The sequence below is a fragment of the Microtus pennsylvanicus genome, chromosome 2 (genome assembly GCF_037038515.1).
Source record: "Microtus pennsylvanicus isolate mMicPen1 chromosome 2, mMicPen1.hap1, whole genome shotgun sequence".
NCBI classification, from domain to species: Eukaryota; Metazoa; Chordata; class Mammalia; order Rodentia; family Cricetidae; genus Microtus; species Microtus pennsylvanicus.
In genome coordinates this window covers 68,228,443-68,296,836 of record NC_134580.1, presented here as the reverse complement: position 1 = coordinate 68,296,836, position 68,394 = coordinate 68,228,443, and the positions used below count along the sequence as shown (strand labels likewise).

At 51.7% G+C, this 68,394-nt stretch overlaps 4 protein-coding genes across 9 annotated transcripts in view; 1 reads left to right on the top strand and 3 right to left on the bottom strand.

Moving 5' to 3' along the window:
- Positions 1-4,485, bottom strand: part of Mybpc3 (myosin binding protein C3) — a 17,313-nt gene extending 12,828 nt beyond the window's left edge. The window contains exons 1-10 of the mRNA XM_075961352.1: positions 4,407-4,485; positions 2,988-3,254; positions 2,369-2,491; positions 2,205-2,288; positions 1,970-2,118; positions 1,662-1,779; positions 1,041-1,089; positions 861-890; positions 651-704; positions 39-53 (exon numbers count right to left, since the gene is read on the bottom strand). Of these exons, the coding sequence (XP_075817467.1) occupies positions 39-53; positions 651-704; positions 861-890; positions 1,041-1,089; positions 1,662-1,779; positions 1,970-2,118; positions 2,205-2,288; positions 2,369-2,491; positions 2,988-3,254; positions 4,407-4,431 (914 nt within the window). The 5' untranslated portion in view covers positions 4,432-4,485. The remainder of the gene's footprint in view (positions 1-38; positions 54-650; positions 705-860; positions 891-1,040; positions 1,090-1,661; positions 1,780-1,969; positions 2,119-2,204; positions 2,289-2,368; positions 2,492-2,987; positions 3,255-4,406) is intronic.
- A 1,295-nt stretch (positions 4,486-5,780) lies between these two features.
- On the bottom strand, positions 5,781-23,746 carry Spi1 (Spi-1 proto-oncogene). The gene is made up of 5 exons (XM_075961293.1): positions 23,484-23,746; positions 20,804-20,900; positions 8,175-8,362; positions 7,089-7,254; positions 5,781-6,468 (listed from the first exon to the last, which is right to left on the bottom strand). Exons 1-5 carry the CDS (start codon positions 23,526-23,528, stop codon positions 6,149-6,151), a joined length of 816 nt encoding a protein of 271 aa, XP_075817408.1. The 5' UTR covers positions 23,529-23,746; the 3' UTR covers positions 5,781-6,148.
- Positions 23,747-52,256: 28,510 nt separating this feature from the next.
- On the top strand, positions 52,257-59,164 carry Slc39a13 (solute carrier family 39 member 13). 6 transcript variants are annotated; one of them, XM_075961292.1, is made up of 10 exons: positions 52,257-52,410; positions 53,684-53,992; positions 55,988-56,101; positions 56,378-56,502; positions 56,877-56,978; positions 57,080-57,169; positions 58,056-58,106; positions 58,327-58,459; positions 58,607-58,706; positions 58,782-59,164. In XM_075961292.1, exons 2-10 carry the CDS (start codon positions 53,692-53,694, stop codon positions 58,858-58,860), a joined length of 1,095 nt encoding a protein of 364 aa, XP_075817407.1. In that variant the 5' UTR covers positions 52,257-52,410; positions 53,684-53,691; the 3' UTR covers positions 58,861-59,164. The 6 variants fall into 6 exon arrangements, with proteins under 6 accessions (XP_075817407.1, XP_075817404.1, XP_075817403.1 ...); XM_075961289.1 differs by having other exon boundaries at positions 52,283-52,410; positions 58,327-58,455; positions 58,782-58,912; XM_075961287.1 differs by having other exon boundaries at positions 52,285-52,410; positions 53,687-53,992; positions 58,782-58,998.
- A 3,141-nt stretch (positions 59,165-62,305) lies between these two features.
- Positions 62,306-68,155, bottom strand: Psmc3 (proteasome 26S subunit, ATPase 3). The gene is made up of 12 exons (XM_075961286.1): positions 67,855-68,155; positions 67,567-67,650; positions 66,892-67,017; positions 66,261-66,365; positions 66,105-66,167; positions 65,772-65,909; positions 64,994-65,137; positions 64,732-64,880; positions 63,913-64,009; positions 63,612-63,757; positions 62,615-62,696; positions 62,306-62,484 (listed from the first exon to the last, which is right to left on the bottom strand). Exons 1-12 carry the CDS (start codon positions 67,936-67,938, stop codon positions 62,374-62,376), a joined length of 1,329 nt encoding a protein of 442 aa, XP_075817401.1. The 5' UTR covers positions 67,939-68,155; the 3' UTR covers positions 62,306-62,373.
- Positions 68,156-68,394: the final 239 nt, after the last annotated feature.

The window sequence follows — 68,394 nt, the reverse complement described above, 5'->3', positions numbered from 1 at the left end:
TGAACGAGGGTGGATTCTGAGGTTGCCCGGGCACTCACCTCCGGAAACTGCTGCTCCCAATGAGGAAGAAAGGACAGGGACACATTAGAAGTCTGGGCCCTTCCCTACCAAGACTGGGGTCCTTCCCAGGGCCTCCACTTCCTCCCTCTTCCAAATACTGTGCCCCTACTTTTCAGAGCAGACCTGCTCTTCTTAATATCCGATAGAGAATGGGAGCCACCCGAAGCCTCAGGAGTGTCACCCTGAGGTGTGTGTTTCACCAAACCCCGGAAGAAAGAGCGCACACCCCCAAAGCCAATGTTCTCTCGCCCCAGAGGCTCCCAAACCCATTGCTTACTCTCTGGGCAGGAAGGAACAGCAGCAGGAGCCATGCAGGGTGGATAGGGAGAGAGGGAAGGCAGGACAGAAAAAGAAATGAAGTCAAGGGCTTGGCTAGGTCCTCAGAGTCCTCAGGAATGACCTACTGGAGATGCTACGTGGGGCCTTAGGGGGGTACACCGAGGATGGGTGTCGGGACAAAAGTCCTTTCCACACTGGGATTCTCCCATTTAACAAGGAATTCAGCTCAGAGAGGTGGTGTGTGCAGAGCCACAGAGCTGGGAGACCTCAAGGTCACTCCCTGCCCTGGGAGCCGCTACCCAAGGACTTACCTCTTCTTCAGCAAGGAGCTGAAGTCCAGAGTTCCCACATCTTCATGGCTGTCACTGTGGAAAGGGGACCCCATGAGGCTTCTGGGGAACTCGAAGGGGCTTAGAGGGTGGGGTGGAGTAGGAGGAAGGGACACAGCCCAATGGGGCTCCCACCCATCTCAGATACACCTGGGGTCTGGGTATGGGACAGAGAAGGACAGGAAAGGGTACCTGGTTCGCCGTCCTGTCCCAGCCAGGCTCCTGTGGGTTAGACAGTGTCTTCAGTGACCCAGGACCCAGTTTCCCTGCCCTTCACAGCTCTGACCTCCCTATGTCCCTATCCAAAACTTCGAGTGGCCTCGGCCTCTCCCACTGGCCTCCCCCAAGTCCTGAGGAAAGAGAGGCACTCACGTGCGGCGGAAAGCTGATCTGAGGTCCAAGTCTCCAGAGCCCATGGCCTCTGTATAGAAAGAGAATGAAGTGATAGGGTTGCTCAGAGGGGACCACGGGACTCAACCACCTTCTCAACTTGTCCCAGGGTCTGTGTCCAGAGAGGTGAGACAGTTTGCCATCCCAACCCCTATGGTAGGCAGCTTTCCACGCACCTCCCAGTTCACACTCAACTGTGTCAGGGACACAAACAATTGAAGCAGAGCCCACCCTTTATTTTCGTCCAAGCCTCCCATGACCCTGAAAGACCCTGAAAGCATGGATTTTGTTTGGTTTTGTTTTTCGAGACAAGGTTTCTCTGTGGCTTTGGAGCCTGTCCTGGAACTAGCTCTTGTAGACCAGGCTGGCTCCAAACTCACAGAGATCCGCCTGCCTCTGCCTCCCGAGTGCTGGGATTAAATTCATGCGCTACCACTGCCAGCAACCATGGATTTCTTTTACACCCTTGGTGATCAGCGCTGGACATGTGGTCAGTCTGGCTATCTAGCCACAGAGTCGCCCTCTTTAATGTTGGGAGACAGAGCCCAAGGGACTAAGCACCCGCGAAGACCACAAGACCAGGTCAGACACCAGGTCTCTCACCATGGACAGTGAGGTTGAAGTTGCAGCTGTCAAACTTGTCCTTGGTGGACACCTCGCAGCGGTAGCCCCCCGCAGAAGTGGCTTGGGCGTCTGTAATGTGCAGCTCAAACAGGTAGACCTGTGGGCAGGAGACGAAGGAAGTCAGGGTTCACACATACAGAGCTTATACTGTGTGATTGACAGAGGATCTACCTCTCAAGACCCACGACTGATGCTTGCAGGCACATGAACATGAAATGCCAAGGAGACGGCTGACTCAGGAGCGGTTTTGTGCAGTGTGCAGCTGGTGCCCCCACCAGGTGCCCCACCTTGCTGGCTCGGTCGTAGCTGTCGTGAAGCTGTAGGTGCTGGCCCACCTTGCTGCTCAGGTCCACCCACTTGCCCTTGAACCACTTGACCACTGGTGGTTTCAGGAGGCTGGCCCCAGCCACGCGGGCCGAGAAGACAATGCTGCCCCCTGTAGGAGAGGGGCGACGGACTGAACTTGGGGTACTCTGGAGCTTACTTCCCATAACACCCCTGAGCACAGAAACCTCCACTCACCCACCGTCACCTCGCCATCCTGTGGCCGTGCCAGAAAAAGGCCGATAGGGTCATCGGGGGCTCCCTGACTCCCTGGGGCTGAGCCTGAGAAAAAAGGCTTTTGAGACCTGTCCTGGGACACTGTCCTCCCATTGGCCTGTCCCACATCGCCCAGCCCCCTTTACCTTCAGGACTTGGAACATTTCCTTCCCACTCAGTGACTGGTGCTGGGACTTCTCTGGGGGCTCCAGGGGCCTCCTCAGGGGTGGGAGCAACTGCAGGCTCTGTCTTCTCGTGTGACACAGTTTCTAACCAGAGACACCACATACACCCTCTCAGACTCCAGTCACCTCAGCCACCAGGCTCGCGCCAAGGGGAGGCGCTGGCCTGCATCTCCTGTTCTCGCCCTCACAGCCCACCTGCTCCACGTCCGCATTTCTGCTCTGAACACCCCTGAGTCCATCTGCTGTCCTCTTCCAGGCTCTGGTCTTGACGCCCCCCCCCCCCCCCAGGCTCTTAGGATTCCCTGCCAACACACACAGCTAGCCAAGTCCTTATCTAGGTGTGACGTCACTGTGGGCTGTGCAGGAGAGGGCTGCAGGTCAGCGTTGTGTTTCCCCATCTCCACAATTCAGAAAAGGCGGCAGCCACCTCTAATGTGGAGAGAGATCTTGGTGCGGAAGCGGGAATGGACATTTTTGACTTACAGCATTGCCAGGGCCAAGGCGAGAACCTAGCGTCCATTCCCTGCTCAGGGCTACAACTGAAACTCAAGCCTTGGGAAGAAGGTCGGCAAGCCCTTACCTGCCTCTGTGACCTTGAGGTCAAACTTGACCTTCGAGGAGCCCGCAATGACCGCGTAGGAACCCTGGTCTGCAGGGCACACATCTCGTACTGTCAGTGTGTGCCGCTTGCCCTCTGCTGCCAAACCGTACTTGTCACTGGCACCGATGTCACTGCCGTCCCGCTGCCACCGCACTTTCACGCCTGGGCGCTCTGTCTCAGCCTCAAACACGGCAGCGCTGCCTGTTGTCACCTCCACGGACCGTGGCTTCTTGTTGAAGGCTGACACTGAAGAGCCAGATGGAGACTGCGGGACTGGGCTCCCTGGTGCCCCATCCCTGCCCCCCTGCGGGTACCGGGCTCCCTGGTGCCCCATCCCTGCCCCCCTGCGGGTACCGGGCTCCCTGGTGCCCCATCCCTGTCGCCCTGCGGGTACCGGGCTCCCTGGTGCCCCATCCCTGTCGCCCTGCGGGTACCGGGCTCCCTGGTGCCCCATCCCTGCCGCCCTGCGGGGACCGGGCTCACTGGTACCCCATCCCTGCCGCCCTGCGGGGACCGGGCTCACTGGTACCCGTCCCTGCTACCCTTCTTTAAAGAGACTGGGGTAAGCACACTCCAAGTCTCTCATTAGTGCTCCAACAGTTCCACGGAGTAGGTGCAGCCATATTTATGTCTCAGGTTAAGTGATAGAAGATGACAGATGGAAGAGCAAGTCTGCTGTCCTGACCACCACACAGGACACTCCTACCTTGGATCCTCTCCCTCCTGTCTAGGAACACTCCCGTTAAGCCCAGCCCACCTCCCACCAGGAGGCCACCCCCACCCCTGCACTCTGCCTACTTGGAATATAGCTAAATTTGTCCTCTGAGGGCTTCAGACTAAGAATGAACAACTGAGATAACGCTAGCCTGGGAGCAGGGGTGGGGTGAGGGTGCGGGTGGGGGGCTGAAGTTGGATCCCTGCCCTGCCCTGCCCCAGTGACCTCTGCAAGGGCACAGGACTGGCCAGGCCCTGAATTATAGTTTCTCGGTTCTGTGTTCTTCTCCAGAGAAGAGGAAGTGTCCTCCACATCTAGTCAGGCATGATGGCGGACGTGGAGAGGTGAAAAGGGTCACTACCCCCACACTCACTGTGCGTGAGACCAGGAGGTACTCAGGGGCACAGCGAGCCTGAGCACCTGGAGCCTGAATTTGGGCTCCCTGAAGTGAGGACCCTGGCTGAAGAAGAAACAGGTCAAGATGGAATGGGTGTTGACCTAGGTCCTTCTTTCAGTGGCCCTGGCACAGGTGGGAAGGGGAAAGAAACTGAGAAATAGACAGTCCAAAGATTATTCTAGCCCCTCCTGGAACCTCGAGGCCTCATCCACATTATCCTAGCCCTGCCCCCAAGCTGTGCACACCCACCGCCCCAGATTCACACCCAACCCGTGCGTGCAGCTACCTGTTTTCTTCCCTGGCTCAGGCATCTTGAGAATGGTCACACCAGGCAGGTAAAGCCACCCAGGAGGAGCTGAGCAGGCCCTGTGGTCTCACTATTTATGAGAGCCATCCCCCTCCCCATCCCCGCTTATCTGACTCCTGCCAGTCACCCGCTAAATATAGACAAATTCCATCCAGCTGAAGTACCTCCATGGAGAAGATAGAGCCACTTGGTGGCTCCCCTCCCCCTCCCCAGCATGGTCGGATGGCTTCTGCCCCTCCAACCCTCTGTGGACCTCAGGAGGTCCTCGCCCTTGTCTGTGTATCCATCCAGCAGAAAACTACACTGTAGAGGTGCTCTTGCCTGTGACACCCGTGGCTAGAGCATCCAGGGCTTGGTGCTACTGTTCTTTTGATTAGCAGAGCCCTGATGGACATTGCTGCACCACAAGGGGCAGGGGCCTTGGACCTTGGAATGCTGGGTGGGCTTAGTCTAGGCTCAGGCAGGGAGGAGCCAATGCTGGGAGTTACTATCACCTTAAGGGAAGTGCTAGATGAACCTACAGGTGAGGGCAGGGAAGAGAATCTCTAAAAGTACTCCAAAGTAGGAGACAGAAGCAGAGCTAGCGCTTACTAAAGTCACAAGGACTAACTAAAGATTAATGCCAGAATATTCTGAATCCCATCCCCATTTTCCACCCATCCCCACTGTTCTTGTCCTGCAGCTGGACCCTCAATCACTTCAGGTTCATCGGGTGTTACAGAAAAGTAAGTCATGGGGACCCCCATCAAGGAACATTGGTAGAATAGATTGTTTACCATCGGAAGGGAGAGAGGCCATACAGAAGAGTTTTCCATATAACAGAAACTTCCCAGCCATGATTTTCACCCAATGTTAGTTACTTTAAAGTCACACCATCTACTCTTAAGTCGTGTGTGTGTGTGTGTGTGTGTGTGTGTGTGTGTGGAAGCTATTGCTAGTAATCTAGGTTGGTCTCATGACAATCCTCCTGCATCAACCTGCTAAGTGCTGCTATTCCAGGAATACACCGCTATGCCTATCTGAGATGTTAGTCTCCGGAGCCACCGCAGAGCTGACAGATGCTCATCGGCTGGAACAGCTGTGCTAGCGCCATAGTCACTAGCACGCACTGGCACTTTCAGATCACGTCTCACTCAGATCACTAAGACTTAAGCCTCCCTGGCGCAGGGGGTCTTTCAATATGATCCCTGCCCCCGATTAACAGCCCAGGACTTGTCCCTGTGTGCGTCCATGGTCACTACGTCTCCAGGGTCCAGCTTTGGACACAAGTCCTCTGGACAAACAAGAAGAAAGACATCTGTGCACGGGGAGCGCACCCTGCACCCGGCACACACAAACTCTTGAGACTCTGCGCTGGGAGAATAGCTGAGAATAATTTTACTTGTCTTTGGTAGGCTAATGGGTGGGGGAGGTGGGGAGAGGAAGAGCCTTAAAAAGAGCATTCAATATACAAAGAAGTACCGACGCCAGACTCCCAAGGAAGCACCGTGGCCATTAAGCTGACCCTCGGGTGGGGTCCGAGGCCCAGGCGGCCATTGGGCCGGGCTAGAGTCCGGGTGGGAGGCGAAGCGGGGCGGGACGGGCCAGGCCGGGCGTGGGAGGGCGAGGCCGGGCCCCTAGTCCTGCCTCGGCCCTGGGAATGTCCTCCCTGTGTCCGGGCCCGGCGAGGGGTTAATGCTGTGGCCGGCGGGGGCCGGGGGCCTGGCGGGCTCTGCGGGCGATCAGTGCGGCGGGAGGCGCCTCTCGGCCAGGCCTCCGCGGCCCAGCACCTCGCCGCTGAACTGGTAGGTGAGCTTCTTCTTGACTTTCTTCACTTCTCCGGTCTTGCCGTAGTTGCGCAGCGCGCGCGCCATCTTCTGGTAGGTCATCTTCTTGCGGTTGCCCTTCTGGATGCCCCAGCGGTGCGCCAGCGCCTCCTTGTGCTTGGATGAGAACTGGAAGGTGCCCTTGTCCTTGTCCACCCACCAGATGCTGTCCTTCATGTCGCCGCTGCGCAGCAGGTCGAGCAGGAACTGGTACAGGCGAATCTTCTTCTTGCTGCCTGTGGGAGAGGAGCACTCAGGCTGGGTGCGGACGGGACGCAAGGACTTTCCAGGAACCCTCCCAGCAGTTGCTCCTGACTGTGGTACATGCAAACACACGCGTACCCTACATGTCGTACCTACACGTCGCGTGCATCCTTCCATGTATCTATATCTACTCTCACACATCCACATGCCTATCCTCACACCCTCACATACAGGGACTCACACATTCACAAACACTCACACACAGTCCATCACACGCTCATAGCCCCCCCCCACACACAGGCCTTCACACAATCATAGGCCCTCACATATGCACAAGTAGTCACACACTCAGACCGTCACAATCACATGCTCACAAGCCCCACACTCACAGGCCTGGACACATCAGGCCTTCACACACATACAGTCAGTCTCCCATTCACACACACACACACACACACACACGGACCTTCACACACTTCAGGAGATGCCTGTTTACTCACAACACAGACTTAGAGCCTTACACAGTGGAGAATCTCACACACACACACACACACAGCTCTGAGACACGGCTACTAGGCCAGTTGGCCTTGGCTAGGATTTGTAAGGGCTGTAAATGCAGCTAGGATTGGCTGGATCAGGGGACAGATCCTACCTGTCTCCCCATGCAGAAGACCTGGCCCAGGTTCCAAGCCATCAGCCTCCCCATCGGACACCTCCAATGGGGGGCTCTGCCTCTCACCCTCCTCCTCATCTGAGCTCTGCTGGCGGGCTGGGGACAAGGACTGGTAAGGGAAGCACATCCGGGGTACGTAGGAAACCTGCAAAGGGAAGGGAGGGAAGGGAGAAAAAACGGAAGTCAGTAAGGGGTAGCCCAGGGCTGCAACCAACAGGGGTCGGCTGAGTGGGAGTGGGAATGCTGGGGAGTGGTCAGCAGGGCCAGGAAGACTGAGAAGGGAGCACTAGTCGTCAGGGATGTGGTCCTGGTGCAATGGTTTGCTAGTTACTGAGCCTACCACCCTTCCCATTGTGACCTCTGGTATGGCAAGGGGCCATCTGGCTTGGCAGTGGACTAGGAATGGAGGGGGTGCAGGGAGCAGTGGCTTGGTTATAAGGAAGCGAATGGGGCTGGGCAGTGGAGCGCCATGCCTTTAATCCAAGAACTCAGGAGGCAGAGGCAGGCGGATCTCTGTGAGTTCGAAGCCAGCCTGGTCTACAGAGTGAGTTCCAGGACAGCCAGGGCTGTTACACAGAGAAACCCTATCTCAACGAAGAAAAAAGTGAAGGGGACTTAATAAGGGGGTGATGAGCTAATGAGAGGACAGGGGAGGTCAGTGAGGGGTGGCAGAGGCCACTGGTTGGGGTTAGGGTCCCTGGAGCAGAGAAGGGTCAGTCACAGAGATCAGTGAGAAGCCATGGGATCAGCAGAGGCTGATCCAGTGGCTCAGTGACTCAGACACTGGCTACATGGACCCTAAGGGCCCACAAACAGGGATGGGTGGGAAAGGATGACTGAGGACTAGGGGGGTCAGATGAGGTCTGGCCATCCTCTGTGAGATAAAGGTGCAGGCTCATAAGGTCAATTAGGAGGTCAGCAGAGCCGTTGGGGTACCAGCTGCCGTTGGTTCTGGGGAGCAGGAAGCCGCGTTGAGTAAGAGCCTGTGTCCGCTTCCTGCTATGCTTCCATGCCTCACCACAGGCCTGGAGGTCCAGGGGACAGCGGACAGCCAGCAGCACGCACCTGGTGGCTGAGGCTGGCGTGGGGTGGTGCCATGGGGGTATCGAGGACGTGCATCTGCTCCAGCTCCATGTGACGGTAGAGCTGCTGCAGCTGCGGGGCCTGCACGCTCTGCAGCTCCGTGAAGTGATTCTCAGGGAAGCTCTCGAACTCGCTGTGTACGTGGTGTGTGGGGAAATCCCAGTAATGATCTGTGGGGACAGCCGGGGAGGAGGGGTGAGCCAGGGTGCCATGGCAGGACACGGTAACAAAAATCGTTTACATTAGTCAGCTCCTATGATTTCATGCGCTACACTGTACTTTATAGCAAGGACTCAGGCTTAGAGCGGTTTCCTAGAACATGCCAAGATTAAAGTCCTTAACAGTGGTGGAGCCTGGTCCTGGGTCCAGTTATGCCTGATGGTGTTCTCAGCAGCCATTTTGTCCTGGGACTGGACTCAGGGACGCACAGGCTTATTCTGAGCCTGAGTCTGAATCCTGGCTTTGCTGTGTATTGGTTGTGTGAGCCTCCTATAAAATAGATGGCATTGTTATTGGGAGAATACAAACGAGCTCACATTCACAAGGGCTTCTAGACCTTCCCTGCCTCTGTGACCTTCCAGACTCCTGACTACCTAAAGTCACAAGCATTGGTCCTTGTCACATGATCTGAGTATGACTGCAGAGTCACAGGGCTGACATTTCTCACAGCTAGAGTTTGCCCAAACCTATGGGCGCTGCTTCTGTAAAGTCACAGCCAGGTTCCTGGGAGACTGAAGGAACAGATTTTCCCAGACAGCCCCTGTGGGTGTCTGGTGCCTGTAGCAGCGTGGACTAGTCAGCTCCTGTAAGCTGTCCTCAGACTTCCACATACATGCTGGCACATGGACACATACATATGTAAAAATAAATTTAAGAAGAAGAAAGAAGAAAATGAGAATATGGTGTGAGGAGAGGGATTTCCTTCTGTGACCTAAAGAAGGAGGTGGAAGGTGCTGGGTCAGGGTGAGTCCACCAACACCAGTACATCCCTATTCACACAGTGACATGCTTTCCAGCTGTGTCCCAGGTATCACGGGACTCTTTTTGTAACTGCATCATTTATTTGGGGGGCAAATACGGTGCCTGTGTGGAGGTTAGAGGTCAGCTTTTAGGCGTTGGCTCCTCCTTCCACCACAGGGGTCCCAAGAATCAAACTCAAGTTGGGAGCAGTGATGCCTTTCCCTGCTGAGCCATTTCACCCGTCCTTCTTGGTTTTGTTTGTTTTTGTTTTGTTTTGTTTTTGAGACAGGGTGTCACCCAAGCTGAGTCTGAACTGTGACCATTCAGACTTACTCTTTGGGGTTCAGGATTACAAACCTGGCTTTTTCTCATCCAGGCCAGTAGTGACCCTAGATTTTTTTTTTCACTGAACCTCTTAAGAGGTCATTTCCCACTTAAGAGGTCATTACTAATACCTTGTTCCTGTGTGAATCTTTTGAGTTAGGCAGCAGGGAACCACCTCTAGGAGACAATGACACAGAGAAGGAAAAACACATGCCTCGGGACAGCATCCAAACCCTGCTGCATGGGTGGGCCTCGGTTTCCTCATCTGAATGGGGCTAATAATTTATAGCCATCTTATCCATATACTGTGAGTTATGACTAAATGAGTTATCTGATGCCCGTGCAGTGCTTAGAATAAAACCTGGCACAAAGGAGGAGCCTTCACTCTTGCCACGCTCTATTCTACAGAGCCCCTGTAAGCACATCCGTAACCTCAATTATCAGAAAGTAGAGGAAAGAAGACCAAAGGCAAGCTGGGCGGAGTACTCCCGAGGCAAAGGCAGACTGACCTCTGTGAGTTCAAGGCCACTTTCACCCGCACGCTGAGTTCCAGGTCCTACCTGAGGCCTGAGTTTGGAGAAATAGCTCCGTGGTTAAGAGCACTTGCTGCTACTCTTTCAGAGACTGGGGAGTCGAGCTCCCAGGGCCCACATGACAACTCACAAGCTCCTCAACACCCTCTTCTGGATTCCTAAAGCATGACTTCCTACACACACACACACACACACACACACACACACACACACACACACACCAGAGACAGAGCATAGAGACATAAATAAAAAAATGACAAAATATTTTTTAAAAGTTTGAGGCCGGGCTGGAGAGATGGCTCAGTGGTTAAGAGCATTGCCTGCTCTTCCAAAGGTTCTGAGTTCAATTCCCAGCAACCACATGGTGGCTCACAACCATCCGTAATGAGGTCTGGTGCCCTCTTCTGGCCTGCAGACATACACACAGACAGAATATTGTATACATAATAAATAAATAAATAAAATAAATGGTGTGACAAATGATTATAAACTATAAATAAATAAATAAATAAAAATAAAAGTTTGAGGCCATCTTGGACAAAAAGCAAGATCTTATCTCAAAACAAAAATGAAAGGGCTAGGGTTATAGCACATGGTGAGCACTGCCTGCCATGTGGACAGAAAACAAAGGTCACCAAACCCGAAAGGACAGAGTAGGGCTCTGGGACTTGGGTTGCAGACCTGACTTCCTCTGGGGTGGATCACCCTCAGCACCTTCCTGGCCATTGCCACCGACCTTTCCCTGCCTGGCTCCAGCCCATCCCGGCTCCAAGGATGGAGCCCTGAGTGTTTGCTCTAGGTGTGGCCTGGAAGGCTTCTGACCTCTCTTTGCAGCCACACCACACCCCTGCTAGCTCACTGTGCTCTTTGAAACTGAAGTTTCTGTGGATAACAGGAGTGTGAGGAACTGCAGGAAGAATGGGAGCCATTCCCTGTGCTCTCAAGGCGACCGCAGGGACTCCCTGAGCTACAGCGTTTCAAAACCTCACCTTTCCCCTTGATTTGCGTGCCCAAGCAATTATGTAACCAACTGTCTGGTAGGCAAACTCATTCCAAATATGAGGTCCCAGAGAAAATGTTCAAGCAATCATTCACAGAACAAAGGTTTCTGGCCTTCTGAACCTCATTTCTTGTGTCTCTTTTTATAGCCCAGGCTAGCCCAGAACTTAGCAATTTAAAGGATAGCCTTTAATTTATGGTGAGCCTCTTGCTTTATTTCAGATTTGAATCATCATACTTGGCTCTAGAAACAGAGTCTCATTTAGCACAGGCTAGCCTCAGAGCTGCCATATAGCAGAGAATGACCTTGAAGCCTTGATCCTCCTGTGTCTGTAGCCTGTGCCCCACACCTGCGTGGACAGCTCTCCGTGAGAGCGGTACTCAGCTTTGTTTTATCCTTTATTGCGCCACCTCGCCTTCTGTCTGGAGGCTGCCAAAGACCTTGTTAGCAAACCCTCAGTTCTTCAGAGACTGTCATCCAGTCCTTTGCATATCTGGTGACTGCTCCGCCATGCCGAAGCTCTCAGTGCTTGATGGGATTGCTGATGCTAACTTCCAGTGTCCCAGGCATCATGCTAAGACTGTAACACATCTGATCTCTTTAACCTGTACTCTTAGGCGGCAGAGGCTAAAGTAGGTCCTTTCTTTTGACACTTAAGGAAGCTGTGACTCAAAAGTTTAAGTCCGTTGTCTCAGAAGCCACTGGTAGTGCAGTGTCAAGACCCAAACCCACCTTTGCATATTTCCAGAGGTTGAATTCTTGCTCTATTGTGCCAGCTCTGTGGTCCCCAGGTTATTGATGTAATAGTGTTAGCTTTAAGTTAGCTTTTACCTACGGTAAAGCCGCGCAGAGGTGGCACACGCCTTTAATCCCAGCACTCAGGAGGCAAAGGCAGGTGGATCTCTATGAGTTTGAGGGCAGCCTGGTCTACAAAGCAAGTTCCAGGATAGCCAGAGCTGTTACACAGAGAAACCCTGTCTAGCAAAGCCAAAAAGAAAAAGAAAATAAAGAAAAAAAGAGTCACTCAGCTGAACTTATTCTCCCTCAGAACAGAGATCCCAGCCTGAAGCCAGGGCTGTCCTCAGAAGAGCCAAGGTACTCTCAGAACAGAAGATCAGGGACTGGAGAGATTGCTCATAGGTTAAGAGCGCCCACTCTCTTTCAAGGGTCCTGAATTCAGATCCCGGCACCCATGTCAGGCAGCTCAAAACAACCTATAATTTGAGCTCCAAGGAAACTAACACTCCTGGCCTCTAAGGACACCTGCACACACATGCGTCTCCACAAAATTACAAAAAATAAAAAACAAATCTTTATGAAAGAGACCACCAAAGCCTGTCTGAGCTCTATAGGAAGTTCAAGGCTGGCCTAAGCTATATGAAACCATGGTTCAAAATACGCAAAACAACAAAAATCACAGATGAGAAATCAAAAAAGCAGCCCCCCCCAAAAAAAATGCTTTTTAGGAAATTACTATCACTGCCAGCCTGTAGATTTGGAGGCCCAGAGAGCAGAAGGCTCAAGAGCCTGTTTCTCGCTACTATGTATCCTGGTTATTGGTGTTTTGTTTGTTTATTTATTTATTTATTTTGGTTTTTTGAGACAGGGTTTCTCTGTGGCTTTGGAGCCTGTCCTGGAACTAGCTCTGTAGACCAGGCTGGTCTCGATTTCACAGAGATCCGCCTGCCTCTGCCTCCCGAGTGCTGGGATTAAAGGCATGCGCCACCACCGCCCGGATGTTATTGGTGTTTTAATTATTCCCCTGATACAAAGACTAATCTGTCAGCTCCTGCATCCTATCACCCCACAGCATCAGCCTTGATGTGTTTATTAGATGGAAAAGCGAATGGGAGGTGAGTGGAAGGTTTGGGGTAGAGGGAAGGATGGTCGCATAGAAGGGGAGTGGTTGGTTGGAGGGCTGTGTGAATAAACTCCGGCCCCACCAACAGTAACAACAGGAAATGACAAGTGCTACTAAAAACACTGCTACTTGTGCATTGTAGCCGGGACCATAAAGCTGCTGCCGCCATTTTGATAACAGGGCAGTTCCTCAGAGAAAAGGCGCTCAGGAGATGGCTCAGCAGTTAGGAGTGCTCGCTGCTCTTCCAGAGGACCCAAGCCGATAACTGCAGCTCCAGGGGATTCGGTGCCTTTGACACCTCCAGGGACACACACTCATGCTTATATACTCACATTCAGACACATACACACACGCCTGCTACACACAACTAAAAATTAATAAAACAGCCTGGGGTGACAGTGCAGAAGGGGGATCTCTATGAGCCTGAGCCCAGCCAGGTCTACTGGTGAGCTCCAAGTCAGCAGGGCTACAACAATAAAACATACACACACTAAAGAAAGAACTATCATAGGATGCAGTAACTCATCAAGTCCATTTGTGAGTGTGCATCCAGATGAGTATGTCAGAGTCCTAATCATGGTCTAAACATATGGTCATAGCAGTGTTATTCCTCATAGCCAGAAAGTAGAAACAAGAGAAGCCTCGTCGGCAGATGAGCCATTAAGCAAAATGTAGTGGTCTGGGTGGTGGGCACAGCTGACTTCCAAAATGTACTGCACTCATACAGCGGGATATTATTCAACCTTTAAAAAGAGAGAAATTCTGATATGTGCTACAACATGGGTGAATCTTGAGGACATTCGGACAATCATAAGTTCATTATAAAAGGAAAGTTGCGGGGTGAATCCACTTAGAGTCACTAAAGTCATAAAATTCATAGAGATAGAAAATAGGGCAGTGGTGGTGCAGACCTTTAATCCCAGCACCAGGGAGGCAGAGGCAAGCGGATCTCTGAATTACAGAATGAGTTCTAGGACAGCCAGAGCTACACAGAAAACTCCATCTTGAAAATCCAAACGAAAACAAAAAGAAGGCCGGGCGATGGTGGCGCACGCCTTTAATCCCAGCACTCGGGAGGCAAAGGCAGGCGGATCTCTTAGTTCGAGACCAGCCTGGTCTACAGAGCTAGTTCCAGGACAGGCTCCAAAGCCACAGAGAAACCCTGTCTTGAAAAAAACAAAAAAAAAAAAGAAAGAAAAAAAGAAAACAAAAAGAAAAGGAAGGCAGGCAGGCTGACAGATTGGGGATGGGGAGGTGTTTAATGGGCACAGGGCGCACCCATTTATACCCTTGAATGATTCAGATGGTGACTTGACAATGGCACTTGCCAGCAAGCCGACTATCTGAGTTTGATACCCAGAACCCACATGATGAAAGAAGAGAACTGATTCTGACCTATATGTTGTGACACATGCATGTTCACACACATGTGCTAGGTAGGTAAGTAGAAGATAGATAGATAGATAGATAGATAGATAGATAGATAGATAGATAGATAGATGGTTAATAGATACATAAATATAATTTTAAAAGATTAGGACAGTAAATTTTATATTATCTGTATACTTGTCATACCTGCAAAATCTCTCCTGAATATGTCTAACCCTTTTGTTTGTTTGTTTCAGTGTGTGTGTGTTGAATGCAGATGAGTGTGAACGTGCAGAAACTGAAGGAGGTCTTCAAGGGTCTTTTTCTATCACTCTACACCTTTTTTTTCTTTGAAGCAAAGTCTCTCCCTGGACGTGGTGTTGCACACTTTTAATTCTAAACACTTAAGAGGAAGCAGGCAGATCTCTGTGAGTGCAAGACCAGCCTGGTCTACACAAATGAGTTCAAGGCCAGCCAAGGCTACATAGTGAAACTCTACCTTAGTAGAAGAAGGAGAAGGAGGAGAAGGAGTGAAAATGAAAGAGAAGGAGAATCTCTCACTGACTCCCATTCACCCATTTTGACTAGGCTGGTTGGCCAGGAAGCTCTCAGGCTCTGACCCCACTGCTAGAGTTACAGTCATTTTATGTGGGACTGGGGATTACAGCCCAGGTCCTTATGCTTGCATAGCAAACAGTCTTGCCTCCCGAGCCATCTCCCTAGCCTAATGTCTATTCCTTTTGTCTCTATCACCACTACTGTTGCCCACACCTCCACTGTGTCTTGCATCAGGAAGATGTTTTTCTAAGTGCCCTTCGCCCAGATCCCATCCTTGTCTCTCTTCCATCTGCTGCCTACCCAGAAGTCAGTGGGACCATTTTAAATTGTTGAATGTGGTGGTGCACACCTCCCCTTGTACCTCCTGGGAGCTGTAACAGGGGACGGGGGTGACTGGTGTGAGGTTAGCCTGAGGATATGGTGAGATCCAAGGAAGAGAGAAAGAAGAGGTGGGGAAACGGATGGAGGGAGGTAAGGGGAGAAGGGGAGAAAAGAAAAAGGACTTTCAGAGAGACAAACTGTAGAAAAATAAAATAAAATAAAAATCTAGATTATAGCTGGGCGTGGTAACACACATCATTAATCCCAGCACTCAGGAGGCAGAGGCAGGTGGATCTCTGAGTTCAAAACCAGCCTGGTCTACAGAACAAGTACCAGGACAGCCAGAGATATACAGAAAAACCCTGTCTTGAGGACTGAAGAGATGGCTCAGAGGTTAAGAGCACTGGCTGCTCTTCCAGAGATCCTGAGTTCAATTCCCAGCAACCACATGGTGGCTCACAGCCATCTATAATGAGATCAGGTGCCGTCTTCTGGTGTGCAGGCAGACATGGAGGCAGAATGTTGTATACATAATGAATAAATCTTTAAAAAAGAAAGAAAGAAATCCTGTTTTGAAAAACAAAAACAACAAATCCAGAGCATGAAAAAGAGGACCCCATGGAACACAAGACACCATAAGAAAACTGTAATAACTGGAAGAGAAGTGTTTTCAAATTTCTAACAGAAAAAAAGATTTTTTTCACCCTGAAGTTTGATATAGCCAAACTTCTGCTTACCAGGTGAGAGCATGGAACAGACAGGGAGAGAGACGACACCACCTCTCAGCCACCCCTCACCTCACTCATGGCCTCTCTGGAGCTGTGCCGCACATCTGCATATGGTGGCTCACTCTGTCCTTACAACAGTCTTGAAAAGTGAGTGTGATTATGGAAAGGCTTAGCCACAGACATAGCCACCTGGGCTCACAATAGGATCCTGAGGAGCAGGGGGCAAAGGTAAAGCCAGCAATCAGAGGACGGCTGTGGCTCAGCCGCATGTCATAGTCACGTGATCATGACAAATGTGGGAAGCCTACAGAAACGTGAGCATGCAATGTGAATGGTGTGGCCAAATGTTCCTCTAAAGCAAACAAACGAGAAAGTTCCTCTTCAGAGCCTGCTGCGCGTGTTACACGCTTCAAACTGGAAGACCAAGCTGATCCATCTCTGCTCAACAGCTAAGGCTCTCAGCAAAATTCAGTGTCAGCTGGGAGATGGCTCAGTGGATAAAGCCGTGGGCGCCCAACTATGGGCACGCTGATTCAACTCTTAGTACCCACATAAATCCTAGTGGAAGTGACAGCCACCTGAAATCCTTGTGCTCTGAAGGAGGAATAGGCGTTCTCCAAGCAAGCTGACTAGACATACTGGTGGTGTCAGACTCACAGGAAGATACACCACAAAGTTTCTGCAAAATAGACAGGGCCATCAGCATGGGGAGATGGGAGAGAGAAGGTTTTGCTCGCTCCGCTTTATTTCCTACACAGTGGCGTTGAGAACTTGTTGTTTTAAGATTTAGCTATATTTATTTTATGTGCATGAGTGCATGCCAATACGCCATGTGCATATGTGGTGCCCATGAGTTACTAACAGGTGTGAGCCTCCATGTGGGAGCAGCCAGTGCTCATAGCTGCTGGACCGTCTATGCAGCCCCTGAGGTCTTGTCATGTTAATGGTTAAAAATTAAGTATTTAAGATGTATTTAAAGCTGGCAGGATGGCTCCAACAAGTTGTTCTCTGACCTACAAATACACACATGTGCACACAAAGTAAATATAAAAATAGAAGTGTATTTATATTCACACCACACATACAGTTATTCAGATCATGTAATTCCCTGTTGAGAATTCCCAGTGCAGGGCTGACTTAGCAAGTGTGAAGACCAGGATACAACTTGTACTCCTCCATGGCCTTCAAACCCTGTCTGATATGCCCCTCAGTGGCCAATTGGAATTCACTTTGTCCTCTGCTTCTGACACTGAAGGCTTCTTGTTCTTGAACTTGTCATTCTCTGTCCCCATCCACTTCCCATGCATGGTCCCTGGTCTTCACTCAGATTTCAGCACAGCTGTCACCCTCTCCAAGGCTTCTCTGACCTTTTATGTAAGCAGGGCTTCTGCACACTGATGAGTGGAGAAGGAGACATGTAAACTGAGAAGGAAGTATCTGGAAGAATGATGGGGTAGGGTGGGTGGATGAGAGAAAGAGCAGATGGGTGGATGGCTGTCATCCAGGCCAGTAAACAATGATCTAGTTGACCTGTCACAGAGACCTCTGTCCTGTTCCCAGTCCCCCAGCTTAATAGTTCTCAACCTGTGGGTCGTGACCCCTTCAAGGGGCAAATATCAGATATCATGTATGTCAGGTACTTTCATTACAATTCATGACAGTATTAAAATTACAGTTGTGAAGTAGCAACAAAATCATTTCATGGTCAAGGGGGTCACTCCAACATGAGGAACTGTATAAAGGTCACAGCATTAGGAAGGTGAGAACCACTGAGGGCCTAGCTGCTTGCTTGGGGTACAGCCATGCTAACATCTACGGAGCTTCCCCAGTCCTGTTCTCAGCATGGTGCACACAACCTCACAGAGGACACATGCCACCTCGTGGGCCTATTCCAGTTCCAAGGTGTTTCCATTATTTCAGTCTTGCAGACAAGGAGGAGGCACTCAGAGGTTCTATTGCTGTCCTGCAGCACAGCCGGTGAGTCAGTGGAGCTGGGACTGAAGCCCACCCGCGTCTTCCCACTGACATCACTTTATTAAGTGTGGGCACAGAAGGCAGCGGAAGGATGTGAAGGGCAGAAGACTTTTCTTTAGCCTTCTAATAGTAATTTCCAGTAAATATTAGGGACAGCACCGGTGCTCAGAGGGCAACGATGGCACAGGTGGGGATGGACAGGGACACCCAGAGACCCTAGGGGAGACTCTGAAGGAGTTCTGGGCTCGTGCCTTAGGTAGAAGTCCATGATGACAACCAAGAGTCATTCCTAATGTCCTGCCCCAGATACAAAGAACTCATCCGGACGCTGAGTCAGAAAAACCCAGGCTTCCTGTGAAGCTCACTCCATCGTCCCAGCCCCAGACCCATTTGCTTTCTAGATATTTGGGCAGCAAAACCTAAGTGGTCAAAGACTTGAAGGAAATGCCTCCAAAGCCAGTGACCTAAGCTGCCCTGAGAAAGGGGCTCAGAGCCCTGCTGTGCTTGCCAGTCCAGGACCTCCAGGGGGCACCCTCCTCAAGCCCAGAGGGACCTTGCTGAGTGCTGGAGGGTGGGTGTGTTACTCAGACCTGGCTCTTATCTGTGTGAGGGGAACAACTAGGGATAAGGTAAGACAAGAAAGAGCCTGCGTTATCTGGATTTCACCCCAGAGTGCGTAGTTCTTACACACTTTGAATACATTTAAGAACAAAAGAGGGCATTTGAAAGCCTTTCTAGAACTGGGGTCTGAAAGAAGCTTGTGACTTGAAGTTGCTATACCTCCCCTAGGGAACACTTCCAGGAAGATTTCTTGCTGGACGCCAGAAGAAGGTGTTCTCGTGGTCTGGCGTCCAAATGAAAATGCCCTGTGTGACAGCCTTGGGTGTGGCTGTCGGAAGTGGCCTCCTCCAGCTGTGGCCCTCAGCATTTCTCTGACCTTGAGTCCCCAGGTGAAGGCCTCTTGAGAAACCCCCAGTCCAGTCTGGAACAATGTGACTATACTTCTTAAAACTCAAGATTCATCTCTGGTAACCTGGGGTCTCCTTGCCCAGGGTCCAGTCCCTAGGAGTCAGACCCCTTTCCCCATAGCTTGCTGCAGAGCAAGGTTGGGCTTGGGTGGACAGTTGGGGCCAGGTGTCCTCCGCACCTCCAACAGACTCTGGGGCCTTGGTGTCTACTCTACAAGGAATGGTTAGAGGCTCTCCCTTGGCACAGCGGGGGTCTGGAGAGATGGTTCTTATGATCTGGCATCTAGCAGAAGAGATAAAAAATGTTGCTAAGCCTCTTACGAACAGAATTACTGAGCCCCAAATCTCAGTAGTGGCACTGTGAAGGGCCACAGGCTACACAGTAAGGCTGGGGGGCTCACTGAAGGGAGTTTTGGATAATCAAGGCCCTCTGTGGGGCTGGAGAGATGGCTCAGCAGTTCAGAGCACTGACTGCTCTTCCAGAAGTCCTGAGTTCAATTCCCAGCAACCACATGGTGGCTCACAACCTCCTGTAATAAGATCTGGTGCAAACTTCTGGCCTGCAGGGACACCTGCAGACATAACATTGTTACATAATAAATAAATAGGGCGGTGGTGGCGCACGCCTTTAATCCCAAACTCTGGAGACAGAGGCAGGCAGATCTCTGTGAGTTCAAGAACAGCCTGGGCTACAAGAGCTAGTTCCAGGACAGGCTCTAAAGCTACAAAGACACCCTGTCTTAAAAAAAGAAAAAAAAAAGGCCCTCTGTCCCTTGGCTCCCCAAACCTGCCTGGGTGACCTTTGTACATAACAGTCATCCCGACCATCCTGTGCCTCCTAGGGCTGGACTGACGGAGGCTAACAGGGAGGGGGAGTGGGCTGGGCAGACTGCAGCAGAGGGATGCTGTGTGGGAGAGTGGCAGGTGGAGACAGTCTGTGTGAGTGAAACGATGGCTGGAATGTGATGTGAGCGTGTGACAGAGAAGAGAGGAAGCGGTGGAATGAGTGGTCAGGAGAAAGAAGCAGGCGTGGGCTCGGGCCGACTGCCTGACCAGCATCCACTGGCCTAGTCGGCTCACCCACACTCCCTACCTAGCTCACTTATTAAAAAGTCCCCAAGCCTACAGATGGGGTCCCAGTGCTTGAGGGGAAGTGGACTTAAGACCCCACCCCTAACCCAGAAGCTATCTCCACTTATTAACGGCTCACAAAGTGGAGCCTCACTAGGTATATAAGCCACACTAAGGGCAGGTCCCCTGCCCAGCAGGAGATGGCCAACCCAAAACAAACTCAGTGGTGTCTTCGCAGGGTTTTGTCTCACCGTGCTTTGTCTGAACACTTTTTTTTTAACCTTATAGTCTTCTAGTTTCATGTTTTTATGGGACTTCTGTGTTTGTCTCTGTTGTTTTTTTGTTTGTTTTGGGTTTGGTTCGGTTTTTCTTTTTCTTTTTCTGTTTTTGGTTTTGGTTTTGGTTTTTGGTTTTTCGAGACAGGATTTCTCTGTAGCTTTGGAGCCTGTCCTGGAACTAGCTCTTGTAGACTAGACTGGCCTCAAACCCACAGAGATCTGCCTGCCTCTGCCTCCCAAGTGCCACCACTGCCAGGCTTTATTTTATTTTTTGAATGCCTATTTGTTTTCTAATGAGAGAGAGAGAGAGAGAGAGAGAGAGAGAGAGAGAGAGAGAGAGAGAGAGAAGGTACAGATCTGAATTGAATGATGGGGAGGTGGGGAGGGTTAAGGAAGGGAAAACCACAATTAGAATATATTGTATGAAAATAATTAAAAAGCCCCAAGGAGCAGACAAGGTAGATGAGAAACTAAATTTGCCCTTGACACAGGAAAGATGCTCAAAGATAAGGATTGGGGCAGTAGTTGTGGGAGACAGGGATGAGGCAGCACCTTCATCTTATTCTCAAGGAGCCTCAGGGGTCTTTGTCTCTCTCCAGCCCCAGGGCATGCTGAGAGCCCAGGCCCTGTCCAGGCTGTGATAAGGTCAGGTGGACAATGTACTCACCGCTATGGCTGTCTCCATCGCTGCCAATAAAGGCATAGTAGTCTTGTGTTTGGCGTGAGTATAGTTCAGAATCGTAAGTAACCAGTTCATCCGATGGCTGTAGAGAAAGGAAGGTATCAGAGCCTGAACTGTTGAGACTCCAGCAAGATTTTCAGCTAAGCGCGAGGCCGGCAACCTTCCCTGAGGCACCTGGAGCAGCCCAGCCTTGACTCAGAATCCAGAGTGCCCAGGGATGCAGGGGTGAAGCAATAGAGGGAGGTTCAGGAAAGGACGGTAGGGCAGTGAGGGGGCAGAGAAGTGAGAGGTCAGGACCAGGGTTGAGAAGAGGGTGCAGCCCGTCCTCTCTTCTGCTTATTCTCCATAGCCCCCAAATGTACAAGTACTCCCTTGGACACACTTATACCCAGACTCTCACACAGGTCTTTATGTCTGTTCTCAGGACCAGTCACACACCAGTGTGCAGTCAGCCCTGCAGGCATCCGTACAGACCAACACACATGCTCACATCACGCTCCAGTACAGACCGACACACACGCTCACATCACATTCCAGTACAGACCGACACACACGCTCACATCACATTCCAGTACAGACCGACACACACGCTCACATCACATTCCAGTACAGACCGACACACACGCTCACATCACATTCCAGTACAGACCGACACACACGCTCACATCACATTCCAGTACAGACCGACACACGCTCACATCAAATTCCAGTACAGACCGACACACGCTCACATCACATTCCAGTACAGACCGACACACGCTCACATCACATTCCAGTACAGACCGACACACATGCTCACATCACATTCCAGCCATCGTTTCGCTCACACAGACTGTCTCCACCTGCCACTCTCCCACACAGCGTCCCTCTGCTGCAGTCTGCCCAGCCCACTCCCCCCTCCCTGTTAGCCTCGTCAGTCCAGCCCTAGGAGGCACAGGATGGTCGGGATGACTGTCATGCTGATGATTTATTTGTACAAAGGTCACCCAGGCAGGTTTGGGGAGCCAAGGGACAGAGGGCCTTGACTATCCCTTCTCCCTCAGTAATTTTGATGGAAGACTCCCTGCGCCTGCTACTTTCTCCCCCTCTCTTCCCTCCTTCCTGTCCTCCCCTTCCTGTCTTTCTGCCCTCCCTCCTCTATCTTCCCTTCCCTCTCTTCTCCCTCTGCCTCCTCCATCTCCTTTCCCCACCCTCTCTCACTTGCTTGGGCAGAGGGCATACATAGCAAAGCCTTCCCAACAGTCCTCGGGCTTCTCCCCACCCCCGCAGTGTGCCGAAGGGTTACACAATAGTTACTGTGGCCCTCAGGCTTGCTTGGTGGGCCAGTCCTACTTGGGAGCCCACCACTCTAGAGATACTTGGAATGCCCTCTGGACTTGAGAGAGCTGCTAAGGAACTGGTATAGGAGCTCGGGGGCTGCCCCTTGCCCACATCTGCCTGGCGTTCAGGAAGGAGAGGTCAAGGGTCAGGGACAGTGGCTTTACTTGAGGCAGAGCTGACCCTCTCCGGGAAGACCTCCTCCATCACCTGTGCTTGCCCTAGCTCCTTCTCCATCCCAGGTGGGAGAAGGAGCTCAAGATGAGGGTCAGGACCATGAGGTCCAACCAGCCCTGGGAAGGGCCAGAAGCTGCCCCTTTCCCTGGGTTTCCAGGCAGCACACTGGGCCTGCCCCTGGTGCAGGACGTTGGCTATGATGTCAGGCCTAGGGCTCTAAGGCAGGGTGGGGTAGAAGAGAGGTCTGTTAGGGGAAAGCTGAGTCAAGTGGGCAAGCCTTTCTCTGCTCAGCCCTTTCTCACCGTCCCAGTACCTCAAGGGTAGGAGGAAGCCAGAGGGTCCTCTCCAAGGGACCCCAGACTACCGTCTGCCTAAAGCTGCCACTGTCACTGAAAACAGGAGGAACAGTGAGACCTGCTCACATTCTTGGGTCCCTGTCCTTGTTCCACCCGAACTCCACTCAAATGCTCAATCCAGGTCCTCCTGTTCCAGTGCCAATCTGGTCCCATTCTGGTTACCAGACCCATCCTTTACCCGATTTCTTACTGAGCTCAGCCCTAGCCGCAAATCTAACTGCCATGTCTCGGCTGTATGCTCTACTCTTGCCCAGCCTGACACCAAGACCTCAAACCAGCCTTGGCCACTGCCCTAAACTTTCAGGTCCAAGTAGGCCCAAAGCCCAAACACTTGAATCAACAACCATTCCACTATGCCAGGCCACAAACTGGATGTTGGGGACCCATGGGTGACCCAGAGTTCCACCAGCTTTTGTCTCAGGAGCCCACAGGTCATGGGTTGAGGACCCAGTGGCCGCTAGGCCAGTCCAGATCTCTTCGTCCATGGCCTCTCAGTAGCCTCCCTTACCGCCTTCAGCCCAGTACACTGTCCTAGAGCTTGGCCTACTACTGAGCCCCACCTATAAATAGCTATTCAGGCCCCACCGATCACAGCCCCACCATGGGGCCAGCCGGCAACCCTCAGCCCGCCAGGGCATGCTCTGAGGAAGCCAATGGCCCCTCTCTGGGTCTCAGGCCAGTCACTCCGGGGAGGAAACACCGACTTCCCACAGATAGGGAGCCGGAGGGCAGCGGGTGGGCTGGTGGGTTAGTGGGCAGATGGTCACACATCCCAGGGCCCAAGGCAGGGCAGGTAGTGAAGCCCCAGTACTCACAGGGGGGACGAGGGGAAACCCTTCCATTTTGCACGCCTGTAACATCCAGCTGAGCTCCAAGTTGGTCAGATCCCCTGCCTCGGTGGGGATCAGTGCAGATCCCCTCAGGACCGGGTGCCCCGTTGGGGGGCTGGACGCTTGTGGGTCAGACGCAGGGCTCAGGCCTGCCCCCTGAGCTACAGGAGCCCTGGGTGAGCCCCCTCCCTTGACATTGCAGGGCCAGCACAAGTTCCTGATTTTATCGAAGGGCCTGCCACTGGGAGATAGTCCCCTTGGGGTGACATCACCACCCAACCCGTTTGCATAAATCTCTTGCGCTACAGGAAGTCTCTGGCCGGCTGGGGCAGGTGGTGCTCAAAGGGCTGCCCTGGGAGGCTATGGGGCCAGGCCCCCTGCCTGAGGAAACTGGGACTGGGAGGGAGAAAGGCTTCTGCTGCCCGGTCGCTAGGCCTTCTAAGGGTGTCCACTATTCTTCCAAACATATACTACCAAATTCTCAGACTCCTATTGTGGCGAACCATCTCTTTGGGGTCAGAATAGTGACAGCGACTGGTCCCTAATTTGTAGAGCGAATCTGGCAGATGGAAGACTTTGATCCCAAGGCTGCCAGGCTTGGATCTTCCTGTAGGCCGTCAGTCCCTGCTAGGCCTACCTAAACCAGTCCAGGGCCCTCAGTGGCCCTGGGTCTACCCATTGTATCCCTTTTCCTGGCTCCTCGGGCGTCTTCCCTACCTCCTGGAAAAGGCCTTGGCTTTTTATATCGCCCCCCCCCCCCCAGCTAAGTACCACAGCTGCTTCCGGATCCCTAGACATGATGATCCCAGCCCAGATTTCTCAGTTTCCCAAACTCTTCCATCTCTTTCCTATCCTCATCTCGCTCTGATTGTCTGCTCCTCTCCGACCACCACAGCAGTCAGAGTCCGTGCGTCCAGCTGCTCATTAGTCAGTCAGCTCATCCACTTACCCTCGTGTTTGAGGACATGTTCGCTTAGCCGCCTGTCTGTCCATCTGATAACAGTTTATATTTTTATCTGTTTTTCCTCTGTATCATTACCTGTCAATCTGGTCATCTATTGATCTGTTAATCCATCCATTATTCACTAGCCTACATATCCATTCATTGTCTGCCTGTCTATCCATCTCCCTGTCTCTCTGCCCATCAACTGACCCCCTTTCCATCCACCCACCCGCCTATCCATCCACCCATTCCCTAACCCACCCACTAGTCACTGATCTGTCTACCCCTCAATCCACCTAGACACATATCTATCCACCCATGCATGCATCTTCCAAACGTTAGTTAACTCCAAGCTCTATGCTGAATCCTGGGCAAGTAAAAGTGTTTCCTGTCCTTCAGAGATTCAGTCTAGAGAGTAGAGCAATGAATAAACCACACACATGCACACATACACACACACGTGTACGCACACACACACACACACACACACGCACACACAGAGTGAATCTACTCTGTTGAGAGTGAGCTTTTTTTTTTTGTTTTTGTTTTTCAAGACAGGGTTTCTCTGGTGCTTTGGAGCCTGTCCTGGAACTAGCTCTTGTAGACCAGGCTGATCTCAAACTCACAGAGATCCGCCTACCTCTGCCTCCGAGTGCTGGGATTAAAGGCGTGCGCCACCACTGCCCTTTGAACTGTTTATGTATCTGAGAATGACCTTGATCTTTTGATGCTCCTGTCTCCACTCCACAGCACTGAAAACGTGAGCACCCACACTTAGTAGCCCATGTAATGTGGCGCTGGGGATTGAGCTCACGGCTTCAAGCATAGGCAAGCACTCTGTCAACTGAGGTTCACCTCCAGACCCTACCTTGTTTTCTTCATGCGCTCATCTGCCCACTTGTTCAGTCATCCATTCACCAGCGTCTTACCTAGTGTCCCTGTGTGCTGTACCTAGTGTCCCTGTGTGCTGTACCTAGTGTCTTCTGTGTGTTGGGCCTGTCAGGTCACACAGACAGGAGTGAGGCCTGTGTGGTCCTTAGGAGTTCACAGGGCTACAGAGAGACGTGAGAAGAGAATGCAAGAGAGAGAGGTAGGGGGTACGTGTAGGAACAAGTCATTTGGTCAGGGTCACAGAAAGGACATCCTGGGAACAGTGCCTGGCTGAGAGGGCAGTCTGGGCAGAGGCGGGGAGTTAGAAAACAGCCGCAGCAGCAAAGTGCCATCACTGTGGCCAGGAGAAAGGAATGATGGGAAGGCAAACAACCCTTAGTGCTAAGTCGGGGAGGCTGAGATGAATGTGGGGCCCTTGGCGGAGTTTCTGCTGGCTCTAGGTGGCTAGTGTGAAGTTCTGTCTATGATCACAGTCAGGATGTCAGGTAGGTTGCATTTCCAAGATTCAAGGGCTTCCAGAAAAAGAAAGATATCTTCTTTCTTTCTTTCTTTCTTTCTTTCTTTCTTTCTTTCTTTCTTTCTTTCTTTTTTTCCAAGACAGAGTTTTTCTCTGTAGCTTTGGAGCCTGTCCTGGAACTAGCTCTTGTAGACCAGGCTGGCCTCAAACTCACAGAGATCCGCCTGCCTCTGCCTCGCGAGTACTGGGATTAAAGGCGTGCGCCACCACCGCCCAGCTAAGAAACATATTCTGTTGTCCTCTGTCTGTCCAAACCCATAGTAGCTGTATAAGGCAGCTTATAAAAAAGACCCAGGGTTGGTCAGAGAGACGGCAGAGTGGGTAAGAGATGTGTTGCTCTTGCAGAGGACCTAACCCAGGAGAACTGATGTTTCCTTCTGGCACACACATGATGCACACACATACCATAAGTGAAACGCTTGCCCACAGAAAATAATGAAGTAGATGCTTAGCATTCATAGGGTCCTGCGTGCCGTCCCTGCTACAGAACAGACCTGGTGGGACTCAGACTAAACTCTCTAGGATGTGAGGACCGGCTCCATCCTCTAGATAACACAGCAGCCTGTGGTTGAGAACCCCTTAGCAGCTTCCCACTTCTCCTCCCAAAGGCCTCCCAGGCCTCTTCCCCTCACCACTGTTGTAAAAATCTGGAATCCTAGATTCCAAGGTGCAATTCAAGCCTTGCACCTCACAGGAGGGCTCCTAGCCTGACCCCAGTCACCATGGGAAACATCTGAGACTCAGCATTCACTGGGGTGTTGAGCTGGGGCGTCCAACAGGTTGAGTTGAACGATCTTCACAAGCTGATTTCAGTTTGCAGGGAGTTCACCAGGCTGCAACCATCTGGTTCCACTACAGGCCGTGGAGCACCGGTGGTGGTTTTAAAGCAAGAGCAATAGAGGGAGTCTGCCAATGTACAGCCCAAGATAACAGCATCTTTAAAAAGAGTCTTGGGTGCCCGGCAGTGGTGGCACACGCCTTTAATCCCAGCATTCGGGAAGCAGAGGCAGGTGGATCTTTGTGAGTTCAAGGCCAGCCTGGTCCACAAGAGCTAGTTTCAGGACAGGCTCCAAAGCTACAGAGAAACCCTGTCTCCAAAAGAGAGAGAGAGACTTGGGTGAGGGTAATAGATCAATTGGTAAAGGGCCTGCTTGCAAGCACGAGGACCTGAGTTCAATTCCAGCACCTACATTAAAAAGCCGGCATGGTGGTATACCTCATAAACCCAGCACTCAGGAGGTAGAGGCAGGTGAGACCATCCTAGCCATATCAGTGAGTTCAAGGCAAGTGACAGACCCTGTCTCAAAAACAAAGGTAGACAGTACCCTGGGAAACTATACCCGAGCTTGACCTCTCTCTTCTACATACATGAGCACACGTACATGAGTGGTTTAGGGTCTGTTGCCATTGTGGATGTCTCCATCCTTGTGATCTCATGGGACTAAGGCAGCAACTTGCTAAAGTGAGGCCGGGAGGTCTGCTCAAGCAGGACCACACAGCTTGTGGGAGAGGCCTGGGTGCTGGGCAGGTCAGGTTTTCCAGTAGCAGGAGGAGGGCAAGAGAAACAGGACGGCAGTGTGGGGCTGGCAGCAGGAGCCTCAGGTAGGGAGGGAAGAGACCGAGGGAGAAGAGAGGACAAGGAGGCCCAGGAAGACGTGTGTGACCCCAGAGAAGGAAGCACACCCCAGCCTTCTCCTGTCCAGCAGAAAGGGTCTGAAGTTTCTGAAGGTCACCAGGTGCCTCTTGCCCGACTCATTCTCTTTGACTGGAAATTGGTTTGGAACCAAAAATTTTGGAATCTCCAGGGAATAAAAAAGAAAACAAAGTTTTAACTTATCTTTTATTTTTGAGTTGCTAATGCAGACATATGTTATAGACTCGAAAAGGCCAACAGCATAGGTTTCTCCTGCACAGGCTGTCTCACCTGTCACATGACCCTCCCTAGGGTTGTGATTCGTTCCTTTACAGCCTTTACCTGGAAGGTAGCACACCGTGTGCGTGATGGTGTGAAAGAAACGCTGTCAACAGAAACTTTAGGTGAAGAAATTCAGATTTTGAATGTTGACCTTTTTCCGGCCAAGCAGTACGCAGTTTAAGAGTGGGTACTGGCTGTTAGCCGCTTGGCAGCTGATCGCGCCTGTGAGCTAGGATGGGAGGAGGTTAGATACATTCAATACATCTTACAGGATTTATTTGTGTTATCTTGAAGTATGTGTCTATATGGGGTAGTAATGTCCCCATGAGTGCAGGGGCCCTCAGACTTCAGAAGAGGATTTAGGATCCCCTGGCACAATGTTTCCCCACCTTCCCAATGCTGCCGCCCTTTATATAGTTCTTTATGTTGTGGTGACCCCCAACCATAAAATTATTTCATTGCTACTTTGTAACTATAATTTTGCTATTGTTATGAATCGTAATGTAAATATCTGATTTGCAGGATGTCTGATATATGACCCTAAAGGGGTCAAGACCCACAGGTTGAGACCTGCTGCTCCCGCTGCTCCCGAGCTAGAGTTATAGGTGACCTTAGCCCACTGCAAGAGCAATGCACACTCTTTAAGATGGGGTTTCTCTGTGTAGCCCTGGCTATCCTGGAACTTGCAAGTGCTGGTAGTAAAGGCGTGCGTCACTGTGTTTGGCACACGTGCATTTGTAAACTAGAACACACTGTGTGAGTCTATGATATTACGGGGGCAGGTATGTGTGTCATAGTCCAAATGCTGAGCTCAGCTGACAACTCTGTGGAGTTCGTTCTTTTCTGCCATGTGAGATCCTGGGACTGAACTCAGGTGCCAGCTCTGAGCGGCTAGTGTTCTTCTGCTGCTATTTCACTGGCCTATTCAATGCATTTTTAACCCGAGTCGTTTCCAACTTCTGATTACTTTACCAGGATGTAATGTGGCAATACCAGAGGGGAAAAATGTAGTTTGTTAAAAAAAAAATAGGGCAAATGAGGTGGCTCAGTGGTAAGGCGTTTCCCCCAGCTTGACAACTTACTTTGCCCTGGGACCCACGTGGTAGAAGGAGAGGACAGACTCCCACAAGCTGTCCTCTCACTGCCACACACATGCACAAACATGTGTGCATGCCCCCATGCCATGATGCAAACATGTGTGCATGCCCCATGCCATGATGCAAACACATGTGCATGCCCCATGCCATGATGCAAACACGTGTGCATGCCCCATGCCATGATGCAAACACGTGTGCATGCCCCATGCCATGATGCAAACACGTGTGCATTCCCCATGTCATGATGCACAAACATGTGTGCATGCCCCGTGCCATGATGCACAAACACGTGTGCATGCCCCATGCCATGATGCACAAACAATAAATATATGCAAATTTTTAAACTTGTTTTTTTACTGAGATAGTGTCTTGTTATGGTTATCCCCAAATCCCTGGACCCAAGTGACTCTCGGTCTCATAAGTAGCAAGGAGACAGTGAGAATGACTGCAGTGTCAGGGCACTTGCCTAGCAAGCACAAGGCCACGAGTTTGATTCCCACGTACTGAAAAACAAAGCAAAACCAAGTATCGAGGCTACAGACATCACCACGTCCAGCTGTGTATCTGTAGATTAGGGGACACCATTTATGAAACAGAGCTCATAAGGTATTTATGCACAGTTAACAACTGTGAAGTCATTACCCAGGTAAAGACCTGAAACATCAGGGCTAGGAATGGAGCACTGTTAGAGACACAGGCCAAAGAGCCCAAGCGGAGGGTTCCCTAAGTGCCTCCCCGCCAGTTCCATCTAGAAGGGACTCTATCGATCTTTCATTATTTCCTTTTTCTTTTTTTATTTTTTTTCCTGGTACTGAACTTCCATCAAGGGCCTCGTGTGCCACTAAGCCAACCCTCCTTTGACATTTTAATATGAAACACAGTGTCCAAGCAGGCTTTGAACTTGCTGCTCAGTCCCATCCTCTCCAGAAGCTGGGATTCCACGTCTGTGCCACCAGACTCAACACGCTCTTCTCTGTGATCCTGGGGTTTGAAGACAAGGTCTCACTCGTACTGGGCCAGCGCTTGCTCTGAACTCCAGCCCTGTCTGTCTTCCTTATGAATGTCTTTAAAAGTAAATTTTATTTCTTTCCTTACTTATTGAGATTACGTAGATGTGTCAGCCTGGAGCTCAGCACGTAACCCAGACTGGGTGTGTCATTTATTTATTTTCATAGCAGACTTTAATTTTTATAGAAAACTTACAGAAACCAGGCTGTTGCTGCTTTCTCCAGCATTGCTACTGCACGCTGCTGTGGCAGCATTGCTGGATTGTGTCTTGTGGTCACAGTTTCTGTAACCAGGTCCTTATTAATCTGGTTTATTGATAGTCTTTTATTCTTTCTTTTTTCTTGCCTTGAACTCACAGGTCTTCTGGCCATGCTTCCCAAATGCTGCAGTTGCAGGCTCGCATGTCCCTGCTCAGCACAGTCCTCTGCGGGGCTGCAGTTACAGGCTCGCATGTCCCTGCTCAGCACAGTCCTCTGCGGAGCTGCAGTTGCAGGCTCGCATGTCCCTGCTCAGCACAGTCCTCTGCGGAGCTGCAGTTACAGGCTCGCAGGTCTCTGCTCAGCACAGTCCTCTGCGGGGCTGCAGTTACAGGCTCGCATGTCCCTGCTCAGGACAGTCCTCTGCGGGGCTGCAGTTACAGGCTCGCATGTCCCTGCTCAGGACAGTCCTCTGCGGGGCTGCAGTTGCAGGCTCGCATGTCCCTGCTCAGGACAGTCCTCCGTTCTAAGCGGAGCTGCAGTTGGTAAAATACCCTAGTTTGTACACATGCAGGGCTATGTCTAGCAAAATGTCTAAAAGTTGAATTACAAGATCAAAGGGCCATCATTTTTAATTCTCAGAGAGAAAATAGACAGATAGATGCTGTCCCATTCCCCTTAACTAAATTGTCCCTATTTATCATCCTATTAGTGGCACAGGACAGTGCCACTTTCCCAGGACAAGAGAGTGGCCTGCAGAGTGACAGGGAACTCACGCAGTCCTGCCTGGAGGCTGTGTCTCCCTTTGCCCTTCTGAGCTGGTGGCTGAAGGAGGTGGGCAGGGTCTATGCAATGGCAGAGTAGGCCACTGACAGGAAAGAGTCCTGTAACTACCCCCCCCCTCACCTCAGCCCAAAGGGCTGACCCCTGGAGCTGTGACCAGAGGCATGTGAAAACTCAGGCCTCATCACCAAGGGCTGGGAAAGCTGACCGAAAAGAGCTGAGCCCATGTACTGAAATGGCCGTCTTGCAACTTCCTCTCATGGTTGAGACACTGGGAGAGGCTCCTGGGGCCCCCAGCCTGTGTCACTTGGGCCCCTCAGAGTCCCCAAACTTTGGTCACAGCACAGGGCTGACGCTTGAGAGAGTCAACCAGTATTTACTTGGGTTCTCTAGATTCTAGGTGACCAGAAAAAGCAGGAATCTTTTTCTGCCCTTATAGCAAGGACAGAGAGATGACAGACAGTAGCTGGGTGGCTTTGTTAGAAGCAAACAAGCCTTCCTATGGAGCGAGCATGCAGCCGAGGAGGGGCTCAAAAGTCTTAAACGGGACAAGCAGGGCGGAAAGGCAGTTCTGAGCAAGGACAGCGGAGCAGCCCTGTAGGACCGGTGCTCAGCCTTGGTTCTGCTCGTTGGGCACAGTGGCGGGTACTCATCAGATCTGAAGTTGCTTCCACCACCATCTCCCTGGGATCAGGCCACAGAGGGTCTGAAGCGGTTTGCATCTTGCAGAGTTCTTCAGCCAACCCAGAACAGAAAAGGCAGGGAAAAGCTCCAGCAAGTGCTTTTTAGTACAGTGAGCAGCTGGCATCTATGGGACACCTACTGTTTGTCAGTGTGAATTCATTCTGTCTTCCTGTGGTTCCATGAGGCAGGCCTCATCACTGCTGCAGGTAAAAGAAATGAGGCCAGAGAGGTGAGGGTAGTGCAAAGGACACACACCTACTGGTGAGTGGGGCTGGAGGCACCTACAGCGCCGAGTGCCCAAAGGCCTGGGCTTCTGTAGCTGTCCCAACTCTAGAGAAGACTTCCTTAGCTCTTACTGTTCAGAACTGAAGCCCACAACTTGGGGACCTGTGATGGAATCCAGCTAGCCCTACCCCCATGCCAGCCAGAAGACACTACTCAACATTCCCAGAACCTCTTTCTCAATCTCCCACAGGCTTTGCTCATGGGCTCACCCCGTTCCACACCCTAAAGGACACTATCCCTCCCGGGCTTAACTCGCCCACACTGCCCTTTCTGCAGTTTGCCCTGTCTCTCCCAAGCCTTGGTTTCCCCTCCTGTTCTATTCCAGTCCCTGGTGCCTGTGCCCAGCACCAGCGCCCAGATCAGCCCACATGCCTCTGACTCTTGCTCTACCCCGGCTCCTGCTGACCAGGCCGCAGATGCGGAGTTCACCTCCTGGCCACATCACTCAGCCTCGGGTACCTCAAACCCACCGCCACCCACAGCGACTTCCGTCTGCTCACCACGGGCAGCACCACACCCTCAGCTTGCTCACCGAGGACAGGAGCTGCTTCCCCACTTAGGCCCCCTCCTCTGTGGAGCCCCCTTTCTAAGGTCCTCTGGACCTGCCCCCCGTGGATTGGCTGTGTGCCCTTCTGTCGAGTTCCTTCCCCTCTCCAGAGCTCAGGCTCGGCTCAGCTCTAAAGAGAGGTACCAACAAGAACCACATCCCAGCCTTGTTTCCAAGATCAAAGTCCACATTGTGCATCTTCTTCCATGGCCTCTGCAAATGCTCCCTGAGGCCTGCAGAGAACAGGCACACAGCTCCCAAGCAGTCAGGATGACCCTGTCCCTGCCCCTCCTCCTCTGCATGGGTGAGAGCAAGGAACCCACTCCTAGGCACCTCAGGCTCTTCATCCCCGGATTCGAGCGATCATAGGAGAGGCCTCTAGATATGGAGGTGGGGATTTCTCAAGGCTAACTGAGGGAGTAGGTACACTGTGTGGGGCATCCCAGTCTGGGAAAGACCTAGTCCCATCTCCAGAACTTAGCATCTTGCTTAGTTCATAGTCCTTAGACATCCTGAGAAAAACAGTCAGAGACTGGCAGAGAAGAGCTGAGAGATGGCCTATCTCTGCTGTGGGGCGAGTCCCACCACCCTAAAGGCAGTGTCTCTGAACAAGAAAGAGCAGGGTCCCTGTGACTGAATGAGTGGGCTTTTTTACAAGAAGGAAAACTAAGAAAGAAAGAGCTCCCACTGCTGTGGGCCCAGCACACTTGGGCAGGGGTTTCTTCTACTTTACAGATAAACAACGGGCTCACCTCAGGCCGCACAGGTGGAAAGGGGCCACGCCTGCCTCCCCTCAGATCTCATGCTGGATGGGAACGGTGTGTGTTCCCTGAGGCTGTGCGTTTGAGGGTTTTGTGACAGGGTTGAAAGGGTGCTAAGTGAGGTTTCTGAGTTCAATTCCAGCGCCATGGGGCCTAACGTCAGTGTGCAGCTACCCAGCCTCCCCACTTGGGTGGGAGAGAGCCCAGTACATTGGGCCTGGAAGGAGTTAATTTTGTGAGGGGCCTGAGTGAATCAGACACTCCGCAGGCTGCAATGGAAATTCCCTGTGCATGGCATGTGGTCACCCAGAAAAGGGAAACGGTGCTTTTCGGAGCAGAGGACAAAGGGGGCTGGAGCCTGGGAGCAGACGCCTGCCCGGGTGGGGCTGGCAAGGGTGTTATCAACAAGGAGACTTGGTCTCTGGCTCTGTCCAGGCTGAGTAGGAGGGAGGTGAGGGCTGCCAGGTTTTGCTATGATTTTGTCCAAGGGCCTTGGTAGATGAGTAGAAATTCAGCAAAGTCAAGAGCAAAGAAAGGCGCCCAGGCTATGGGAACCACTGAGCTGAGGCATGGGGTGTGACTCAGTGTGGATGCCCAATGCATTGCTTTCCCCCTTCTCCCATCCCAGGCAACATCACTGCTCCTCTCGTCCCCCACAGCCTTCTCTTGGAACTCTTGGGATTTTGTAGTTCATTTGCGTTCCCCATTCAATCACAGGTTTCCAGGGCCAGAAAATGAGTCTCAGCTACAGAAACACGGGGCACCTGGCACGGGGCACCTGGCACGGGGCACCTGGCACAGGGCACCTGGCACGGGGCTGGCTAATGTTTGTGAGGATTCAGAGAACTGGACTCTAAGTCTCAGAGAAGCGGTAAGACTCAGCCAGCTGACTGTGGATGAGCCAAGTTCACGCTAGTGCCTTCCCTCAGCCAGGACTTGGTGAGAGAGGACTGAGCAGGCTGAGAAGGCCAGGGCTACTGTAACTAGGGGAGTGGAGGTGGCTCATGGTCTAAGGCTTGCTTCCTCCTTGGGTCATCTCTGCTGCTTCTGTCCTTGTCACAGCTGGGATATGTCTGTCCTGCCAAGAGAAAAACTGAGGAGCGAAGGGGCCAGGCAGGGAGAGATAGGGTGTGAACCTCTAGCCTGGCACGTAAGAGTGTGCCCTGGGCTGCACGGCTGCCTCTCGGAGCCTCTGTTTCCTCTTTATGATAGGTAGCGAGACAGAAGGTGGCTGTGGGCTGTGAACCAGGGCCAGAGGCTGTCTTCCCTCAGTAAGGCTTTTCTTTTTATTTGATTTGAGACAGGGTCTCATATCATCCAGGCTAGCCTTGAACTTGGTATTTATCAAAGGATAACTTTGAACTTCTGATCCTCTCGTACTCACCGAGTGCCGGCATCACAAGTGGGTACCACAACTGTTTCTATGGTGCTGGGGACCAAGCTCAGGGCTTTGTGCCTACTGAGCTGCACTCTCAGCCTCCAAGTAATGGCTTTCGAGCCTTCTGAAGTACCAACCTGCCTACTAAGTACCTCCTAAGCAGTGCTGGGCTCAGCTCAAGGCTGGACCCTCACAAGCTTGGCCTGAAATTCAACTTTGTAGAATGATGACCAGGGCTCCCTGCCAAGAAGCATGTTACGAGGGCCCCAGGGACTCCAGTACCACCCAAGTTGGTTAAATCGCTTGACCCCACATATCCACTGCGAAGGTTAAGAACGGCCAGAGAAGACACTCTTGGGTGGAGGCCTGAAGCTCGGTGGCGGCCATTGAGGTTGGACCTTTTCCAAGCGTGAAAGGGAACTGAGAACTGTGGGAATGTGTTTGTGCAGGCCAGGGTGGGCTGGCACTGCTGGGAGGGGACAGCTCCAAGAGTGTCGATTGTTGGGGTCCTGGGATGGAAAGAAGGGGACCCCCCAGGAAAGTACTGTGGGGGTCAGAGGTCATTGTGAGGTGCTTGCAGAGAGTCTAGAGCTGACCAGGCAGTGGGAGGCTGGGAGGCTGTGCGGGAAGGAAAGAGGAAGCCACGGAGAGAGGGGGCTGGGCCAGTGGGGACGGAGTGGGAGTGGGGGCTGGGGGCCTGGAGCCACTTTGGCCACAGCCACTTCACTTCTCCCGGTTTCGGTTTGTAAATAGCTCTGTGCTGGAGGAATGTGCCCTGTCCGTCTGTAACCTGTGTCCAGTGAGGCTTGGGCCTGAGGGGCCTTGCAGATGCTTAAAGCCTGAGGTTCGAGGATCACAGGCAGCCTTTGGTCTGAGTAGGTGGATTCTGGTGGGCCCAGCTCTGGGCAGTCAGACCTGTGGTCACTGAGGTAATGCAGCTGGACTGGAAGAGCTGCAGAACTTGATGACCTGGCCAGATGGTGCTTATTTATAACTGGGTCTCCATGGCCAGGGCAGCTGCTATGTCGCCAACTCAGCACCCAGACCCAGCGCACGGAACTGTGAAGGCCAGGCTGGTCCGACCGACGGCCACTTAGCCTGAGCCTCAGGGTCAGGGGACTCCAAAGTTCCTTCAACTGAGACTGGTCTCTTGTGATTGGTAAATCTTGGGATTAGAAGGGAGCTTCCTGTGGAGTACACATCTCAAAGCATCCTAGACCAACGAGGTCTACCTCACTTGGTCCACAAACTCGCCAGGGTCCAGGGGGTTGGGCCTCAGCCTTCTGGGAGCCTTGCTCTCTGCGAGGCCACACTAAGCAGAGTCATCCCCTTCTGTTCTCGAAATACCAGCTCATGAGCAAAGCAAACAGCTTCGGGAAGAGGCGATGCCAACCTCAAGGCGTGCCCCTATGGCAACACCCATCTCACTCTGGCAAGCAGGCTGACTGCTAGAGACAGGAGTGGGTCTCCTCCAGGGCTCCTGGGTCACTTCATATGGGCCTCCATCCCCTTGGGAGATGGGAACCCTGCAAATGACTGCTAGCCTTCTAAGGAAGGGTGTTAGGGTGTCAGGTCCGTTCCCAGTGTTCTGATCAACTAGATACCCACCATTGTCCCTCTGTCCCACCAGGTCCTGGTGGGTCCCACCTGGTGACTTACCCTCTTCCTGTCTCTGCAATTTCCCTTTCTGCCAAGGTCTATGCCAAATCCCACCTCTGGGGGGCTCAGCTTCAGTGCTGTCCCCAGAGTTGTGGCTCTTGGGATGTGAACCTCAGCGATGTTAGAACTAGGGCCTATGCGGACCAGGAATTTTACATCATGGCTGCCATGACACTCCACAAAACCAGAAACCAAGGGCTGGATCATGGAAGAGACTTGGAGTGGCGTTTAGAGAGAGTAAGACAGAAGAACCATGTGCCCTCACTGCCAGCCTGGCTCCGTCACCCCAGGTGCTGACCAGAGTCAGATGCCTGACTTTCCCCCTTTTGACAGGTGTTGGGTAAGCCAAGACTAGGCGTCAGTGTGGGCATGGCCACCCACTCCCCAGATCTGAGTGCTAGGCCCCTCAGTCCTTCTGGGCAGGGTCAGCGTGCCCAGCCTGGAGCCGCCCTGGCTGCAGCTGCCCCCTATTTCCACATCGGCAGTAGCAAGGCCGGTGCCTGAGAAAACAGGAAGCGCCCGGTCACCACAGGAAGCATGTGTGCACTGCCTCCCCACCCCCTGCCCATTGCAAAACGCCAACAGCCCTATTACCACAGGCACCACACAGGGGCTGGGAGAAACGCTCCTGCCACCAGGCCCGAGGAGGAGCAGACAGACCCTGGCTTGCAAGAGCAGGGCTTAGGGTGATGTCCCACTGTGACCTAAGGGAGCCTAGAATTTTCTGGGCCCTCAGATCTCAAGTCATTTTTCTTCAAGATTCTTGACCCACTACACAAACTGGACTGAGCTAGGCCTTCTGTGGCTGCCCTTAAGTCAGAATATGGGGTCAGGGGTTACAGAGAAGCTATGTCTCCAATATGGTATTTACCACTTGGAGACACCTGGCCTTCAGAGCCTGACCGAGACCTTTAGCCCTGAGCCTGCCATCTCTCGCACCCCAGGAAGCCGGTTGCTGTGGAACCCACACCTGCTTTACCCTCTGCCCAGACAGTACTTTGCCCAGCTTGGGGTAGCCTGCCTTTGGAGACCAGGGCCCCTCCCCTCCTACCCTGTCTGCCCGACTCACCTCTCGCTCCTGGTCCCCATGCCCTGCCCTTGGAAAGAGATGGTAGTCCAGGAAGGCTGAGGCCCAGGGCCTGTGGAGGCCTGTGTTCCTCCAACCCCGGGGGACAGCAAGGAAAAGAGAAGAGAGCAGAGCATTTCATGGCTATAATAAATCAAAGGGGGAAGTCAGAGCCGGAGAAATAACAAACTTCCCTAGCCTGGGCACGGGGACCTGCCAGGCAGCAGCACGGGGCACCCCGTAACCTTCCCTCCTTCCTTCTGCCTTCTCCAGCCAGCGCCCAGATCTCTTCTGCAGCCTAGGCTCCTCACCTGCCCAGAGCCTCCTCCCAGGTGTCCACTAAGCCTCCTCACTGCTCTCTGGGACTGTGTGCTCCTGACCAGGAAACTCAGGTCCTGATTGCCTCCTAAGAGGCACAGAAAGCCCCAGTCTGTGTGCCAGTCCTGGAGCGTGTATGTCAGAGTGCCTAGAAAAAGGGCATGAGGATGATGTCAGAACAGCAGCCTCAGGGCACAAAGGGAGAGAGAGCCTCTGAGACTGTGGACAAGATCCGTGGGGCAGAGTGGACAAGTGTCTGTGAGAGAAGATGGCTGAAGCAGGGGGTAGAGGCAGAGATGGCCCTGCACCGCAACAACAGGCCAGGCCTTTTCCTTGCCCTTGCTCTTTTCCCAGCCCCCAGTTCCCATAGGATGGAACCATGGTGTGTCTCCCTAAATTGCCCACTTAAGGAAAAGACTGAAAGAGGCACCTTTATAAAAGAGGTGCGCCTTCCATGTTAATAAGGGTGAAGCCAGGCAGTGGTGGTGCACACTTTTAATCCCAGCACTGGGGAGGCGGAGGTAGGTGGATCTCTGAATTTAAGGGCAGCCTGGTGTAGAGAGGGAGTTCTGGGACAGCCAGTGATACAAAGAGAAACCCTGCCTCAAAAACAAAACAAAAAACAAACAAACAAAAAAAAAGGATGAAAATTTGTTTGGACTTGTGAGATGAGAAATTTCATATTTTTTTTCTAGCTTTGGGGTCTCCACGACCAGGAGTCCTTCTTTCTGCTCCTCCTCCACTGTTGGGATACAGGTGAGGAAGGGGATGCAGACGCCTCTTATGCACCTTATGATGTGGTGAACTCTTGCTTTCTCCAGTTCTCCGCCCCCACTATGAGCCCTAGCTTCACAGTGACATCTGGACAGCTGCCATCCTGGAGTGCCTGGGGGACTGACATTCTTTGGTGCCTCAGTTTCCTCCACACTGGAACAAGATCACACCAGTTCACTGGCAGCCTTGCCAGGCAGTGAGCCCTGGTGGAGAGCAGGCTCTCTGTAGAGCCAGACAACAGACTCTGGAGTGTGTGCTGTGTGAGCCTTGGTAAGTGTATTCACCTCCCTGAGCCACAGATCCCGAATCTGAAAAAAGGAGGAATGCTTACTTTTAAGCTGCAAGCCCTGCAAACAAGGTTTGGAATGGGGCCTCTGGTGATCCTGCGGCCAGTACCGTACCACAGTCTCCTTCCTGCCTCCTCCCGAAATCCCCACTTCCTCCCCCACACCTGACTGACTTAGGTGAGAACCTTGACTCCCCATTCTTCTCTGAGCACACCAGGGCCCCTGGCCTTGCTTTGACCTTTCCTGGTCTGGGAGAATGCCATAACGGGGCTTCTCAGCCCTCAACCAAGGGGCTCCCCCTTGGGAACAGAGACCTTGGAGGCCTCAGCTTCTGCTGTGGGGGACTCCCATTTCTGCTGGCACTTCTTGCCCATCATGTCTGTTTTTGTTTAGATGACCTGTGGCGTTCAGCAGTCCATTTGCTTTAACATCTCGGTACTTGCTGTTGTGGGATTAGCTCCATTTTAAAGGCGAGAAAACTGAGGCCCAGGGCAGAAGAGTGACAGAAACCAGGTGACCCAAGCTAGCTGAGTCCTGAGCCCACCAGCCCGTTTTGTTTAGAACCCTACCACTGCCGGGCCAGTGGCCATCCCTTCCCGGATCTCTGCTTTGGTGCTATCCTGATCCTGCCTGGAAGATGCTAGAGTTGGGGAAACTCCCTCACAAAATCTAAAATGAGAATTGAACATAGTGATATATGCATGTAATCCCAGCAATTGGGAGGTGGAGACGGAAAATCAGAAATTCAAGGTCATCTTAAAGTACACAACAAGTTCCAGACCAGCCTGGTGTGCATGAGACTCTTTATTAAAAACAAACGAACAGGGACAGCAAGATGCTTATTTGGTAAAGATGCTTGCCACCAATCCTGACAACCTGAGGTCAGTCCCCAGGACTCCCATGGTGGAATGAGAGAGCAGATGCCTATAAGTTGTCCTTTGATTACCACATGTTCATCACGGTATGTTCTTGTGCGAGCACACACACAGGCTCTCAGTGTAATGATAGCAACTTAAAAAACAGAATATGAGGCCGGGCATGGCTGGTGCACACCTTTAATTTTAGCACTCAGGAGGCAGAGGCAGGTGGATCTCTGAGTTAGAGGCCAGCCTGGTCTACAGAGTGAGTTCCAAGACAACCCAGGGCTACACAAAGAAACCCTGTCTCGAAAAGACAAAAAACAACAAAACCAGAACCAGAACCAGCATGTGGAGATGTGGAGCGGCCCCCTCGATTCAGAGGCCCTTTACCTCCTTGGACTTGCAGCAGAGGAACAGCAACATGGGACTCTAGACCAGAGGTTCTAAACCTTCCTGATGCTGCGACCCTCAGTGCAGTTCCTCACGCTGAGGTGACCCCAGCTATAAAATGGTTTCATTGCTACTTCAGAAGTGTAATGTTGTTACTGTCATGAATTGTAACATAAATACCTATGTTTTCCAGATGGTCAGTGCAACCCCTGTGAAAGGGCCATCTGACCCACAGGTTGGGAACTACTACCCTATAGGGAGACAGGCTGAAGAGCACCTGGACCCCAGGCACTGGCGCTTACTCTTCTAAGTGTTGTTTTGTTGTAAGTTGGTGTTTTATGGGTTTGGCTGTTTTGCCTGCACGTGTGTTTGTGCACCACATGCACCACATCCGTGGACCCCTGGAACTGTAGCTATATTCTGTTGTAAACTGCCATGTGGTACTGGAGCTTCTAGAAACTCAGGTTCTTGGCAAGAGCTCTGTCTGTTTTTGAGATGGGATCTGTCTACGTAGCCCTGGCTGGTCTTTAATTCAAGTTGTAGACCAGATTGGCCTCAGAGTTAGATCTGCTGAGTCTGAGATTAAAGGGCTGTGACTCCGTACCTGGCCTCATTTTTGTTTTTTGTTTTTTTTTATTGATAAAAGGAGAATAAAAAAAAAATTTCCACCTCCTCCGAGCCTCCCATTTCCCTCCCCCTCCTCCTACTCTTCTCCCCCTCCTCCCACCCTTCTCCCCCTCCCCCCACTCCTCTCCCCCTCCCTCTCCAGTCCAAAGAGCAGTCAGGGTTCCCTGCCCAGTGGTAAGTCCTAGGTCCTCCCCCCTCCATCCATATCAAGGAAGGTGAACATCCAAACTGGCTAGGCTCCCACCAAGCCAGCACATTAAGTAGGATCAAACCCCCGTGCCATTGTCCTTGGCAAAGAGCGGTCCCTGAGGAAGCAACTTGACCCTACAGTTGCAAGACACAGGAGGAACGTGCCTAACCTGGTCTGGAAATGTCAAACCTGACTGCACTGGCATCCAACCGGCAGGGGTTAGCTACTCCCAGCTGGCCTGCAAGGAGGCAGGGGAAGCTCCTCCCCTTCATCCCACTGCCTGCCTGGGCCATGAAGCTCTTGTACAACTCCAGTTTGGTTGCATTTCACAGAGGAACCCCAAAGGGCCTTTCTTCTCTCCTTGGAATTGTTCCCACCTGCCCTCAGGGCTGGGAACCCTAAGTGACTGGTGGAGTTTGAAGGCGTGGACCTGCAGGCCTGTGGCTGCCCATCCTTATTCTCTGCTGCTCCTGACATTCCCTAGGCTTAGGGACCATGTCTGGGCATAAAGGGATTTGGTGCAGCTACAGCAATGTCCCTCCTGCCCCTGTCACCCTTGCAGAGTGTTCTCCCCGCTGGCCTCCCGCCCAGTTGCCTGTGTCGGTGGTCTCTGCGAAGAGGTATGTAAGCCCCGCTAGGCATTTCAGGGAGTACTGCCTGAGGAAAGTGGACTTGACCGTCTTTCCTAGTTTGTACCCCTTAGCCCTGGGAAGGGAGTCTGCATTCTGTATTTATGGCTTTGTAATCTTCCTCACACTTCACCCAAAACTGTAAAAACTTGAGGTTCCACAAAGCCTAAAATCTGCTTGCTTTGAGTTTGGTAAACCCCTTTCCCCTCCATACATTGGGGACCAATGAAGCCTGACAGTCAGGAAGGTGTGGCAAGGCCAGCAAGGGCTTCGAGGTACATCAGGCCCCCAGATGAAGGAAACCCTCAGAGAGCGTCCAAGTCAACCTCTTCCATCCCACAGTGTTGTGGGGGAAGTGAGCTCCATTTCTGTGCTTTCCCGCTGAGAGGGAGCAGGACAGGCCCCACCGCTCCCTTGGGTGGGTCCGGCTCTGGGACAGGTGGGGTCTCCTTCACTCCACCGAGGCTCCACCCCGGGTGAGACCAGCTGCGTCCCCGCACGTCTCGCCGCAGGACTGACCCCGGCCTTATCTGCGCCGGCAGCTTCCGCCCACCCCGCGCCCCGCCCCCCCTCGAAGCGCCCGACCCCAGGGCCCTGGGGAGTCGGAGCCGCGGCGCTGCTGCCCAGCGGAGCGGAGAGCGCCGTCCCCCAGCTGGGCGGCGGAAGTGATCACCCCCTAGCGCCTGCCATCCTGCCCGCCCCAAGCCCACGGGGGCTCCCCAAACCGGACTGCCTTCACCCCCCATGGGAGGGTCCTCCAAAGTCCTGGGGGACAAGGGAGCGGGAAGGGTCGTCAGAGTAACAGGAATTCTGACAGGCACAGCCCTCCCCTACACACACACGCGCGCGCACACACACACGCACGCACACACAGGCACACACACACACTCGCGCGCGCGCGCACACACACGCACACACATTCCCGCCCAGCAACGTCTCTGCCCAGTGGTGGAGGGAAGAGAAAGGTGGAGACACCTGAGAGAAAGTGAACAGAGAACCACAGACTAGCGATGTGTGCTGTGTATCTGCAGGGAGCACACGCTCCAGAAATCCATACAGCACCCCTGCACACAGTCAGAAAAACCCAAGAATCTAACAGAGAGCCAGCTACAAAAGCAGAAACACAGCCCACCTTTAATTCCAGCACTCAGGAGACAGAGGCATCTGGATCTCTGTTCGAGGCCAGCCTGGTCTACGGAGCGAGTTCCAAGACAGGGCTACACAGAGAAACCCTGCGGGGGTGGGGGAGGAAACACATACATTGTCCAGCAAACATTTAAGGACAAGAAGAGAAATGCAAACGAAGACCACTGTGAGGTGTTGTTTTACTTTTAACCCGTTTGTCAGGCAAGATGACCTAGCCTATGGGGCACAGTGACTCGGGTAATCCCTGCACTCCCCATCTGAGGCAGGAAGCCACGAATTCGAGGCTTGGGTAGGCTATAGTGAGTTCTAGCTAATCTGGATTACAAAACGAGGCTGTTTGGACAAACAACAACAAACAAATAAACAAACCAATAAATAAATAAAAATAAACAAACCAGCCTGACAGACTCAAGACCTCAGAAAGAGGTGGGGCATCAGAATGGCCCTGATACTGTCAGACAGTGCCCAGCCCAAACAGCTCCCAGGGAAAACCACCTCCTTCCCTCACAGAGCTGAGCTTAGCTGAGTCACAAGTCAGCCAACATTAAAGTCCAGAAGCGAGCCTGTGCTCCAAGACCATATTCCCAGGCACACTACCAATAACCAAGTGCCACTGACGAGAGAATGGATAACAATTCCAGTGGATTCATTCACAGAAGTAGCATTCAGTTCAAGGCAGTATGTGAATAAACTGCACAGAATATCATCAATGACTCGGCCACAGTGCAATGGAAACAGTTTCCAGAGACAGATGTCAGGTCACATCTTCGTAAACAGCAAGGTTCCTCCTTATCCTAGAGATTATCCACTCGAAGGGCTCCATTGGATGTTGGAAAGCTATTAGAACTCAGAAAATGGGGTTAGTAAAAAGGGATCAAAGGAACAGAACAATCACCCGTGACTCCAGCTTCAGGGGACCCAGTGTTCCCTGCCTCCTCCGGTGTCTGCATGCACGTCATGTACACGAACTCATACAGGCACACACAGACATTCAAAAACATGATTAAAAAATAATGCTGGAACCAGGCAGTGGTGGCACACACCTTTAATCCCAGCACTCGGGAGACAGAGGCAGGTGGATCTCTGTGAGTGCAAGACCAGCCTGGTCTAAAGAGCTAGTTCCAGGACTGGCTCTATAGCTACTGAGAAACCCTGTCTCAATAATAATAATAATAATAATAATAATAATAATAATAATAATAATAAATCATTTTCCTTCCTGTTTTCTACCAATAGCATTCAAACTTAATGTAAAGGATGCATTTAAAATATTCTCCCAAGGCCAGGCGGTGGTGGCGCATGCCTTTAATCCCAGCACTCGGGAGGCAGAGGCAGGAGGATCTCTGTGAGTTCGAGGCCAGCCTGGTCTACAAGAGCTAGTTCCAGGACAGGCTCCAAAGCCACAGAGAAACCCTGTCTCGAAAAACCAAAAAAAAAAAAAAAAAATCTCCCGAATGGGGCTTGAGAAAAGGCTCAGCAGGTAGAGTGATTGCTGCTCTTGCAGAGGCCCTGGGTTTGGATGCCACACCTATAACAGGTGGTTCACAACTTCTAACTCCAGTTACAGGGGGATCGGATGCTCTCTGACTTCCTTGGGCATCATGTACACACACTCACACAGGTACACATGCACATGCATGAATTTAATAATTGTGCAGAGCTCATATGAAAACAACTGTGAAACTATCTAAATAATGAAAAGAAACCTTAGTGGGGCTGGAGAGATGGCTCAGTGGTTAAGAACACTGGCTGCTCAGAAATTCCCAGCACCCACATGGCCGCTCACAACTGTCTGTAACTCCAGCTCCAGGGGACCTATACCCTCATACAGACATATATGAAGGCAAACTCCCAATGTGTATTAAATAAATAAATCTTTAAAAAAGAAAAGAAAGAAAACTTAAAATAGTTTATTTTCCTTATAAGGAAATGTTAAATCAAACAACATTGTCTAAGCATACATATATATTAAAAACTTTATAAAAAGAAAGCACTGAGGGGGCTGAAGAAGGATTATATTCCAAATTTGCCTGGGGTTAAAGGTGAGATCTTGTTCAGGGAGAGAGAGACTGTTCAGTGGCAGAATGTTTCCTGGTATGCAGAAGACCAAGGGTTGGATTCCCAGTGCCCAAAACAACCTAAACAAAACATAACATAACCAAAGTGTGAAGCCTCACAAAATTCTGGTTACTTCAAGAAGGCAGAAGGAAAAAAGAAGAAGAAGGCAGAAGGAGACAGATTTGGTTTTACACCCGGAAAAAAATGTAAATAAACACAGAAATTAAAGAAGACCCTGAAAGAGCCAAGGTGACTTACAGTAATGATTTCACCTGAATTAGCACAGCTGGGCAGGAAATGGGGCGGGACATGACTGTATTTACAGGCAAAACTTGTCTTTTCTAGAAGTCTGCATTAGCAGAATGGGAGGCCCGCGAGTATAAAGGACTTTACCCCCCAAATACTCAGCACTGAGAGTCTCCAGGATGGGTGCTTTAGGAAGGCTCCAGGAAGAGGAAGCCTTAGACTCAAGCCGAATTTTGATGTTGTTTTGCTTTTTGAGACAGTCTCACTGTGTAGCCTGGAACTCACTATGAAGACCAGGCTGGCCTCAAACTCAAATCTGCCTGCCTCTGCCTCCTGAGTGCCAGGATTAAAGGTCACATGGATAGTCAGGCTGGATTCTGATGGACAGAGATGGTGTCAGGGCAAAGTGGAGGTTTCAGCAAAGGAGAGGGCTGGCCCCATGTGGAACAGTTGCTGAGTGTGGAAGAAAGCAGAGCTCGGCAGCCACCAGCACCGTGTGGCTCAGGTCTAGGAGAAGAGAGTCTCCCAGGAGCTCAGAACCAGCGTAGCTCCCTCTGAGTACTGTGCCCAGGACAGCACTCCAGAGAGGCAGGTGTACTGTCTGTGGCCAGCAGACACCTGGGTGACCCACATTTCACCTGCAACCCAGAGCAATGATGTTCCACACATCACTGCCTGTCTGCTGACGATGAGGAGGACGCCTTCCTCTCTGGAGCCCACACTCTGGAAGCACATAGCCCCAATCCACGTCTGTAGCCTTGGTATCAGGTGGCCAAGGCACCAGGCCAGGGTGGCTCCAGCTTCTGAGTTCCAAGGGCAGAGGCCTGGCTGGCTGCCACATGCTTGGGTGGTGGTGTGCAGGTAGAACCACCTTGTCTCTTGATGCCTCTGTTCTTTTCATTTAACATTTTCTTTGAAAAATACATATTTTTCTTTGCATATACACAAGGCATATAAAACTATGTATACAACAGATATTGTTATCTAACTGTGGGGCTGGAGTGAGGGCTCAGTAGTCAGAGAGTTGGCTGCTCTTCCAGAGCTCAGTTCCCAGCACCCACCTCTCCACAGCCTCTAACTCTGGCTCTAGGGAATTCAACCCCACTCTTCTGGCCTCTTCACGCACCTGCACACATGCCCCCAGTGCCACACACACAAATCATTTTTAATCTAATCCTTCCATAAACTTTCCCGTTGTTAGGTGTGTGTGATCCCCACGACGATCCGGGACAGGATGAGAGTGGAGGAGCAAACCTGCCACCCCAGAATCCAGAAAAGTCCCAGAGTGCAGGGCAAGCCTCAGCTACATAGTCAGCCCAAGGCTAGCCTCATCTACGGGACACCCTCTCTAAAACTCCAATGAAACAAAGCACCCCAAACCACCGACGTACCCAGCACACTCACTCCTTTGTAGCTGAGGAAACCAGGGTGTGGGGAGTTCAGTCATTTGTCCCAGGAAGTCTGCAACCAGATTTTTTTTTTTTTGAAAAAGGATCTCACTGTGTGTCACTTTCTGGTCTCAAAATCAGAGACCTGCCTGCTTCTGTACATACAATCATATAAAAATTTTTAAAGAAATGTCTTTTATTTTTTCTTTTCCATTTATGATTTCTTGAGAATTTATAACTTCCTAATATGTGAGTAATCATTCATACTCATTTTTTTTAAGACAAGCTCATGCTATTTTTTGATCCTGACTGTCCTAGAACTCACTCTGTAGACCAGGCTGGCCTCGAACTCACAGAGATCTGCCTGCCTCTGCCTCCCAAGTGCCAGGATTAAGAAAGTGCATTACCACACCAGGCTTCATACCCCCTTAAAAAAAAAAGTCAGGGTCTCACTATGTAGCCCTGGTCGTCCTGGAACTCACTGTATAGATCAGACTGGCCTTGACCTCAAAGAGACCCCGATGCTGGGGTCACAGGCGTGCTGGGGTCACAGGTGTGCTGGGGTCACAGGCGTTCTGGGGTCACAGGTGTGCTGGGATCACAGGTTTGCTGGGATCACAGGTGTGCCGGGGTCACAGGTGTGCCGGGGTCACAGGTGTGCCGGGGTCACAGGTGTGCTGGGTCACAGGTGTGCTGGGGTCAAAGGTGTGCTGGGATCACAGGCGTGCTGGGGTCACAGGCATTCTGGGGTCACAGGTGTGCTGGGATCACAGGTGTGCTGGGATCACAGGTGTGCTGGGGTCACAGGTGTGCCGGGGTCACAGGTGTGCCGGGGTCACAGGTGTGCCGGGATCACAGGTGTGCCGGGGTCACAGGTGTGCTGGGGTCACAGGTGTGCTGGGGTCACAGGCGTGCGCCACCACAGCCAGTTTTCTTCTACATTTTTACTCACTCCTCCTACACAGAGATGCAGAGACCTAACATCTCTAACTGCAAATACACTACTGAATTTTCTTTTTGTCATTATTTGAAGATAGCAAATTGCAGCAAATAAGCCCCATGCACCTCACTTCTCTTGCTCTTTACCTGGAAGCCCCAGGCCGAATCAGTTTAGCGTTTCCGGCCTTGCAGTGCTCGGACGACACCAGGGTTGCTGCAGGCTAAGCAGACATTCTGCTACTGAGGTGCACATCCTGGGCCCACAGCACCTTTAAAAGTTATTTATGTTTTTAATTTTTATTATTTTATGTGCATGAATGTTTTACCTGCATTATGTGCACCACGTGTTCCTGAGGAGACCAGAAGAGGGTGCCGGGTCTCTAGAAACAGGAATCACAGATGGTTATGGGTGTGAGTCACCATGGGGGGCTGGGAGGCAAGTCTGGGGCCTGGGGCCTGTGGCCTGTGCAGGAGCAGCCAGTGCTCTGTTTAAAATTTGTTTATTTTTATTTTATGTGCTTGGTGTTTTGCCTGATGTCTGAAGGTAGCAGATCTCCTGAAACTTGAGTTACAAACAGTGGGGAGCTACCATGTGTGTGATGGGAACTGAACCCGGGTCCTCTGGAAGAGCGGTGAGTGCTCTTAACCACTGAGCCATCTCTCCAGGCTCTAGTCCATTTTTGTAATTGACATTTAACAAGTGTTCGTATTTGTGGGATGGCATGATCCTTCAATATGTGCATATAATGAACAGCTACCAAGCAGGTCAACTAGCATTTCCACCTTCTGTGTCGGGTGGTGGCGCACACCTTTAATCCCAGCACTTGGGGGCAGAGGCAGGCAGATCTCTGTGAGTTCAAGGCCAGCCTGGGCTACAGGAGCTAGTTCCAGGACAGGAACCAAAGCTACAGAGAAACTCTGTCTCGAAAAAAAAAAAAACCTACCAACTCTTCTACTTCTCTATAAAATATCTAACAAGTGGGCCACTGAGATGACCTCCAATCCTGACAGCCCGGGTTCAATCCCCAGCACCCACAGGTGGAAGGAGAGAACTGACCACAGTTGCTCTCTGGCTCCCATAACAGTGTTTTGGCATATGAGTGCCCTCAATACTCAAAATAATGGGTTTTGGTGGTGGTGGTGGTGTGGTTTCTTGAGACAGAGTTTCTCTGTGTAGTCCTGGCTGTCTTGGAATTCTTTTTGTAGACCAGGCTAGCCTCAAACTCACAGATCTGCCTACTTCTTCCTCCCAAGTGCTGGGATTAAAGGTGTGTACCACCACACCCAATTTAGAGCAAAGTAAAAAATATATATAAAATAGGGGGCTGGAGAAATGGCTCAGAGGTTGAGAGCACTGATTGTTCTTCCAGAGGTCCTGAGTTCAATTCCCAGCAACCACATGGTAGCTCACAACCATCTGTAATGAAATCTGGTGCCCTCTTCTGGCCTGCAGGCATACATGCAGACAGAACACTGTAAACAAGTAAATAAATCTTAAAAAAAAAAATTAAAATAGCTGGGTGGTGGCCAGCCTAGTCTACAAAGTGAGTTCCAGCGGGGCTACTCAGAGAAACCCTATCTTGAAAAAACAATAATAATAATAACAAAGTAATAATATTAAGCTGGGTATGGTGCGTGGTGGTGTGTGCTCTGAGCCAACCAATGTGGGTACAGGAACTGAACCTCAAGTCCTCTACAGGAGAACTCAGGGTCTTAACTGTGAGCTTCCTCACCAGACTCCCCAATAAGCTTGCCTTTTGTAGGTTCTAGGACTTGAACTTAGGTCTTTGTTCTTGTGCAGCACGTAATCTTAAATTTGAGCCACCTCCTTAGCCCCAAATCAACCTTTTTTTGTTTGTTTTTGCTTTTTTGAAACAGGGTTTTTCCTCTGTGTAACAGCCCTGGCTGTGCTGGAACTACCTCTGTAGACCAGGCTGGCCTTGAACTTACAGAGATCCACCTGCCTCTGCCTCCCCAAGTGCTAGGATTAGTGGAGTGTGCCACCTGGCTCAAGATCAACTTTAAAATATATATGTATATACATATATGTGTATATATCTGCACATTTAAATGGAGGAAGGATGGATCTGGAGGAATGGAAGGTGGCAGGAAGGGACTGAGAGGAGAGGAAGGAGGGGATATTTGAGATGCAATATATGAGAGAAGAATTGAAAAAAATTTAAACTGGGAGTTTAATCCCAGCACTGGAGAGGCAGAGGCAGGCAAAACTCTGAGTTTAAGGAAACCTCAATCTACACGGTGAGTTCCAGACCAGCCAGAGCTACACAGTGAGACTCTGTCTTGAACAATTGGAGAGAGAGTTTCACAATACAGCCTTAGCCTGCCTAGAACCTGTTATGTAGCTCAGGCTGGCCTGGTGCCTGAGTACATACATATATGTGCACCACAAGTATGAAGAGCATGGAGATCAGACAAGGGCACCCATCCCCTGGAGCTGGGGGTGCAGCGGGGTGTGAGCCATCATCTGAACTGACTCAGCTTCGTCTTTGGAAACTGAACTCAGGTCCTCTGGAAGAGCAATCTCTCCACCCACCCAAGACCAGCTGTTTAAATGTCTGTGTCAAAGCCAGTGTTTCAAACAATGGATCTTCTCACCTGACCACCTGAGCTCCACGAGCTTGCTTCTCTAATTTCATGAGGTTCTGTTGGCGGACATTCCAGACCAGCTGAGAAGAGAGCACACAGCAAGTGTATTTCCAGCTGGGTCTCGCTAGGGCCCATCCTGGGTGGCCAGGAGCCCCCTGACTTCTAGAGACAGGAAGACTGACACTGTTATTGTGAAATCATTTGCATATTGTGAGGTGCTTTGTATAAGATGGCATGATTTGCATACAGGGAGGAAGACATCTTTAACATCCCAGTGTGGCCTTCGCTAAACATCTTCTCCTTGTGGCAAAGAATCCAATTGGACATTCTGTTTCAGAACCTCCATAAGGGCCCAGGAGCGCATCCTGGGAGACGTATGAGGCTGGTGAGGAAAGCCAGACAGGAAGCTTTTGAAAGGAGCTGGTAGCCTAGAAAGCACAAATGTTAAAGAATGTATCAGCTGGGAGTGGTGCCGTAGGCCTGGTGTGGTGGTGCGCCCTCTTAATCCCAGCACCCTGGTGTGGTGGTGCGCCCTCTTAATCCCAGCACCCTGGTGTGGTGGTGCACCCTCTTAATCCCAGCACCCTGGTGTGGTGATGCACCCTCTTAATCCCAGCACCCTGGTGTGGTGATGCACCCTCTTAATCCCAGCACCCTGGTGTGGTGATGCACCCTCTTAATCCCAGCACCCTGGTGTGGTGATGCACCCTCTTAATCCCAGCACCCTGGTGTGGTGATGCACCCTCTTAATCCCAGCACTCTGGTGTGGTGATGCACCCTCTTAATCCCAGCACCCTGGTGTGGTGATGCACCCTCTTAATCCCAGCACTCTGGTGTGGTGATGCACCCTCTTAATCCCAGCACTCGGGAGGCGGAGGCAGGCAGATCTCTGAGTTCGGGGCCAGCTTGATCTACCAAGTGAGTTCTAGGACAGCAGCGTTACACGGGGAACCCGTTTTGGTGGGGGGAAAAAAAGTATAAAGTGTATCTGATAGAGTGCTTGGTCCAGCAATGCATCCATCAGGTGTAGGAGTGCACACCTACAATCAGGAGGTCCAGACACTCTAGTCTTCAAGTTCAAGGATGGTCTAGGATGAGACCTTATATCACAACAGATCAATAAATAAACCAGGAATGTGGCACTGAGAAGGCAGAGGTAGGCAGATCCTGTGAGTTCAAGGCCAGCTTCATCTAGTTCCAGGAAAAGCCAGGGCTACATAGAGAGTACCAGTCTCAAAATAAAATAAACCAATAAACAATGAAGAAACATATATGCAACACACACTGAAGTAGGTGAGGCATCAGCTGCACTGTGTGAGTTCAGTCGCCCTCAGAGCACCCAGAAAGAACAAGTGACCAGCCACAGAAGTAGAGAGCTGCCATAGGAGGTGAAGGCCAGAGACCCTCACTCTGTCACAGTCTGCCCAAGGGATGAGCCCAGACATTAGCCTTGGCTGAACGTTCTTCTGCACCGGCTGCTGGCTAATTCCTAGAAGAGGATGCAAAGGGGATTTCAGGCCACATTTCTACTGTGTTCAGGCTTAGAAATGAGGCGGCTATCACAGGCCCTAGGTACATCCAAGTTGAATTCTGGCTCTGCCATTTGTGTGGCTGCCATAAACCAATACAACAGTCAGTACATATCTGATAAAAATAAGGAACTGCCGGGCGGTGGTGGCGCACGCCTTTAATCCCAGCATTCAGGAGGCAGAGGCAGGCGGATCTCTGTGAGTTCGAGGCCAGCCTGGTCTACAAGAGCTAGTTTCAGGACAGGCTCCAAAGCTAGAGAGAAACCCTGTCTCAAAAAACCAAAAAAAAAAAAAAGCTAGTTTCAGGACAGGCTCCAAAGCACTACTGTCTCTAAAAAACAAAACAAAAACAAAAAAAACGAGGATGGTACATAGTGTGTGTTCAGTAAATCAGAGGACTACAGTAATTCTTGTCATACTTGCTCCAGTGGAGTGCAGGCCCAACTTGTGCAGGGTTAAGGGAACACAAAGCCCTTTCTTTGTGCCAGGTTTGGGATTCCAGGGCACAGGGTCTAGAAACATGTATTGGATCTCAAAGGGTTACTGTCCTGGAGACAGTGGCCTGAGGTTCCAAGTGAAAAACCAAAGCATAAAAATAATTCGATGAGTAAGAATAAAATTCCCTCTTCTGAGGTACCGGGGCCAGGCCCCTCCCTGTGGCAGGCACTTCCCCTTTCCCTGGCTCGTGGAGGAGCCAGGCGCGCTGGCTGACTCAGAACCACAGCCGCGCTCTTATCCCGGGACGGAGCGGTCTGGCGGCCACGCGCGCCCTCGTGTGGCTACTGCGGGGACTGCATGCCCAGAACGGTCGCGGTCCCCGCGTGGCCCTCATCTAGCTAAGCCTGACTAAAAGCGGTGCCCGCGGGTCTACCCACTTCCGTCCTGCCCTCTCCGCAGCCCCGTAATCCGGCCCGAGCGGAAGTGCACTGACCGCGCGGGTCCCCCATGGCTAAGAAGCGGAAGCGCCCCCCCGCCGCCGCTCCGTCTAGCCCCCCGGAGCCAGGCGCGTCTGGTTCCGGACTGTCCCGTGTGACGTGGCTGCACGCCGGGGGTGGCTCCGGGCCGGGGGCCTAGTGGCGGGGCCGGGCGAGGCAGAGCCGGGGCGGGGCGCGAGCCTGCAGCTGGATGGCCGGGCCCGCCCGGAGCGCTGCAGCTACCGCCGCCGCCACCTCTGCCACCGCTGCCACCGCACGGTGAGTCGCTGGACCCTCAGGCCCGCGTCCGGGGTGGGATGGACCGTGTCGATTCCCAAACCGGCTGCGGCTCGTCCAGAGTCTAGGAGTGGAACTTGCCTGCTTTTGACTCTTCCTTACTGCTGTCGTCCCACACTCTGCCCCTCATCTCTCTCAGCTGCCCCGCTTCTCTCCTTCCACCAGATACTCTCTGGCTCACTTTCTTGACTCGACTCTCCTTTCTCTTGCCTTCTCCGTTCTCTCCATACCCCATACTTCCAAGCCTGCGATCCCCTCGCCTCTGCATGACCCGCCAAGGACTTGACCTGGCTAGGGCCTGCCTTGGTATCAGTGAAGCTTCGCCCCCCCCCCCCGTGGTAGCTGTGGGGGGTCTAATTAAGGCCTAAGATCCCAGATATAGGCTTCTACTCACCAACCAGAGGGAGGAAACTGAGGCAGTTCAAGGTCACAGTAGGTACAGACAGGGCAAACCACACTCAAACTTTCCAGATTGAGCTTCTTGCTTGGTTGACTCACATCCCCATACGGTGATCTGTCTGCAGAACACATTCCTTCTGGAGTGCTTCAGGCCTCCTCTGGCACATGGCTTATGTTCTCTCCTCCATGCCATCAACTACCCGAATTAACAAGCCCATCTCATATCCATATCTCTGTGAGGGAGGCATTACCCAGATCCATTCCCTGATGAAGACCAGACTGGGAAGGGGCAACAGGAATTGCCCACAGTCAAACAGCTTAAAATCTAGATCACCAAATTAGTCAGCCACAAGTCGCCAGCCTGTGCTCCTGCATCTGTGAGGCATCTCTTCTCTTCTGCTCCCCAGAGATCATTTAGGGGGAAGAGGTTTGGACCACTGCTCAATTTCTCCACCAGTGCTCCCCATCAAGCTCATTGATGGCCTTAGACCCTGGGGTGTCTTCACAGACACATATCCTGGCAGCCAAGCCTCTCCTGGCAGCTAGAGACACCCAGCAGGGATGGGCCCTCCGGTGGCTGAAGGAAGCCCAGGCAGTGCCTCACCCAGTCATTAGAGAAAGTTTAGCCTTAGGCGGACACATTGACACACAGGCTGGAGCCAGCTCAGAAGGAAAAAATGTGTGGTTTTTGGGAGAAGTATAGAGGAGCAGAACCCCTTTGCTGTGTTCACCCATCCTCGGGAGCAAGCAGGAGGGTGATGCCATGGTCATTTGAGACGGGAGGAGATGCTGCGCTTCCTGAGTGGGCATGTGGTCCACGGAGGCAGCTCACATAAGCGGCCTTTGTGTTTTCCAGCAGCTGGCATGCCTGGATGTCCCTGCCCTGGCTATGGGATGGCAGGCCAAAAGGTTCTCTTCCTCACTGTCCTTGCCCTGGAGCTCCTGAGAAGGGTTGGAGGTTCTCAGCCAGCCCTCCGGAGCCTGGGGGCTGCAGCTGCCTGTCGCCTGGATGATAAAGAAAGCGAGTCTTGGGGTACTTTGCTGAGTGGGGAGCGACTGGACACCTGGATCTGCTCCCTCTTGGGCTCCCTCGTGGTTGGACTCAGTGGGGTTTTCCCCTTGCTGGTCATTCCCCTGGAGATGGGGACCATGTTACACTCAGAAGGTGAGTGGCCCTTCAGTGGCCCCGAGAATCCTCACAAAAGGAAGGAAACATGCTTGCTTTTGGGAAAATGCTGAGTCTCATGTGCCAGGCACACTGTGTCTGGAGCAGTGCCACCTTGGTCCTGTGGGAAGATGGTATACATGCTCATTTGTTCATTCATTTATGCATCTGCTTCTTACTTCATTCAGCAAACATTTCCCAGACGTGGTATGAACAGTGGCTGGCAATGTGGCTGCCACATTACCTGGGCTCAAATCCTGGCTCTGCCACCCACCAACTAAGTAGAACATGGCAAATCACTTAATCTCACTCTGGTCTGATCATGCAGTTCAGTAGTAGAATGGGTGCCTCGCATGTCCCCAGCAGCCTCACCCGCCATGAGAGCAGTACTGTCACTGACTTGTGAGTTTTAGATGAGCACTTGGGGGATCGCCTGATGCAGGGAGGGCAGGCGTTTACAGGCTTATGTTGAACCCCGAGTACAGAGGTGAGCAAGTGCTGCCTGCCCCCCGGTTTGGGTTAGTGGTCTAAAGGCTAGGGATGTAGTAGCTGATGCTGTTGTGCTTGCCTGGTACACAGGAAGTCAGTCCCCAGCTGAATATAGCTGGATATGGTAGCTCTTACTGAAAATCCCAGAACTTGAATGAAGGCAGAAGAATCCGAAGTTCAAGGTTATCTTTATTTAGCTACATAACCAAGCAGAAGTCACCCTGTGCTGTGTGAAACCCTTTCTCAGAGTATAAAAAGAATGTAGGGCTGAAGATGGCTCAGCTCTTAAGAGCACATATATTCTACTCTTCCAGAGCATTCAGATTCAGTTCCTAACATTCATGTCAGGCAGCTCACAACTGTCTGTAACTATAGTTCCAGAAGGATCCTCTGGGCTTGGCAGGCACCTGCATTCATAAACATGCATATAATTTTAAAAAGAATAAATCATTTAAAAAGTAAAAGAAGAGGGCTGGAGAGATGGCTCAGCGGTTAAGAGCATTGTCTGCTCTTCCAAAGGTCCTGAGTTCAATTCCCAGCAACCACATGGTGGCTCACAACCATCTGTAATGAGGGCTGGTGCCCTCTTCTGGCCTGCAGGCATACACACAGACAGAATATTGTATGCATAATAAATAAATAAATAAAGTAAAAGAAGGGCTCATGGAATGGCTCAGTGGGTAAAGGTGTTTGCCCTACAAGCCTGTCAAACTGACTTCATTCCTGAAACCCATGTAAAGGAGGAAGGAGAGAACACACACCACAGAGTTGTCCTCTGTGCCCACGTGTACACTCTCACATCACACACACAATAATAGTAAATAAATGAATAAACAGAGTGACTGCCTTTTGCCATCTGCCATGCTCCTGGAGGATTGTTGCTACCAATTGTGAACCAAGCCTTCCTGGAACCTGTCGTGCCTATGCAATGTGTCCTTCCTCAGACAACCCGGGGGATGGGGTAGCGCTGGTAGGATGCTCACTTGGTGTGTATGAGGCTTGGCAGGGTAGTGCAGGATGCACTTGGAGTATTGGCTACATTCTACAAGTGGGAAGCATTTGCTTTCTGGCTATCTTGGAAACAGCAGTGTCCCTGGGGGTCATTGCACCACCAACGGCCAAGAAGCACTTCCAAATCTGGACATACAAGTTGTAAAAGTCCCCAAGTTTCTGTCAGTTTTCTACAGGTGGCACTGAGGCGAGATATTCCCATTGAATGAACATTTGCTTTATGCCTTGTTGTTTAATTCTGATCCAATTTGTACATGGGGAAACCGAGTCTCAGAAGTTATCTTCCAGGTGCCAGCAGATGGATTGGAGAACTGGAACTTGCCAGGGCCCAAGCCCATCTCTTAACCAATATGCAGTAGTCAGTGAGTCCACAGTGGTTCCTACTGAGCACTCTGGATTGGGGAAGAGCTAGCCAGAAAAGCAGTAGTCTTTGGAAATCCAGCCTTTGGGTGCTTAGGAGCACAAGCTCAACCCAGGCCTCACGTCTGCTTACAGCTGGAGCCTGGCGTCTGAAGCAGCTGCTCAGCTTTGCCCTGGGTGGACTCTTGGGCAATGTGTTTCTGCACCTGCTGCCAGAGGCATGGGCCTACACCTGTCGCATCAGCCCCGGTGAGTGAGACCACAGGGCAGGACAGGAGGGCAGAACCCGTGCCCATGCCCAGGCTGGCCTAGGCCCTGCTGGCTCTACAGAGAGGGCCATGGGAGGGATGTGGAAGAGAGATTCAGAAAACCTTGTCTAAGAGGGAAGGTCGAATTCCAATGCCCTGGCTTCAGTAGGTGCCCCTCCCAAACCTCCTCCCTGAACTAGCCCTGAAATAGGCCCCATTCCAGATGACTCCCTTCTAGCCACTGGCTTGGCATGGCCTGTTAGTGCTCCCCCTGCAGGTGGTGAAGGACAGAGTCTGCAGCAGCAGCAACAGCTGGGGCTATGGGTCATTGCTGGCTTCCTGACCTTTCTGGCATTGGAGAAGATGTTCCTGAATAGCAAGGAGAAGGAGGGCCCCAGCCAGGTAAGCCAGAAGACCCAGAGCCCGGATATGTCGGGTTGTCGGTTTTTTTCTTTGTTTTTTTTTGGTTTTGTTTTCTGCTTCTAAAGTAAATGAAAAAGTAAAATAAATACCCAGGGCCTGGAGAAGCCCAGGGTCTGAGTATCTCCTGGCTCTCCCCTGAGAGCTGTGGTAGGAAACTCCCAAGGATGGCAGCGCCAGCCTCTGAAGTAGTTTGATCTCATAGATGGATGATGACAGACTGTGGGGTTGAGGCCTAATGACGGATCAGCAAAGTCTAGCTAGATCAAGGAAATATTCTGTCTCTTGTCCCTCTCTGTCTGCCTGTCTGAGTGGGGGCATCTAATGTCACCTCTCTCTCCTTCTTCTGGCCGTAGGCCCCCAGCAAAGACCCCACTGCTGCCGCGCTCAATGGAGGCCACTGTCTGGCCCAGCCGGCTGCAGAGCCCGGCCTGAGAGCCGTGGTCCGGAACCTCAAAGTGAGTGGCCCATGAGGGCCCCCCTCCTGCAGCCGCAGAGCTGAATGGCCAGCTCAGCTCTGCCTGCCTGGCTCAGCCCGGCTTTCTTTCCCTTCACCCAGGTCAGCGGCTATCTCAACCTGCTGGCCAACACCATAGACAACTTCACTCATGGGCTGGCTGTGGCTGCCAGCTTCCTTGTGAGCAAAAAGGTAAGGGGTAGGGCAAGTAGAGCTCTGGCATCTGGTGAAAAGGGTACTAATATCTACCAATTCGATCCACCTCCAAAAGAAAGTCTGCTTCTTGCTTTTACTAACAGTATCTTTGTGAAGCCTTGTCCCTGTCCTTCTGCTGGATGCTGCTCTAGCCTCTCTCTTCACCTTTATTGTCCTCAGATTGTGTGCATGTCTGTGCTGTCCTCAGATTGTTATGTGCATGTCTGTGCTGGTGTCACATGTTTGTGTGCTCTTGGAGACCAAAAGATCCCCAAGCTGGACCTGGATCCTTGGAGCTAGAGCTAGAGCAGTTGTGAGTGATCTAACGTGGGTGCTGGGAACTGAACTCAGGTCCTCTGGTCCCCCACCTCTGTCGCACCTTTGTTCCCTTCTGCCAGCACTCACTAGGATGTCCCTATCAAGTCCCCACTACTAGATGCTTCTCCCTTCACCCACCACCTATTTGTCTACCCCGACACTAGGTAGTCGCTGTGTCCTCTTCCTCCCAAACTCCTCACCCCTCAGACCTCAGTTGGACTGTACTTCTAAGAGGCACTTGCCACCCCACCCAGTTAGGCACCTGTCTAGTCTTCCTCACAGCACTGCTCCAGATGGGGCCACGCAGGTGCTTGTCTTGTACCCTGTCTCAACCAGGCACCCCCAACCTGCAGCTTAGGAGTGGCACTGTGCCCGTGTGCAGTGAATGCAGCCAGCACATCTGTGGGTGAATTCTACGTTGCAGTGTTGAGGCTGTCAGTACTGAGGGCAGGCTCTTCCCGCCCAGAGCAGACTCAAAGCACAACACTTGTTTGTAGAGAGACTGGGTATGGGGGAAGCCTAGTTACCCAGCAGAGGCAGCAGACTCAGACTCCCATCTCTGCAGATTGGGCTTCTAACCACCATGGCCATCCTCCTGCATGAGATCCCCCATGAGGTAAGTGCCCAGAGGGTGGCCCCAAAGCCAAGGTCCCAAGGTTTCCATGCTCAGCATGGGTGTGGCGCTTGGCCAGGGCTTTGGGTGGGCCTTGCCCACAGGAGTGGTCTGGAGGAGGGGCACCGCTTCAATAGGCGCTGGCCCAGGGGCAAGGTAGATAGGACGCTGGGTGTTCATGTGGTCAGGCTCTGGGTGAACATCTATCTGGGCCTTTCCTCAGGTGGGTGACTTTGCTATCCTGCTCCGAGCTGGCTTTGACCGATGGACTGCAGCCAAGCTACAGTTCTCTACAGCCCTGGGAGGCCTTCTGGGGGCCTGCTTTGCCATCTGCACACAGTCCCCCAAAGGAGTAGGTATGAGAGTGGTCATGTTCAGTAGAGGCAACAGCTAGACAGTGCCACTGCCCCGCTGCTACTGGGCTTGTGTGCCTGGTCTGCCCTGCAGAAGGGTAAGGTACATACAGCCCCCTGGGCTTACCACCAGCTCATCGTTCCCTACAGGGGAGACAGTGGTCTGGACCCTGCCCTTTACCTCTGGAGGCTTTCTCTATATTGCCCTGGTCAATGTGTTGCCCGACCTCTTAGAAGAAAATGACCCGTGGTGAGTGATCTCCTGGGATGGCCACTAACGGGGTTCAGGAGGAGTCCTGCTCCTAAGTCTCCCCTCTCCCAACAGGCACTCCCTGCAGCAGGTGCTGCTGCTCTGCTCCGGCATCGTGGTCATGGTGCTGCTTTCATTCTTCGTTGAGTGGTAACCATTCCTGATATCCCTCTCCGCATAGCAAGCAATAGAGAACCAACTTGCTCTGTGACTTTGTGTGAGAGGCAGAGGGTGAATGCTAGAACCAGCCTCGCACTGGACAGAGATGTGTGCAGGAGACCGACACTGTGACCCCTGTGTGCAGAGCCCAGCCACCCCACTGTCATCTAGCAGCAAGGAATGGCAGCGCTGGTGCCAGCACAGGCCTCACTTCTCGCAAGAGTCCAGGGCTACAGAGAACCCCGGAATTGTCCCCCCTGGACCTCTAACTCAAGACTAATTAAAGCTCTGCTCACATATCCAGGTCCCAAGCACCTTAAGAGGCGGAGGCTGCACTGCTCTTTGCTGTCATTTCCCCAGCCCTTCCTGTGCCACCTCTACAGCCAAAGAAAGGGGAGGTGGGTGCTTTGCAGCCCCAGCCCCACTCAGCACTGAGCAGGCAGCCTCTCTAGGACCTCCTCCTAGGGGCTGCCACCCTGGCCAGCTCATGCTTCCCCAGCAAATGCTGTCAAACAGCAGTCTGCAAGGCACCGTGTAATCCTCAGGCTAGCAGTCTCCCAGTGCAGCTCCAAATGCTCCTGCCAGCACACGGTTCAGCAGACATGCCCCAGGCAGGGAGAATGAGCCTTGCTGCCCTTCCCCGCTCAGGCCCCTTGTCCTTTGGGTTGAGTAAGGTGGGGGTGGTGAGGGCTCCACATTGTCAGTGCTCAGGAATGTGAACTGGGAGAATGCTGAAGCCATAATCCCCAACTATTTCCCTTGGCTGACATCCAGGTACTCAGCTGGCCACTCAACAGCCAGACTTCAGCCCTGCTGCTGTGGTGTTAGAGAAGTGGCCACTGAATGATTCCATAGCAGTTAACGCTGTGGTTCATCTTTATCTGTAAATACCTGTTCTATAGGTGTAAATAAATATTACCTAGACCACTCCCCGTTCCACATACTAGGGCGGTCAAGCAGAGCTCTGCTCAGTGCTCTGGCAGATCTGTTCCCTTGCTGTACATCTCGGAAGGTTTCCTATTTCCCCGCCCAGTTTCACTGTTAACCTTTCAGCCCAGGAATGCTTGAGCCTTTGTCACCATCACCTGATCTTATTTATTCCCTGATCCCCCTTAGTAATTCTTATCAAGGGATCAGGACCATCAAGTCATCTCCAGCTTTGACTTCACACTGTAATCTTAGCATCCAGGAATGGTAGTAGAAGGATCTGGAGTTAAAAGGCCAGCCTAAGCTACTTGAAACCACCATTTTGGAAAACAAGGGGGAAAAAAAGGAAGGCATAGGAAGAACATAGGCTATGGTAATACATGAGGTAGAACAATGAATTCCAGGCCAGCTTAGGCTACATAAGACCCTGTCTCACTTGATCCTCCCCATAGCACCCACCTCCCAAATATAAGCAGGAGGAAAAAGGGTCTTTACCAGGCCCCCTTCCTGACTGCACCATCACCATAACACAGCAAGGGGCACTGCTTCTCCATCCAACCCACTTTCCTCCCTAAGCCACCAGGCAGCCTTCAGCAGCCCCCTGGGTGGGATAAGTCAGTCGTCTGTGCTGAGTCTAGTGCAAGCAGGTGGGACACCAAATCAGCTACCTCCTTAGCCGGGAATGCTCAGCTGTCAGTGTTCCGGTGTCCCATCCATCAGAGATCTGATCTACCTGGCTGACTTCCAGGGACCTCAGGACAGAAAGGACCAAGCCCATTGTCTTTCCTCTCAGCAAGTGCTCAGGGCAGAGCTGTGGTGTGAAGCCCAGCTGGGAGGCTGACAAGCACAAGTATCACCGTTCACCACTGCACTCAGCCCGAGGGGTTTGAAGGGCTCTGCTATACTGAGGAAGCCAGATGATGGTGGTGCCTACACCATGGCCAAGAACACATTCTCTCTGGTTAGAAAGGAGGAGGGGGCACCTAAGCCCAGGCCAGAGGACAAAATCAGAAGCCCTTTAGCTGCTCAGCTCCTGGAGCAAGACATAATCAAACCACAATCAACAGGCAGCATGCAGAGCTCAGCGAGCCAGCACATGGGTAGAGTCACACTGAGGAGAGCTGACAAGGTGGAGCTTGTTGGAGTCATGTCCTCTGGGAAGAGCAAGGGGAAGAAAGGAAAGTGCCAAGGAATTTTTGCCCCTTTTTGGCAAAAAGTGGAATTTTGAGGATTAACAGCTTTAAAGGGCCATTCAGGGCTACCAAAACAACTCATTGAAAAGATGAATGATGAGCCAAACAAGGTGGCATATGCCTTTAATCCTAACATTCTAGACTAAACACAAGCAACTGAGTTCAACGCCAACCTGATCTACATCAAGTTCCAGGCTAGCCAAGACTTCATAGTAAGACCCTGTCTCTAAATAAAAAATAAATAAAAATAAAATTTTGATGCTACCTCATTTCATTACACTGTAATTTCAGCCCAGCTGCTTGTGTCTGTAAAATGTACACCCAGGTTAATGAGCTGGATCAGTGGGTAAAGGTACTTACTGCACAAACTTGTTGATCTAAGTTGGATCCCTAGAACCCAGGTAAAGGTGGAAGGAGAGAACTGACTCCACAAAGCTGTCCTCTGATGGACATGTATCCTGACCACGTGCACACACACACACAGTGAAAATAATACAGCGGCCATCCTGATAAAAAAAATATGCATTAAGACCTATATAGGGGCAGGGATGTGTCTCAGGTAGTAGAGTGCTTGCCTAACATGAACTAAACCCTGGGTTCTATCCCAGCACCACATGAAACTGGAATGGTGGGAGCTGGAGAGATGGCTCAGAGGTTAAGAGCACTGGCTGCTCTTCCAGAGGTCCTGAGTTCAATTCCCAGCACCCACATGGTGGCTCACAACCATCTGTAATGAGATCTGGTGCCCTCTTCTGGTTAAACATGCAGACAAACACTGTATACATAATATATAAATCAATCATAAAGAAAAGATGAGAATGGTGGGACATGCCCATAGCTGTGACCGCACTGCCAAGCCGAAAGGCTGTGGGCTCCCACACAGCAAGGCAGGCAGCAGAGTAAGGCCGGGAGAGAGCGGTATGATGGACAGGCCTGAAGAGCCTGGGAGAAACACGATGCCTACAAGCCAGGGTAGTGGGGTCTATTTCAAGAACTAAACCCTACATCTTACTGTATATGGCAACAAGAATTAGACTAGAGCACTGCAATGCAAGATGGGAAACTCTGGCTTCTCTTCAGGGTATTCCTTTGGGAACTCCAAGGCTGCAAGCCTCTAAAGCAGTCAGCGCTGACTTAAGGAGACTTTGGGGAGGAGATAGAAAAGACTCTAGGAAACTGCTGTGCCCTGTACCTCCCCATCACAGGGAGGTTTGGGGCCCATGGCCATCTGGGAGTTTTGAGGCTGTAGCTCCTGAGGAAAAGACCTTCTCCATATATGCCACTCCCACCCAGAGTCCATGAGGACGAGACAGACAGGTGGCAAGGATAGAAAACACCTTTTATTACCAGCTTTCGCCCACACCCTAGTGGGCGGACTAGAGGCGCCCCTAGGCATAGTACTGCAGGTTGGCTTTCTTCTTGGCCTGCACCTCTAAGATGCCCTCCATGTAGTCCTCGTGGGTAAGCTCCGTAGCACCTCTGCGCAGTGCGATCATACCCTGCAGCCATGACAGATACGGTCTAGTGTGGCCCCCTGAATCCTGAGCCCAACTTCCAAAGGCCTGGGCCCCTGATCTATCCAGGGAAAAGGCAAGGCTGAAAGAATCCACCAATTCCCTGACCACTCACCGCTTCCACACACACGGCTTTGCACTGGGCCCCATTGAAGTCATCAGTGCAACGGGCCAGCTCCTCATAGTTCACGTCAGGACTGGAGAAAGGACAGACACCACAGAGCTTGATTACTCACGGAGGGAACGTGAATGGGAAGATGTCTTACTATGCACCCACCAAACAATAGTCTGTCTGCTGGCAGGCAAGTCTTTACCCACCCTGACCTTTCTTTCATTATAAAATAAGGGGTTCAAGATTAATGAGATTAGACAAAGCCACTTATAAGATCTGATACTGCAATCTTCTAGAACCCTGCATCTGAGACTCCAGTAACCAAATCTGCCTGAGGCGAGAAAACAAGGGGTTCTATAGACGAAAGGTAACGCCAGAGTGGAGCATCACTCAGCCCAGCGCAGCTACCACATCTGTCCTCTTATGCCAAGCACTGCACTTAAGACATCATCATGGCACTGGGTGGTGGCGGTGGCGTACACATTTAATGCCAGCACTCAGAAGACAGAGGCAGGTGAATATCTGTGAGTTCAAGGCCAGCCTGGTTTACAGAGTAAGTTCCAGGATAATCAGAGATAGGCAGAAACCTTGTCTCAGGAGAAAAACAACCACCACCACCAAAACATCATCACGGCCAATTCTCAAAGTGGAGTAATTATCCCCAAGTTTCAAATAACAGAGCATGCTTAGAAGGTCAGGCCACAAGTTCAAAGTTGTACAGGTTTGAGCTCAAATCATCTGGTCCTGGTAAGATTCTCGTAAGTCATGCTGGGCTGTGCCTACCTACTGGGCTGTGGGATCTATGTGTCTTCAGATGGGAGGATGAGGCACAGGTGACTTTGAGGACCATACCACCTAGGAGTAGGGTCTGAGTCCCAGCAGAACTCTTAGACAGTAGGGGAGAAATGGAGACTATGTGCATGCATAGGAAGGGGAGGGGCTGGGCAACACAGTACAGGAGGGATGAGAACCGAAGGTCCAAAAACGTCTTGCAGCTGACCTGACATTCATCTTCCGTGAGTGGATCTGCATGATTCTGGCCCGAGCCTCCTCGTTGGGCATCGGGAACTCAATCTTGCGGTCCAGGCGTCCTGAGCGGAGCAGGGCAGGGTCCAGGATGTCCACTCTGTTAGTGGCTGCAATTACCTAAGGAATAAGGGAAACAGCAGCTTCAACTGAAAAGCAGTGCATCCACCCACAGGCACAAGTCGAGGCAGGTCAGGGTGTAGGAAAGATGGGTCCCAACTCTGCCAGTACCGGAGCCCCGGGTCAGCCCAGCAGCTCAGCTGCATTTTATTCACCTTCACTTGGGTGTTGGGCTGGAAGCCATCCAGCTGGTTCAGAAGCTCCAGCATGGTCCTCTGCACTTCCCGGTCCCCTGCCTTTTCACTGTCGAAGCTGCGGTGCACAGGAGCCAGAGATGCCAGTGACATCACGGCATAAGCACAGGCTATTCCAACTTGTCCAGGGAAATGGTTGCCTCAACCTGAGGCTCCCAGCCCAGGGACTGGCACAGAGAAAGGTGTCACCAAGAGTTAACTGCAGCATTCAACAAAGCTTGCAGAGGCTTCTGGGATCAGATGCTTGGCTGACAACAGACAGTGAGCAGAAACAGCCAGGGCTAGGGCTGTGGCTTTGAGCAATGTGTGATCCCACAAAACTTTGCTCAGAGAATCAGGAGCCTAGGCATCCAACCCCACCCCAGGAAGGGCTCTTGAGTCTGAAGACAATGGCTGGGCAACTACCCAATGAACAGGAAAGAGCCAAAAATCAATTGGACACTGGGAGGGTGTCCAGGGTGGGGGCAGAGTGAGACCGGAAGGACAGTCACACAAATGTAGCGCTTATGCTAAGGAGCAATGGGGTGAACGCTCAGAAGGGCTTTAAATAGGATCTGTGGGCAACAGATTTGAATACACGTGAGATGACTGCCATTTCTTTTTTGAGAGAAATGTGGCAGCTGCGAGAATTTAGGAAGCAGAAAAACAGAAGAGTTACTACTCAGGGAGGAGGGAGGAGCAGGATGGGAAAGAGCTGTAATTTACTTGAGTTGGGATTTGAGCTCCCACCCCATCCCTCACCCCCAGGAACCCTTGGAAGTCTTTAGCACACTCCCTTACCGCTTGGTACCAATGGCATCCAACTCATCAATGAAGATGATAGATGGCGCCTTCTCCTTGGCCAGGGCAAAAGCATCACGGACCAGCTTGGCGCCATCTCCAATGAACATTTGCACCAGCTGGGGGCCTGCCAACTTCAAGAAGGTTGCCTGAGAGAGAGGGGACAGATCAGCCCAAAGGCCCAAGAGGTTCTAAGAATCTTTAAGCCCATCTCATACAGTTTCAACCCACCCACCTCCTCCTCAGTGGCCCCCGCACACACCTTGGTCTGAGCTGCACAAGCTCGGGCAAGCAGAGTCTTCCCTGTACCAGGTGGCCCGTACATCAGCACTCCTTTTGGGGGCTGGATACCCAAGTTCTCAAACTTCTCTTTGTGGTTCATAGGCAGGACAATGGCCTCTACCAGCTGCCAGGAAGAAGTCCTGGGTGAGCAGAGTGATGCCCTGAGGGATACACCCTAGTCTAATCCGCCTATTTCCTATTCCAATGCAGACACTCTACTCTCTCTCCTACAAAATGACATTAAAGTCCCCATTTCCCACCCCAAGGACAGTCACTCTAGAACTGCAGGCCCTGGCCTGGCCTGGGTACATGGCTCAGCTTTTCAAGCACCCATGGAAAAATGCAGGCATGAACATAAGTCTATAACCTCAGTGCAGTGGAGACACAGTCAGGAGGACCATGAGCCTAGCTCCAGGTTCAGAGAGGGACCATGTCTCAGGAAGAAGGTGGAGAGTGACAGATCAGGAGACCTGACATTTCCTGTGCATACATGCACCTGCACTGATATCACACACACTGAAGGAAGGAGGAGCCTGAGTGGAGTTTCTGCACTAGCCCCTTCTGTGGCCTTGGGCAACCCCTCCAATCTCTCTGGAATCCAGGCTATCAGCAGTTAACACTGCTTTTTTGTTTTTTTCCTCCTTAAGCAACTCTTTTACAAGGATAAAGGCACAATGACGGAATACAATCTGGTCAAATAAGTGAAAAAAACTACAATAGGCTGGCAAGGCTGCTGGCAGCGGCCATGCCTCCCTCACCTCCTGGATCTGCTTGTCCAGGCCCCCGATGTCACTGTATTGCTCTGTGGGCCGCTCATCCACTTCCATGGCCTTCACCCGAGAGTCGTACTCTGTGGGCAGGGTCTCCAGGATCAGATAGGAGTCTTTGTTCACACCCTGAGGGCAAAGCAGAGAGTCTGCATTTGTCCCACTCTGCCTAAAGGGCTAGGGGAATAAAGCTACGGACGGGAAATACAGGAAGCACAGATTGCAGGGAGAAGTCCTGCTGCAGCGCCAAATTCAGAGGCAACAGTGACCTAAGGCAGTGTAAGCTCACTGGAGAAGCCCTGCCTGGGCTCAGGCAACACTCACCACCAGGTCTCCTGGCTTCAGCTTCTCTGCATCCACCAAGCCAATCACTGGCAGGAAGTATGTCTTTAGGAAAAATTACAGGCAGTTTCAGCTACTTCCTCACTGAAGCTCCCCAGGGCTGCCCCTTGCCCCTGTCTACTACTGAGCCAGCCTTACTTGTCGTGTGGAAGTTTTGATCACAGCACACTTGCCCTTCCTCTGTGAGTCCAGGTCAATATTGGCACCATCCTCCTCCTGGTCATTGGGATCAACGTCCAGCAACTAAGAAGAAAAATAAGCCCAATCCCTTGGACTTCCCAGAGTGCACTGCTATGTGGGCCAAAACAATTCCCACACTCACAAGGCCACAGACCCTACTTCGCTCTCCAAACTAGCATTAAGCTTAGTAAAATACACTTGAGTCAAGCAGTGGTGGTGCACACCTTTAGCCCCAGCACTCGGGAGGCAGAGGTAGGTGGATCTCTATGAGTTACTCTGGTCTACAGAGCAAGTTCCAAAACGGCCAAGGCTACACAGAGAAACCCTGTCTCAAAACAAACAAACAAACAAACAAAACCACCAAAAAATAAATGACTGAATAAAAAATTATATACTAAAGGCTTGATAAAATCTTTGCTTCTTTACTGCTTCTGTATGCAAAGTTCATTCCGTTCAGTGCAGGCCTGTGTCAGTGCAAGCCTGTGTCTAGGAAGTGAGTCTCAGGAGGGCTTGTATCAACTCTACCCCTATGGGCCCCATCCCAAGATGTCTCCACACACCCTCTTTCCCTCCACATATACATACACACCTCAATGACGTTGGAGACAAGGTATGGCAAGGTTTTGTTCACTTTGATTTTCTCACTGTTCTCTTTGATTTTATCTTTCATGGCTTGGAGTTCATGGGTGACTCGCAACACTTCACTCTTCATGATCTGATAAGAAAAAAATAAACGTTCAACCCTGATTTAGTTTGTTGACATCAGACCCATCCAATGAGACCCAGCCTGTCTGTGTCCAAATTGCAGAAGTCAAGACAAGATGCCAGTATGAAAACTTCCTGGTGAAGTAGCTGTGGAATAAAGGGATAGTGGTGGTGGTGAGTGGAGACTTATTAAAAAGTTTGGTGCTGGGCAGTGGTGGCCCAAGACTTTAATCCCAGTACTCGGGAAGCAGAGGCACCTGGATCTCTATGAGTTCAAGGCCAGCCAGGGCAGATTCCAAAGGTACAGAAAAACCCTGTCTTAATTCAAAAAAAAAAAAAAAAGATTGGTGCTTTAAGACAGTCTCATGTAGTCCAGGCTGACCTGTTCGTCCCTTCTCCTCTTTTAAGATTTAGTTTAGTTTTGTTTTCTTTTTTGCTTTCTCTGGTTCCAGGAGATAGGCCCCAAGCCTCCTGCATTATGACTGTAAAAAAGGAGACAGGGGTCGGAGGGGCGAGTCTTGTTGGGACTCCAGCACATACACCGGAATCAGGCGCCCACCTTGATCTCACTGTCCAACAGCCGTGTGCGCTGGATGATCTCCTCTGTGGACATCTTGAGCACCTCCTCCCCAATGCCATCTTGCTGTTTAAAGAAAGGAAGAAATACTTATTTACTCTCACTAAGAGCTGCCGTCCCACGTCCCCACACTTGCGCACAGCAGGATGAAGTCGGGTCGTCTGCCCACGTCCCAAGCTTGGTGCCCAGTCCGAAGCGGACCTGGGACTCCCGGCCACCTGCTTCCAGCCCTTCAAGCTCCGGGACGCCCCTCCGTCTCCCGGCACTCACCTCCGCTTCATCCCACACGGTCGCCATCTTCTCCTGCCGAGTCACTGGACTCTCGGGCGTCGGCAGCAGATTCATTTCCTGCATGAAGAGGCCGAAACTGGGAGTGCGCCCGAGCCCCTGCGGGAGCCCAGCGCAGCCTTTCTCAATGCCCTCTCTCCACCAGCGGCGAACTTCACCCGCGATCCCAGACTCGACAGAATTAGCTGCGTTTCCAGTGCCGAGCGAATCTGCCGCTCGGACTCCACGAACCAAACCCAGCACAAAGCCCGCCCCGTGGCTCGCCGGTTGCTCCGGTTTGTGCCGGAGCGATAGATGGGCTGCTATTGGCCGGAGCACGTGGCAGGGCGGGGCCTGACGCACAACCGGAAGAGGCGGGAATCGCAGAGTCTTTCGGGAAATGCAGTTTTAACCCGGCGGGTAACCAAAAAGGCAATTGCGGAGGCACAAGTTCAAAGTCAGAGTCCGGGTAAACTGGAAATTGAAAGATTTGTAAATCGCCGGGCGTAGAATCGTTTATCCTTAGTCCCAGAACTCGAGAGG

What these genes read in the sequence shown, in the direction of transcription:
- Spi1 (XM_075961293.1), bottom strand. Translation starts at nt 23,528, where the DNA reads ATGTTACAGGCGTGCAAAATGGAAGGGTTTCCCCTCGTCCCCCCT. An exon ending in GGTTTCCCCTCGTCCCCCCT is followed by an intron (nt 20,901 to 23,483) that starts GTGAGTACTGGG and finishes CTTTCTCTACAG; the next exon opens with CCATCGGATGAACTGGTTAC. An exon ending in TCTTCTGCATGGGGAGACAG is followed by an intron (nt 6,469 to 7,088) that starts GTAGGATCTGTC and finishes CCTCTCCCACAG; the next exon opens with GCAGCAAGAAGAAGATTCGC.
- Psmc3 (XM_075961286.1), bottom strand. Translation starts at nt 67,938, where the DNA reads ATGCAGGAAATGAATCTGCTGCCGACGCCCGAGAGTCCAGTGACTCGG. An exon ending in TTGTCTCCAACGTCATTGAG is followed by an intron (nt 66,366 to 66,891) that starts GTGTGTATGTAT and finishes TTTTCTTCTTAG; the next exon opens with TTGCTGGACGTTGATCCCAA. An exon ending in AGCCCAACACCCAAGTGAAG is followed by an intron (nt 63,758 to 63,912) that starts GTGAATAAAATG and finishes CTTATTCCTTAG; the next exon opens with GTAATTGCAGCCACTAACAG.
- Slc39a13 (XM_075961292.1), top strand. Translation starts at nt 53,692, where the DNA reads ATGCCTGGATGTCCCTGCCCTGGCTATGGGATGGCAGGCCAAAAGGTT. An exon ending in AGAAGGAGGGCCCCAGCCAG is followed by an intron (nt 56,503 to 56,876) that starts GTAAGCCAGAAG and finishes TTCTGGCCGTAG; the next exon opens with GCCCCCAGCAAAGACCCCAC. An exon ending in CCGTGGTCCGGAACCTCAAA is followed by an intron (nt 56,979 to 57,079) that starts GTGAGTGGCCCA and finishes CCCTTCACCCAG; the next exon opens with GTCAGCGGCTATCTCAACCT.